The following is a 72,089-nucleotide window of genomic DNA, read 5'->3' as shown; positions in this document are numbered from 1 at the left end:
AATTTTGATCTACAAGTCTCTATAACTGATGATTTTTTTTCCAATTATGTATTTTGGAACAGGGAGGCAGCCTTCACATGGAGGCACCCTTGGGGTTTTGAACTTATCCTGCCCTTTTTTAAAGTTTTACCTTTCGGGGTACATCATATGCAGGTTTGTTACACAGGTAAACTTATGCCATGGTGGTTTGCTGCACCTACCAACCCATCACCTAGGTATTAAGCCCAGCATACATTAGCTATTTTTCCTGATGCTCTCCCTCCTTCTGCTCCCACCAACAGGTCCCGGTGTGTGTTGTTCCCCTCCCTGTGTCCATATATTCGCATCACTCAGCTCCCACTTATAAGAGAAAACATGCAGTGTTTGGTTTTCTGTTCCTGCATTCATTTGCTGAGGATAACAGCTTCCAGCTCCATCCAAGCCCCTGCAAAAGACATGATCTAATTCCTTTTTATGACTGCATAGTATTCCATGGTGTATATGTGCCACATTTTCTTTATCCAGTCTATCATTGATGGGCATTTGGGTTGATTCCCTGTCTTTACTATTGTTAATACTGCTATAATGAACATATGCTTACGTGTATGTTTATAATGGAATGATTTATATTCCTTTGGGTATATACCTAGGAATGGAATTCCTGGGTCAAATGATATTTCTGGTTCTGGATCATTGAGGAATCTCCACACTGTCTTCCACAATGGTTGAACAAATTTAGATTCCCCCCAACAATGTAAAAGCATTCCTATTTCTCCACAACCTTGCCAGCATCTGTTGTTTCTTGACTTTATAATAATCACTATTCTGACTTATGTGAGATGTTATCATGGTGTTGATTTTCATTTCTCTAATGGTCGGTAGTATTTATCCCCGTTTTTGTAAATGAGCTATTAGCTTGCTCTTGGGCTCTTATGAAATGGACACCAGACCTAAAAAGGCCTTGTGACCGTTAACTTGTTATTTCTATTTTGGTATGGATCAAGTAAGACTCAATGACTAACAAGGTGGGAAAGACCTACTAAGCCTCACTTTTTAAATGAAAATAGTTTATTTAAGAATGCAGCCATCCTTGCCACACTAGTATCTTGATTTTATATGAAAAGTGGCAACTATCCTTTTGTGAGAAAATGTATCACTCACTCTGCTACCTGAAGCAAAGGTGCTGATACAATGGGGCCCTCAACTCAAAAATTTTCACTTAAATTCCTTGTCCTGGTTCACTCATAGGATAATCTTAAACTTGTGTTGTCCACTGGTCTGTGGCAGCTGTTCAACCTTAGCTCCAGTTATACAGAAACAAAAATGGACATAGCCACTCTGCTCAAAGACAGAACTCAAGCCTATTCTCATAGATCTGGCTACTATTCTTCCTAATGAATCTTGTTTTGTTATTACTGTTGTTTATGGCCTAGTTCTTTGCTACTTGGAAATCTAGAGACTGACAGATTGAAAACCTTACTTTTTGGGACTATAGGCTATTGTGCTGAAAGCAGTTCTGGCTACTGACCGAACTGTCAGAGTCATGTGTGTAGATGCCAGGTAAGGGCCCATTCTCTGATAAGACTGATGTGAATAAAGCTTCTGTTCAAGTCTGTACTGATCAGATTACCCACCAATACTGTATGAGTCTCTCATAGTACTACCACAGACAATACATCCATCATCAGAGAGGGGAAACAAAGTAAAGGAGTCTATGTTTCTGATGCAGAGGCCATCAATGCATGCCATGCATGTCACCCCTGCCAAAATTTACTTGATTTTTTCATGATGGAAGAAAGCCACATAGCACAGGTCATATTGTCCTGTCCAGTTCTGGTACCATGCTCATGTTGGATATTTGAATCCTTCTCAAAGCTAAGGGTTTTATTTCACTTTTGATGACACTTTTTCAGGCTACAGAGTTTCTGTTCTAGTCTTACTAGCTGATTCTGGTCATGTCAATATGGCCTTTAAAACTAGCAGGTGTCATGTGTTCAGCTTTTCTGGACCATTTGCAGTCTGAAAATGGAACTTTTTTTTTAATCACAAAAGTGTCTCAACAGTCAGCTGATAGTCCACGTATTTGATGGCACCTCATGCTTTCTCCATTCAAAAGTATCTGTTATTGTCATTGGGTATCTTCTCAAAAATTATCTCAAATAATTTTTCATTCCAATTTTCTTACCTTCTCTTGATCCAAACATATCAGTAAGATGACTTTGTCATTGGATTTAGGTTTCTTCAGAATGGGATCATTTCTTCGCAGCAGCTTTCTGGATAATAATCAGGACAAAAGGAGTGGGGCTGGTTATAAGGCCCTATACTGAATATTCAGGATTCAGCCCAACCAGTCCTGGGCATGATATGTCATTTTTCCCCCAATGGTAGCCCTAGGCCGATGTGGTTGATACACTCTCAAGGTGACAGTCTGACCAAAAGGGAGACTAGAGAATCCAAATAAATAGTTCTGGTTAAGTTTTATAAAAATGACTTTGTGCTTGTTGCACCTGACTCTTCCATATGTAAGATGTGGATGTAGACAGGAGATGATTAGGGAGAAATATAACATTATGACCACTGATTTGTGAAGGTGGTAGGGAACACTTTACATTTTGGGAAATATGGGAGAGGGAAGGACATTAATGAATCTTTATCTTTCAAAACCACCTTGGAATCTTTCTTCCAAATGTAAATGCCCTGGTATGGCTCTCCCATAGCCTTGACAGAACCTTAAATTCAACTTACTACCAAGTCTTTCATCCCCCACTGACTAGCATCAGCTGTGAATTAGCCATTATTCTCCTTAACCTTCATAAGTCTATTAGAAACAATGACAGGTGGCTCAAACTCCTGCACCTCCTGTGCATAACTTTCAGATATTCTCCCATTCTCACTTTTCTGTAGGGTGGATGAATACTGCCTTGTTCATGGCCAACAAAAAACACGAGTTTAATTGATTGCCCACAGCAGTCTCTCTGAAAACAAAGATGATATTAGATTATTAAACTGAATGAAGAATGTTAAGGTCTGCCAGCTACCCAAGAGGCCATATGGTAGGCACTATAAACCCGTACCTTCTGACTAGTGACAAGTTCTGCTGATAGGCCCCCAACCATTGTAAATAACATTTTCTTTCCTTGAGCATTGTGTACACTCCAGGACTGTACTTCTTGTGTGAAAGCCAGGCATTAACTTGCTTCCCTGTAGAAAACATGGTGATTTGTACCTTAGGGATGGCTATAAGAAGCTTTCAAGTATTTTAAGAAACCACTGTCTTGGCCCCGGAAGGTATTCAGTTTAGTTTTGACTCACAAGCCAGGGTTATTATAGAATATAGAATTGTACTAGGTTCTTCTTTATATGTCATAGTAGATTCTATTCAATCACTAATGCATCCTCTTGTACCTGTAGTAATATCTTGAGGCAGGTGGAGAGGTCAGTTAAAAACAACAACAATTTAAGTGTAGACAAAGGCTGATAGAGTAGATTTTAAATGTTCTCACCACAAAATAACTTCTTGAGGTGATGCGTATGTTAATTAGCTAGATTTAGTCATTCCATAATATGTTTGTGTATATATATATATATTTTCAACATAAAATGTTGTGCATGAGAAATACATACAATTTTGTCTTTTTTTATTTCCAATTTTTTTTTTTTTTTTTTTTTTTTTTTTTTTGAGACAGAGTCTCGCTCTATCACCCAGGCTGTAGTGCAGTGGCGCGATCTCGGTTCGCTGCAACCTCCCCCTCCCGGGTTCAAGCGTTTCTCCTGCCTCACCCTTCCCAGTGGCTGGAATTACAGGCACGTGCAACCACGCCTGGCTAATTTTTTGTATTTTTAGTAGAGATGGGGTTTCACTGTGTTGGCCAGGATGGTCTCGATCTCCTTAACTCATGATCCACCCGCCTTGGCCTCCCAAAGTGCTGGGATTACAGGCCTGAGCCACTGTGCCCAGCCCCAGTTTTTATTTTACATCCAGGGGGTACATGTGCAGGTTTTATACACCAGTAAATTTTCTCGGGTGTTTAGTGTACATACAATTTTGTCACCCAGGTAATCAGCATATCTGGCAATTTTTGAAAAAGGTGAAAAAAAAAAAAGGATAAATCCACTTGGCTTTCCATTATGAACATGATGTTTACTCCACCCCAACCTCCAAAATGTGTATGTTGAAGCCCTAATCCCCAATGTGATTGTCTAATTTAGAGATGGGGACTTTAGGGAAATACTTAAAGTTAGATGAAGTCATAAAGATGGGTCTCTGATCTGATAAAATTAGTGTTCTGAATCTGCTGGAACCTCAATCTTGGACTTCCAGACTAGATAACTGTGAGAAAATAAAATTCTGTGGCTTAAGCCATCCAGTCTGTCATGGCAGTGCAAGCAGACTAAGCCACTTTCAAAGTTAGGCCCTGATGGTTTACAGTATTTATTCAATTGCTCAGACTTAGAACCCTTTGATAGTAAACTTAATTAAATGACATATGAAACAAAGTAAATATATTTAATCTTAATCCTGTCGATCAGATTAATCAGAGTCACTGATGTAGTGGCATACTCATGGGAAAATTTGATAGATACCAAAATGGTGTGGAAACAAAGGGTGTGCATTGTTGGTAGAAACTTTTCCATAAGTCTCTTGTTTTACAAAACTTAGGAGCAGTAGCACTAACGGGACTTTTGTTCAGGATTACCCCTTTTAAAATGTTCATAAGGAAAACAGCCCTGGGGAGGTAGAGGGAATATGACAGACAGGAGACAGGGATGATGTGTAACTCCCACTTGGACAGACAGAACAGTGTGTGGAGACACACTGTTGACTTTTGCTCCGGGAACCCACACAGGAGTGTACCAGAAACAAAACAAAACAAAACAAAAAATCATGGAATCTTTGAAAGAAGGAGCAGGCTGCTGTAAATTCCATGAGACAGGCAAAAAACTCTGGTGCTCTCTTAAATGTGCCACCTCCTGGCTGGAGGCTCACCAGCTCAGGCCATTACAGCAACTTTTGACAGAACAGCACTGCTCCAAGGAAGGAGGAAACAAACAAACAAACAAACAAACAAACAAAAACAGTCTCTTTGCCTGCAACGTCCTGGCCAGTGATCTTGAGTCTGTCTACATGACAACTTTACTGCTGGCATAACCAGCATCTGAGAAAGCCAGAACACAAAACATCTCTGAAACCAAGGATTCTAACAGTGTCTACCTTACTCTCTTGCCACCTCCACCAGAGCAGGTGCTGATATCCACAGCTGGGAGACCTGAAGACAGATCACATCACAGGACTCTTTGCAGACCTTCCCCAGCACAAACCCAGAGCCTGATAGCCCCACTGGGTGGCTGGACCGAGAAAAGCAGTAACAGTCACTGCAGTCTGGCTTGCAGGAAGCCCCATCCCTAGGGGAACAGGGAGTGCACCACATCAAGGGATCACTCAGTGGGACAAAATAATCTGAACAGAAGCCCTTGAGTTCCACGTTTTTCCACTGAAATAGTCTACCCAAATTAGAAGGAATCAGAAAAGTAATCCTGGTAATATGAGAAAACAAGTTTATTATTTTTGAATCAGAGTCTCACACTGTCATCCAGGCTGGAGTGCAGTGGCGTGATCTCAGCTCACTGCAAGCTCTGCCTTCCGGGTTCACACCATTCTCCTGCCTCAGTCTCCCAAGTAGCTGGGACTACAGGCACCTGCCACTATGCCTGGCTAATTTTTTGTATTTTTAGAAGAAACAGGGTTTCACTGTGTTAGCCAGGATGATCTCTATCTCCTGACCTCGTGATCCACCTGCCTCAGCCTCCTAAAGTGCTGTGTGAGCCACTGCACCGGCCGACAAAACAAGGTTTTATAACACCCCCCAAAACCACACTAGCTCCCCAGCAGTGAATCCAAACCAAGAAAAAATATCTGAATTGCTAGAAAATGAATTCAGATGGTTGATTATTAAGCTACTCAAAGAGATGCCAGAGAAATGTGAAAACCAACTTAAAGAAATTAAAAAATATATACAGGATATTAATTTTAAAGTCTCCAGAGAAATAAATATCATAGAAAAAACAGTCACAACTTCTGGAAATGAAAGACACACTTAGAGAAATGCAAAATACACTGGAAAATTTCAAACCTAGAACTGAACAAGTAGAAGAAAGAATATCAGAGCTTGAAGACAAAACTTTCGAATTAACCTCATATGACAAAGACAAAGAAAATTTTTAAAATGAATAAAGCCTCCAAGAAATTTGGAATTATGTTATATGACCAAACATAAGAATAATTGGTGTTCCTTAGAAAGAAGAGAAATATAAAAGTTTGGAAAACATATTTGAGGGAATAATTGAGGAAAACTTCCATAGCCTTGCTAGAGATCTATACATCCAAACAGAAAAAGTTCAAAGAACACCTGGGAAATTCATCATCACAAAAAGATCGTCACCCAGGCACACAGTCATCAGTTTATCTAAAGTCAGGTAAAATAGTTCCTACTGTCTGTACTTCTTGGACATCTATAGTGCTGGTGTGTGTTAATTTTGTTGTTAATATAAGAGAAATAATGGAGATAACTAGAGAGCTAATTAGAAAAGTGATAAGAGTATGACTGTGAAAATGAAGTAATTCTAATCTATAAAGGAAAACCTATTAGATTAACAGGAGATTTCTCAGCAGAAACCCTACAAGTCTAAAGAGATTGGAGTCCTGTCTTTACCCTCCTCCAACAAAATAATTGCCAGCCATAAATTTTTGTATCCATCAAAACTAAGATTAATAAATGGAGGAGAGATAAAGTATTTTTCAGGTAAACAAATGCTAAAAGAATTTGCCTCTACCACGCCTGCACTACATGAAATGCTAAAAGGAACTCTAAATCTTGAAACAAAACCTCAAAATACACCAAAATAGAACCTACTTAAAGCATAAATCTCACAAGACCTATAAAACAATAACACAAATTTAAAAAGGTATTCAGGCAACAACTAGCATAATGAATAAAACAGTACCTCATATCTCAATACTAACATTCAGTGTAAATGGTGTAACTGCTCAACTTAAAACATACACAATGACAGAATGGATAAAAATACACCAACCAAGTATCTGCTGTCTTCAAGAGACTCATCTAATGCATGAGGACTCACATAAACTTAAGGTAAATGGTGGAAAAATATATTCCATACAAATGTAAACCAAAAGTGAGAAGGAGTAGTTATTCTTATGTCAGACAACACATACTTTAAAGCAATAATAAATAAGAAAGACAAAGGGGGATGTTATATAATGATAACAGGAACAGTTCAACAGGAAAATATCACAATTGTAAATATCTATGCTCCTAACATGGGAGCTTCCAAATTTATAAAACAATTATTGTGACACATAAATGAGATGGACAGCAGCACAATCATAATGGGGGACTTCAGTACTCCATGGACAGCACTACACAGGCTATCAAGACAGCAAGTAAACAAAGGAACAATGGACTTAAGGAAACTATACCCTAGAACAAATGGACTTACCATATTTACAAAACATTCTACCAAACAACAGCAGAATATGCATTCTTTCCGACAGCACATGAAGTATTCTCCACAGAAGAATAAAATTGAAAATTAGTTCTAAAAGGAAACCTCAAAATGATACAAATATATGGAAATTAAATAATCTGCTATTGAATGATCCTTGCATGAACAATGAAATATGGAAATTTAAAAATTATCTGAACTGAACAACAATAATGACACAACCTATCAAAACCTCTGGAACACAGAAAAAGTGGTGCTAAGAGAAAAGTGCATAGAATTAAATGCCTACATCAAAAAGTTTGAAAGAGCACAAATAGATAATCTAAGGTAATATCTCAAGGAATTGGAGAAAAAAAAAAAAAAAAAAAAAAAAAACACCAAACCAGCAGAAGAAAAGAAAAAACAAACAAACAAACAAACAAACAAAAATCAGAGCAGAACTAAATAAAGTTGAAACAAAAAAATGCAAAAGGTAAATGAAACAAAAAGATGCCTATATGAAAAGATAAAATGTATAGGCCATTAACTAAATTAACCAAGAAGAGAAGAGACAAGATTCAAATAAGTTCCATTAGAAATGAAACAAGATATGTTACAACCAATACCACAGAAATACAAAAGATCATTCAAGGCTTCTATGAACACCTTTATGCACACAAACTAGAAAACCTAGAGGAGATAGATAAATTCCTGGAAATGTGCAACCCTCCTAGATTAAATCAGGAAGAAATAGAAACTCTAAACAGACCAATAGCAAGTAGCAAGATTGAAACCGTAATTTAAAAAATTTCCAACAAAAAGAAGCCCATGACAGAATGCATTTGCGGCTGAATTCTGTCAGGCATTCAAAGAAGAATTGGTAGCACTCTTACTGAAACAATTCCAAAAGATAGAGAAAGAGTGAATCCTCCCTAAATTATTTTATGAAGACAATATCACCATAATGCCAATTTCAGGGAAGGATGTAACAGAAAAAGAAAACTACAGACAATATTCCTGATGAACATAGATGCAAAAATTCTCAACAAAGTACTAGCTAACGAAATCCAAAAGCATATAAAAAAAGATAATCCACCATGATCAAGTGGGTTTCATTCTAGGGATGGAGGGCTGGTTTAACATATGCAAGTCAGTAAGTGTGATACATAAACAGAATTAAAACAAAAATCATATGATCATCTCAATAGATGCAGAAAAAGCATTCAACAAGATCCAGCATCCCTTTATGATTAAAACCCTCTGCAAAATTGGCATGGAAGGAACATACCTCAGGTTAATAAAGCCATCTCTGACAAAACTACAACCAACATTATATGGAACCAGAAAATGTTGAAAGTATTCCCCCTGAGAAACAACAGAGACATAGATATCCATATCCATATATCTTTGTTCACATATGAGAGTGTTTCTGTAGGACAGAGACTTTTTCATTTATGTGCCAAAAAAGGTGTAATCATTTACACATCTGTCACTACATTATGAGAATAACACTTTGCGGCCAGGCGCAGTGGCTCAAGCCTGCAATCCCAGCACTTTGGGAGGCCGAGACGGGCGGATCACAAGGTCAGGAGATCGAGACCATCCTGGCTAACATGGTGAAACCCCGTCTCTACTAAAAATACAAAAAACTAGCCGGGCGAGGTGGCGGGCGCCTGTAGCCTCAGCTACTTGAGAGGCTGAGGCAGGAGAATGGCATAAACCCGGGAGGCAGAGCTTGCAGTGAGCTGAGATCCGGCCACAGCACTCCAGCCCGGGCAACAGAGTGAGACTCCGTCTCAAAAAAACAAAACAAAAAAAAAAAAAAAAAAAGAGAGAATAACAATTTGCCTATAGTTGAAAAATGTTATCTTGTTTTAATATTAATTTCTGGACTACTGGTGAGACTGATTACCTTGTCATGCTTCTTGACTGTATTCCTTCCACAAATGTTCTTTTCTTGTATGTGATACATTTTCTTTCAGGTAATTTATTTTTATTGAATCATAAAAAACTCTTTATATATATGTATGAACTTTGTTTCCCTTTGTTGCATATTATGAAACTATAGTTGTCAGTTATACCACTTCTCATTGAGCTATGCTAATAGTGTTTAAGTCACACAGAAATTTAAGTATTTTATAATTCTTATAAAATACTTTTATAAGATTAGTCAACTCTTATGGCTTATAGATTTTCTGTCTTGCTTAGGAATGACTTTGTTATTCTAAGTTTGTTCTCCTACATGTCATTCGAATTTCTTCTATTATTCTAATTTCTTTTAGTTTTTTGAAACTCATCATTTATTACAGCAGCCCACAACCACATATTATCTGTGAAAAACTTATCTGTGGGGATTTAATTTTATGATAATTATATGCTCAAAATTATATCATTTCCTTTTTAACGTTTAAGTCCCAGGGTACAAGTGCAGGTTTGTTACATAGATAAACTTGTATGATGGGGTTTGTTATGCAGATTATTTCATCATTCATGTGTTAAGCCTAGTACCCATTAGTTATTCTTCCTGATGGTCTTCCTCCTCCCACCCTCCACCTTCTGAAAAGACCCGGTGTGTGTTGTTCACCTCTATGTGTCCATGTGTTCTCATCAGTTAGCTCCCACTTATAAGTGAGAACATGCAGTATTGGGTTTTATGTTCCTGTGCTAGTTTGCTAAGGATAATTGCATCCAGCTCTATCCATGTCCCTGCAAAGAACATGATCTCCTTCTTTTTCATGGCTGCATAGTATTCCATGGTGTATATTTAACACATTTTGTCAATTCAGTCTATCATTGATGGGCATTTATGTTGATTCCATGTCTTTGCTACTGTGAATAGTGCTGGAATGAACATACATGTGCATGTGTCTTTATAATAGAATGATTTCTATTCATTTGGATATATATCCAGTAATGGGATTGTTTGGTTGAATGGTATTTTGACACACTGTCTCCCACAATGACTAAACTGATTTACACTCCCAGCAACAGTGTATAAGGGTTCCCTTTTCTCCTCAACCTTGACAGCATCTATTATTTTTTGACTTTTTAAGAACAGCCATTCTGACTGTTGTGAAATGCTATCTCATTGTGGTTTTGATTTTCATTTCTCTAATGATCAGTGATGTTGAGCTTATTCTCATATGATTGTTGAACCATATGTATGTTTTCTTCTGAAAAGTGTTCATGCCCTTTGCCTACTTTTTTATGTTGTTTTTGTAATTTTAAGTTTCTTTTAGATGCTGGATATTAGACCTTTGTTGAATGCATAGTTTGCAAAAATTTTCTCCTATTCTCTAGATTTTCGGTTTAATCTGTTGATAGTTTCTTTTGCTGTGCAGAAACTCTTTAGTTTAATTAGACCCCCTTTGTCAATTTTTGCTTTTGCAGCTACTCCTTTTGGCATCTTCATTATAAAATGTTTGTCCATGCCTATGCCCTGAATGGTATTGCCTTTTTTTATAGTTTGGGGTTTTACATTTAAGTCTTTAATCCATCTTGAGTTAATTTTTGTATATGGTGGAAGGAAGATGTCCAGTTTCAATCTTCTGCATGTGGCTAGCCAGTAATCCCAGCATCATTTATTGAACAGGGAATCCTTTCTCCATTGCTTGTTTTTGTCAGGTTTGCCAAAGTTCAGATAGTTGTAGGTATGCAGTCTTATTTCCGGGTTCTCTATACTGTTCCATTGGTCTATATATCTGTTTTTGTACCAGTACCATGCTCTTTTGGTTATGGTAGCCCTGTAGAATAGTTTGAAGTTGGGTAGCATGATGCCTCCAGCCTTGTTCTCTTTGTTTAGGATTGCCTTGGCTATTCAGGCTCCTTTTTAGTTTTGTGTGAGTTTTAAAATATTCTTTATCTAACTCTGTAAAGAAATGTCAATATTATTTTAACGGGAATGTCATTGAATGTATGACTTGCTTTGGGCAGTATGGCCATTATCACAATATTGATTCCTCCTATCAATAAATGTTTTTCCACTTGTTTGTGTCATCTCTGATTTCATTGAGCAGTGATTTGTAGTTATCCTTGTAGTGACCATTCACCTGCCTAGTAAGTTGTGTTCCTAGGTATTTTATTCTTTTGGTGGCATTTGTGAATGGGAGCTCATTCCTGATTTGGCTTGTGGCTTGACTGTTGTTGGTGCATAGGAATGCTAGTGATTTTTGCACATTAATTTTGTATCTTGAGACTTTGCTGAAGTTGTTTTTCAGCTTACAAAGCTTTTGGGCTCAGACTATATGGTTTTCTAGATATATAATTATGTCATTTGCAAGAAGGGATAGTTTCACTTTCTGTCTTCCTATTTGGATGCCGTTATTTTTTTTTCTTTCTCTTTCCTGATTGCCCTGGCCAGGACTTCAGATATTATGATGAATTGGAGTGGTGAGAGAGGGCATCCTTCTCTTGTGCTAGTTTTCAAGGGGAAGACTACAGCTTTTGTCCACTCAGTATGATGTTGACTGTGGGTTTGTCATATAGGGCCGTTATTATTTTGAGCAATATTCCTTCAATACCTAGTTTATTGAGAGTTTTTAACATGAATGGATTTTGAATTTTATCAAAAGTCTTTTCTGCATATATTGAGATAATGATGTAGATTTTGTCTTCAGTTTTGTTTATGTGATGAATCACATTTATTGATTTGTATATGTGGAGCCAAATTTGTATCCCAGTGATGAAGCCTACTTGATGGTGTTGGGTAAGCTTTATAATGTATTGTTGGACTCGGTTGCCAGTATTTTGATCAGAATTTTTGCATCAATGGTCATCAAGGACATTGGCCTGAAGTTTTCTCTTTTTTTTTTAATCTCTGCCAGATTTTGGTATCAAGATGATTCTGGCCTAATAGAACGAGTTGGAGAGGAGTCCCTCCTCCTCAACTCCTCTTTGTACATCTATAGAATTCAGCTGTGAATCTGTCCGGTCTTGGCCTGTTTTTGGTTGATAGGCCGTTTATTACTGCCTCAATGTCAGAACTCATTATTGGTCTGTTCAGATATTCAACTATTTTCTGATTCAGTCTTAGAAGGGTGTATGTGCCCAGAAATTTATCCATTTCCTCTAGATTTTCTAGTTTATTTGCACCATATCCTCTGATGGTTGTTTGTATTTCTGTGGAGGTCAGTGGTGATATTCCCCTTGTGTTTTCTGATTGTGTTTATTTGAATCACCCTTCTTTTCTTCTTTATTAGTGTAGCTAGCTGTCTATTTTATTATTAAAAAAAAAAAAAAAAAACCCTTCTGGATTGTTGATCTTTTGAATGGTTTTTCATGCCTCTATCTCCCTCAGTTCAACTCTGATTTTGGTTACTTATTGTCTTCTGCTAGCTGTGGACTTTATTTCCTCTTGGCTCTCTAGTTCTTTTAGTTGTGATAGTACTTTGATAACTGGAGATCTTTTTAACTTTTTGATGTGGGCATTTAGTGATATAAATGTTCCTCTTATCACTATCTTAGCTATGTCCCATATATTCTGGTACGTTGTATCTTTGGTCTCATTAGTTTTAAAGAATTTCTGATTTCTGCCTTAATTTCATAATTTACCCAAAAGTCATGTATGGTTTTGAGTGAATTTCTTAGTCTTTGTTTCTAATTTGATTGCACTGTGGTCTGAGAGATTGTTATTATTTCAATTATTTTGCATTTACTGAAGAGTGTTTTACTTCTGATTATGTGGTTGATTTTAGAGTATGTGCCATGCAGCAATGAAAAGAATGTATATTCTGTTTTTTGGGGGTGGAGAGATCTGTAGATATTTTTCAGGTTCATTTTATCCAGTGCTAAGTTCAGGACGTAAATATCTTTTTAAATTTTCTGTCTCGATGATCTGTTTAATATTGTCAGTGAGGTGTTAAAGTCTTCCACTATGATTGTGTGGGGATCTAAATCTCTTTGAAGGTCTCTAAGAACTTGCTTTATGAATCTGGGTGCTCCTGAGTTGGGTGCGTATATATTTATAACAGTTAAATCTTCTTGTTGAATTGAACTCTTTACCATCATATAATGCCCTACTTTGCCTTGTTTTATCTTTGTTGGTTTAAAGCCTATTTTGTCAGAAACTGGGATTACAACCCCTGCATTTTTCTATTTTCCATTTGTTTGGTACAGTTTCTTCCATCCCTTTATTTTGAACCTATGTGTGTCATTGCATGTGTTATGGATCCCTTGAAGACAGCATACCAATGGTCGTTGTTCTTTATCCAGCTTGCCACTCTGTGTCTTTCAGTTGAGGTATTTAGCTCATTTACATGTAAGATTAGTATTGATATGTGTGTATTTGATCCTGTCATCATGATGTTAGCTGGCTATTCTGCAGACTTGTTTATGTGGTTGCCTTACAGCATCATTGGTCTGTGAACTTTGGTATGATTTTGTAGTGACTGGTAATGGTCTTTCCTTTTATATTTAGCACTTCCTTCAAGAGCTCTTGTAAGGCAAGTCTGGTGGTAAAAATTTCCTCAGCATTTGCTTGTCTGAAAAAGATCTTATTTCTTCTTTGCTTATGAAGCTTAGTTTGACCGGATATGAAATTCTGTGTTGGAATTTCTTTTAAGATTGTTGTATACTGGCCCCCAATCTCTTCTGGCTTGTAGGTTTTCTTCTGAGAGGTCCAGTGTTAGTTTGATGTGCTTCCCTTTGTAGGTGACCTGGCCTTTCTCTCTTGTTGCCTTTAACAATTTTTCTTTCATTTCAACCTTGGAGAATCTAAAGACTATGTGCCTTTGGGATTACCTTCTCATGGAGTATCTTACTGAGGTTCTCTGCATTTCCTGAATTTGAGTGTTGGACTCTCTAGCAAAGTTGGGCAAGTTCTCATGGATGACATCCTGAAATACGTTTTCTAAATTGATTCCATTCCTCCCATCTCTTTCAGATACAGCAATCAGTCATAGATTCATTCTCTTTACATAATCCCATATTTCTCAGATTTAGTCTCTACATAATTCTATATTTTGTTTATTTCTTTGCATTTTTTCTATATTCTTTTCTGTCTGTCCTATTTAATAAATTCCATATTCAGAATCTGAAATTCTATCATCCACTTGGTCTATTCTGCTATTAATACTTGTGATTTCCCTATGAAATCCTTGTAGTGTGTTTTTCAGCTCTATCAGGTTGGTTGCACTCTCCTCTGAACTAGCTATTTTGTCTGTCAGTTCCTGCAATGGTTTATCTTGATTTTTAGCTTCCTTGCATTGGGTTACAATGTACTCCTTTAGTTCAGTAAACTTTTATCTACCTATATTCTGAATTCTACTTCTGTCATTTCAGGCATTTTAGCCTCAGCCTGGCTTTGAACTCTTGCTGGAGAGGTGATGCAGTCATTTGGAGGAAAGAGGACATTCTGGCTTTTTGAGTTTACAGCATTCTTGTGGTGATTATTTCTCATCTTTATGGACTTATCTACCTTCAATCTTTGAGGGTACTGACCTTTGCATTTTTTTAAACAGTCTGGCCACTTTTCCATAGGGCTGCTGTAGTATGCTGGGAGTCTGTTCCGGTCCCTAGACATCTCAAATTTTCCAGTACTTGGAGGTATTCAACAGTGAAGGCTGAAAAACAACAAAGATGGCAGCCTGCCCCTTCCTCTGGTAGCTGCGTGCCAGGGAGATACAGACATGTTGCTGCTCCAAACGCACCTGTAGGAGGTGGCTGGAGTCCCTGGATAGGAAGTTTTGTCCAGTAAGGAGGAACAGGATCAGGGACCCACTTAAAAAAGTAGTCTGACCACGTTTTTGTAGTGCAGCCGTGCTGTACTAGGGGTCCACTTTAGACCCTGGTTGCCTCAGACACTCCGAAGCCTGAATGCCAGAATGGCTAAGTTGCCCAAATAGCAAAGATGGTGGACCACCCCTCCTCTTAGGAGCTCCATCTCAAGAAGACCTGAAACCTCTGTCAGTCAAAGATCACTGATGGGGGTGGCCAGAGATGCTGCTTGGGAGGCTTCACCCAGTGATGGGGAATGTGGTCAGGGACCCGGTTAGAAAATGCGGCAGTCTGGCCACATTTTTGGTAAGGCTGCTGTGCTGTGCATGGGTACAGCTTCCATCCCTGGTTGGCTTGGGCTCCCCAAAGCCCAAAGGCTGGAACTGCTAAGTCATCCAAACAGCAAAGATAGCTGTCTGCCCCTGTGTCTGGGAGTTCCATCCCAGGGAGTTTTTAAATCTCTGCAGGCTGAACAATACTGGCAGGGGTGGCCGGAGGCCCTCATTTCGAGGTCCCACTCAGTGAGGAGGAACAGACCAGAGACCGACTTAAAGCAGTAGTCTGACCATGTTTTGGTAGACCGACTGTGCTGCACTGGTTGGTTTGGATTCTCCAAAGCCCACAGATTGGACTGGCTTACATGCGCAAACCACAAAGATGACAGCCTGCCCCTTCTCACGGGAGCTCCATCCCAGGTAGTTGCAACATTGCTATAGGTGGCTGGCTGGAATTCTAAGCCAGTGAGTCTTATTCTATGAGGTTTCATGGAAGTGGGGCCTATAGACCGTTACTACTTGGCCCCCTAGATTCAGCCTCTTTCCTAGGGATATGTATTGGGGTCTAATGACCCACTTTGCTGGAGTTGCAGTTACATTCCACAGGAAGCCCAGAGATGGAGTATCTAAAGCTCCCAGGTCCCTGCACATGCCTAAGTGGCTGTTCTGCTGAGATTTGTCACAGCTCTGTGTGTCAGACTGAAGGCCCTGGTAGAGTAAGTTCATGAGGGGATCTCTTGACTCAAGAGTTGCAAAGATCTGTGGGAGAACCATGGTTTTCCAGGGTTGCACATTTACTCACTGCTTCCCTGGGCAGGAAAGGTTCTCTTGGCTCTGTGTCACTCCTGATTAAGCCATTGTCCTGCCTTGCTTTTCTCCATTCTCTGTGGGTTGCATTGTTTTCTTGATTGGTCCCAATGCCAGTACCTGTTTTTTTCTGTTGAAGTTGCTGTTTTTATTCACCCCTTCCATTCCTCTCTGTGAGAGCGACACAACCTAGCTGCTTCTAGTCGGCCATCTTGGCCACTCCCTAATTATATCATTTCTAATCTGTTAAATGTCACATGCTACTGCTCTACTTTTAGTTAATAGTTCATGTTTATCTAAAAGTAAAAGAATAATATTCTTTATGAATTTATAAAACCCACCTTTATCAGAATAATGAAAATCGTATTTTTTCTTTCACAGAGCAATTACAAAATTTATTCAGAATTTGTTCTACAATGTTTTTTCAAATGAGAATAATGTAACACATGGAGGTGAAGATGCTTGTCCAAGGTCATAAGAAGAATCTTGGATGAGGCTAAAACCCATAGTCTCAGTTATTATGTGTGTGTATATATGTATGTGTTTCCTCACTGAGCCACATTGACTCTTATTTGAGGCTAAAAAAGGAAAATGTTTATGCAGAAATATGTGTGAAAGTTACAGAAGAAAGATTTTAATCAAAATTATGTATTTCATCTCTCTCCACTTCCGTTACCCAGCTGGTATCCAAGTCCTTCCTCATTCCCCTGTTTGGGATAAGAACAGCTGCTTGTGATGACATAGGCAGTCTTCTCCAGCCTTCTGCTTCAGGCAGCAGTTTGCGCCTTTCTCTTTGAAATTAGCTGGAACCATTTTAAGCATTTTCCTGTTTCCTCTAGGCACATGCAATACCAGGATAAGAATTAAAGCATCTGTCCTTCTAAAGACTATGTGAAGTTTTTACAATGTTTCTTGATTATTTGAGGGCCAGCAAATTAAGTAGGTAAGAAAAGTTTGTAACTGGATTAGATCAAGACAGAAAAAAGAATGGAAAATGGTCAATGGTCAATATTTGGAGTGTAGAGGAGGAGAAGAGCATTTGGAGAGAGGTGGGGATATTTCATATAAAAGATTTTTCTCTATCGAGAGGAAAACACCAGGTATCTAAAGGATTTAATTTAGTGATAATAAACACCACTAAGAGAGTATCCCTTTGCTGCATTGGTGAAATAATCTGATATGCTCCGGATGTACTTGCTGCATGAATTCCTCTGAGAACCTTTTTCCCACTCAGCCCCATAGAACCCATTCTAATGGAATCTTCCCGCTTCTCCCAGCCAGGCTGCCTTGCTTCCTACCTTTCCCCACTCAGAAAAGCCTATTATCCTCCTCCATTGCTGATGTTCTTGTGATTTTTGGAAAGGCAGAGACTTTTGGAAGTTTCCTCAGGGAGAATTAATTTGGCTAGAGATGGACAATTAAGGAAAAAAGGAAGGACATGGACAGAATATTATAGAGAGGATTATAGTAATGTCAGAGAAGATAAAACACAAGGCTCCTACAGAGTACAGAAAGGAATTCCAAGAGTAAAGGAGAATAGAATATTCTATCTAGAAAACAGAAGAATAAAAAGCCTTTCCACACACACACACACACACACACACACACACACACACACACACACACAGTTACCAAGTTAAAAACTGATGCTTTGGGGTGGTGGAAATCTAGATTTAGTCATTTACTACTTCTGGTAAGCTATATAATATATACCTACTCTAAAAAAATAATAATACAGCTTCTTTTGGCAATGTGATAAAGTCTCTGAATACTGTAAGCCTGGACCACTTTATGAAGTAGGTGATGTCATTTGTACTTTATCATTTAACCTGCAAGTGCTCATCTTTTTAAATCAAAATCTAGGAGTGTTCTGTGCCCTATTCTTCAGTTATTCTCCATTATAATGCTACAGGGGAATATTGTACACTTTAAAAATTCCTGTTCAACATTGAAAAGCCAGGTGCTCCATGAATTCTTCCTTAGCCTCTCCCTTCACAGACAGGGTTATTATCTCCCTATTCTGAGCTCTTAAACAAGTTCTGAATATCTATTATTGTGTTAAATTCACTGTACTGTAATTATTTGCCATCCTTTTGTCTCTTCCACTGGATTGTGTGCTGTTTGGCAGCAAACGTCCTCTTTGTTTTTTTCTTTGTTTATCGTAGCCCTAGGACTTATGGCTGCACGTGAAAAAGAGTAGTAACTTGGTAGTAATTTAAAGAAAGTATTGTTCATTTTTATTATTATTACTTATGTTTTTGTGTTTTCTCTTTCTTCAGCTTTCTCCCCGAGATGCTATAGCCTAAGGACTCTGATCTTGTCAAATGTGCATCTGCTTCTGTGTAGTCTTTGTTCCTGTTAAAATGCACTTTATCTGAAAACATCTAAGAATTCTTTCTCTCTTCTTTCTATTATACTCTATTCTTTTTTAACATCTAATTTTCCAAATCACTAGGTATATTACACCAACTACTTGATTGCTAAATGTGTTTTTGCTATGACAAATGATAATGCCAGTCCTCTCTTTTATTGTATATTTATGTCTCACATTATAGTCTGAGCATTAAAGAGTGAATACGTTTTGTAGATAGACCTGCTGCGACATTATTTTAGCTGCGTTGATTTCTGTCATGTGAATTCCCAAAAAAAAATCTAATAGGATGTGCCGTTAAATATTTTTACTACACTGAAGCAAATGAAAACATAAGACTATCCTCTGATTAAGGGATAAGTGAACCGATTTGCATTCTAGAAGGTAAGGGGGAAAAGGCACTTTTTAGAAATCACTATCATGACCAACTCTTTCTTATAGCACTGCTTATTGTGAAGTACAGAAATTTCTGGTCTTTAATTTTTGGTGCTACTATTCTATTTATGCTTGTGCTCTTTATTTTCAAAGTGTATGGAAATTCCCAGAAAGACTATGCTTCAAATTCCTATAGTTCTTGGTAATGATAAAACCTTGGATGGACAGGCAACCAGGGACGACCCTGAGCTACATTATCAAGTGGATGATACCGTTTGCACCTTTCCATATCTGCTGTGAGTGTTCACTACTCTCATACTCTAGTGGTGTTCTGTGTCCTATTATTTCAGGGTCTAGCAATCAAATAATCCCTTTAATTACGGTGCTAGAGGAAGATGTCCTAAGGAGTGTTTCTCACGGTGAGATATACGGATACTTTGCATCAGAATGATCTCTAAGGTTATTGTTAAAATGGAACTCCCTGGGTCTAACCCAAGAATTTCTGAACCAGAAGATCTGAGAATGTGGTACAGAATCTGCCTTTGTAATGAGCTCCAGGAAATTTTAATTCAAAACACAGTTTGTGAACTACAGTCATATGGTGTTCTCTTTCCCTAGGTAATAAGGACCCAAGGGAGCCAACCCAACCCCTATGATAGATTTACAGATAACATGGCCCAAAATGGGAAACTAAATCTTTTATGGAAGTGGATTATCTCAAAAAATTATTTAATCATCTATGACATTTCATGCATATGACAATCAAAGTACTATGTTAGGCATACAAATTATACTTGCTCATAATGCTTAAATGTATACCCTCTTACCCCTAAAGAGGCCAAACTGATAAATGTGATCTAATATGAAGATTACAGAGTTTTAATGTAATGATATAACTGTGGCTATAATTAATCACTAGTCTTACTATCCAATTACTTCCAGAAAAGGTGGCTTAAGATCCACTATTGCAAAAGTCACAATTTTTGGTAGACATTTTTCAATATTTGACTAGTCTATTCATAATCACCCTACACAACTGGCAGATTTCTTCATTTCACTAGGATTATGTTTTTCAAGCAGCTAGTCTTAGAGAGGTCACTAGAGAATTACATTGCTTGAGTTTTATGAGTGTTTTTAATGAGTTTTATTTTAAAGATAAGTAGGATATTTGATTATACTCTGTTAAAAAATAACCCGAGTTAAAAATTGTGAGGAAATACATTATGATACAAAACTCTGGGAACTTGAATTCTTGTTCATTTATGAGATGAAGCTGACTTAACTATTTGGGGGATAAATCTTGCTCCTTTCTGCAAGTAGTCTCTTAGCTCATTTTCATAAATAAATTCAGTGACCACCTCCTTAGGTAAGTGTTCTCAGTTTTACAAAGAAGGCATAGACTCAATCTTATTTCAGTTTTTGCTTGTTTGTTTGTTTGTTTGTTTTCTCAAGACGAGTCTTGCTCTGTCGCCCAGGCTGCAGTGCAGTGGCATGATCTCGGCTCACTGCAACCTCCACCTGCCAGGATCAAGCAATTCTCCTGCCTCAGTCTCCTGAGTAGCTGGGATTACAGCCACCTGCTACCACGCCTGGCTATGTTTTGTATGTTTAGTACAGATGGAGTTACATCATGTTGGCCAGGCTGGTCTTGAACCCCTGACCTCGTGATCTGCTTATTAAAGTACATCTCTCTGCACCTAAGAAGCAATATAGATTAGCTGCACTCCCAGATTTCACAAAGAGTGTTACTTAAAAGTCTGCTACAAAATGCATATCAAAATTTAGGTGAGAGATTATCTCTGGAAGATTACCTGAAATACCTAAAGGAAATTTATTCCTCTAGATAATCTTCAATTTGACTTTGGTTTAAGCCAGACCTAGCTTGCTGCATGCCACATGTCATCTGGTCCTAAACACATGTATAATTTCTTTAATGGCACTAAGATTAGTCATAATGGCATAATACCATTGACATACATTGACCGCTATTATAAAACAGCCTTAAGATGTTGGTTGTTTTCTATAAAGTTGTTGAAGATATTATTGGCTACATTATACACTGTGATATGCAAGGAATTGCAATAGAAATTTCTCTCTGGTTGTGTTTCTGAAAATAATTTTAATTTTCTTGAACATTAAAAAAAATTATGTACTGCAACTAATGTTACATGTTACATTTCATTCTGTACCTCATAGCACATATTTTTTGATATTCACTTTTTGATTAATCTTATTTTATTAACCTTTCTAATTCTTCACCATGATTTTTTCATTTACTTAATGAAAATCTTATTGCACTGCTCATATTTGTGCATACTAACTTACATATATTTGGCAGAAAAGCAGCATATAAATAAACATGATAATTATAAAGCTGAGCCTAGAGATGAGAAATTTTTTTTTATAATGGTACTGAAATTTCTTGGTGTTCAGACTGAGACCAGTCCACCATAACATAAACTCTCCAGGCATGTAAATAGACCAAACATGAAGAAATACTGTATTTATTTCTAGGTAGGGCCTTCTTAAATACCCAAGAGTATGCTAAAGATTACTGTACTACCTATATTTATATAAAATAGTTGTAGACTAGAAATGAAATTTAAGAAATTTCTTGTCTGCTATATCTCCTGAGAAAATTATTTGAGCAGGCCACTTCTGTGGGTGGATTGTGGCTCTTGTGTATAAGGTTGAAAGGTTCAGTTTTCTAACGTTTATGTTTTGGACATATTTGAAGCTTATCTTAAGTGGAATTTGTTATCAAAGTCTAGTCAATAATATTCTTAAAAGACTCCTATTAACTTTTGGCGAGAAAATAACTGCTTTCTCTGAAGCCCCCTTTTGAAGAGCAGAATGGCTTATTGAGTTTTCTGATATAAGACAAAAAAAACTGATATAAGACAAAAAATAACTACCCAATCATGATCACAAAAGGGAAAATGATTCCCAACAGTGACCTGGTGTGGAGACATAAGCATGTCAAGGACTATATTAGGACTGAAACTCCTGCAACTCTCCTGCTTTTTCTCAGTGTGAGATCAAGTTTGTTATAGATATGGGGTGCCTAATGTTTTATAAGTTGGTATATATATTCCTGGAATGATCTTTACCCATTACTTATCATTAGATCATTTATTTCCTCTAGCAATATGGAGAAATATCTTTTCAATTTTTTTCAAACATTGCATCTCACCAATATGAATTCTGGCAGCCATCCAGTAATAGCCATAGTCTACAATTGAGACTAAAAAGGGAATAATAAATATGTATGTGTGGGAGGGGGTACGTTCTTTCTGATTCTATTTGATTTTATCTTAAGGAAAACACCCATCCAAAGACACATGTGGAATTTTAAACTGTGGAAATGCATAAGCTTATTTGGAGCAAAAGTATTAAAACAAGCAGGCAGCACATGACTGAGCCTTTTCAATCTGCTTGCCTTTCGGCTAACCCCCAGCCTGACATACACTTTTTAATGAGAAATAAGCGTATTTTGCTTTTGTCACAGATCAAATATTTAAGATAGAGTAAAACTGATTTCTTTGTTACTCTAAAGATATAAGATAGGGAATGATCCTGTGGAAATGTCACTTATGGCTCATTCAAGAGAAATAGACTGTCTTTAGGCACCATTCTTGAGGTATACTGCTTACCTAGGTGGACTCCTTAGGGTACTAGAATCTAGGGTGCCCCTATTGGTTGAGTCTACCTGATTCAGTTATTCTTTTTTTCACCAAAATCCCTTTGAGAATTTTACAAAAATAGCAACAAGGACTTGTGGATATAACAATAGAAGACACACTATTAAATTAGCTATACATAATTTATTAGCCATTTATAAATTGTATTATTACCTTAGGTAGTGTTGTAGTTCTGCCAATGCACCAAAATGTAGCAGTCTCTCATTTTCTGAGATAGTACCCAGAATTCTTTGCCTCACATCCAAGAGAATTAAGGAGCATGGACACAAGGGTGAGGTTGGAGCAAAAGTTTAATAAGCAAAAAAAGAAAACTCTCCGCGGCTGAGGTGCCGGTGGTGGCGGTGGGCGAGTGCTGAATGTGTTGCCCACTATGAGGCTGGGGTTTGTGGTTTTTATGGACTGGGAAGGGGAAGGAATGTGCTTAGTCTGTGAGCTGTCTTGGAAAAACTAGGACTCAGCTTGGTCCGGGATCTTGACCTGGGACCAATCAAGAGATGAAGCGGTGATTCACAGGGGCTACTCAGCTTGGCCCAGGACCTATCAGGAGCTGAAGTGAAAGCTTGACCTATGACCTGAAATGAAACGAAATTACATATTTGTCTTAACTATGAATGTAAACCTGACTAGATGCACCATATATACACTAGTGAGAATAAAGTTTTACAGAAACATACTATCAAGGACATTAAAAGTTATGCAGAGAGGTTTGGGTCAATCATTTGTAAAACAAAATTTTGATTGCAGCACTATTCACAATAGCAAAGACTTGGAACCAACCCAAATGTCCATCAATGATAGACTGGATTAAGAAAATGTGGCACGTATACACCATGGAATACTATGCATCCATAAAAATGGATGAATTAATGTCCTTTGTAGAGACATGGATGAAACTGGAAACCATCATTCTGAGCAAACTATCGCAAGGACAGAAAACCAAACACCAAAATGTCTCACTCATAGGTGGGAATTGAACAATGAGAACACTTGGACACAGGGCAGGAACATCAAACACCAGGTCCTGTTGTGGGGTGAAGGGATGGCGGAGGGATAGCATTAGGAGAAATAACTAATGTGAATGACAAGTTAATGGGTGCAGCAAACCAACATGGCACATGTATACATATGCAACAAGCCTGCACGCTGTTCACATGTACCCTAGAACTTAAAGTATAATAATAATAATAAAAACTTTTGAGCATCAAAAAAAAATTTTTTTTGAGTGGGGGAATGTCATGGTGAACAGCAGTGTTTTAGAAAATTCTGTCTACCAGTGAAATATAGGATGAATAGTAGGGGACACTGTTTAATAGAAACAGTGGCGGTGAAAGTTTGGTCAGAGAAGGAAGATAAAATCTTTTCTTTTTTTTTTGTAATCCAGGCATGAGATAGCAAGACTCTGGATTAAAGTGTTAGTGGAAATAAAAAGAAAAATTTCAGGAAAAAAATAAAGAAAAAATCAACAGAAATTATTAAATAACCTCAGTAGGAAAGATGAAATAGAGACAGAGTTAGGTCATGGTTCTGAGTCTTAGTAACAAACAGGATGTCAGTTGTACCTCTGACAGACAGAAATGTCAGGAAGGTACTCTATTAATTATTCTAGTAAATTTTCTACTGGTGAGGTAGAGCCAGGTACTATTTTTCCTGTGTCTGATTCTCAAACATTGCCTCCTGAGTTGGCTTTTTGGAACTGCAGCTTTCTAAGCTTTATTGCATGGGATTTGGAAACTTGAGCCGAGAGACAGAAGGAACATCCTGCACTGCAGATGCAGAAATTCACAAAGCTGGAAATACGTCTTAGGGAACACGTCCCATGATTGTATACCACGCCATACTGCTGAGATGCTTTAAATATATTCTTAATGGACAATATTCAGGTCAAATTGCCAATTAAAGCTGTGCACTCAGCTAAAGTAGACTTAACTTTTACACTTTTCCTTTTGGAGTTTTGACATGTTTCACTGTTTTCTTCAGTCTGTTCATGGGCACATGCATCCTTTTTGGATTAATTTTCCCCCATGAGTGGCAATGGGGTCCTACTATTTATTCCCAGAAGAAAAAAAGGTTTTGATAAATAGCATCAACAATATGGTTTCATTTCTAGCCATACAATGAGTGAGGTTGGTTCATTTATAAAATAGGCTATTAGAATGTGTTTCATACCTCATGTATACTGAGGAATAGATGACTCTGGGCAAAAGAATTTGAAAACTGCCTCTCCATTCTACAGACTCTTAGAATGAGAAATTCTCCCATGGGTAAGCTTGTCCTCTGCTCTTCTCTACCTCTAAACTTCTTTGGTACATCATCCATAATGCTTGTTGAATTGTATGTCTAACCAACACATGGGTCTATTGATTTATATTCTATGTAAGATAGATAATTTTTGTGTCAGCTACTAATTGCAAAAGAACTTTAAATTAATAATAAATAAATATTACAGAGAACAATATAATGTTGTATATTTCTAGATTACTCCTGTGAATATAATGGAAGGCACTACTACTTGAGGCCTCTGCAAGCATTGGCTTAGGATTAAGAACTATTTGTTCAAAATTGATAAAGTTATTTCACTTTTTTTTTTCAAAAGCTGCTTAAACAGATACAAATAGGATGAAAGGCTTAGATTTAAAAGTGTTCCTGCCTATATTACTAGGGCAGGTGTACTTTAAATCAAAATAACTTGTGACTATTTTGTTCTCTTTTGTGGTTGAATAATGAAATGAGATTAACTATACATTTTACTTTTTCTTTTTAGATTTCAAGATCCTTTTAATATGATGCCATGGCGTTTTGGTCTCTTCATACTGACCCACACTGACTTGTTGAGCTTTAAGAATAAACTATCATGAAAAGATTTTTATTCACTTGTATAACCCATTCTGTACTTGCTTGCAGTTCAGAGTTCCCACTCAAACTAATGGATGTAGGTACCTAAGACAAAGAAAGAATGGAGCTCAGTAGAATTGGTAAATCTCTCCTTTGAGAATAAAATTTGATTCAATAAGTCATGTTCTATACGTTGAAACTGGGAAAGTGTCTTGCTGAGAAAGTAGGAAGAAAATGTTATCCTCATAGATCTTAGTTAGGGTCTCTAAATCTTTTGTTTTGGGTGTTCTGTAGTTGAGACAGATTTTTTTAGGATTTATTCTCATTCTGCCTGTCTGTGAGGGTCTCTCACTTGGAAGTCTGGTCTACTCTTATTTAAAAATTTCTCTTTTACCAAGGAGAAGAATGAAGTCTTTGTTAAAGAAGCACAAAGTGAGAAAAATGTGCCATTTAGGTCCCCAATACGTAAGGGGATGAAAACTAAGCTTATTGCCAACAAATACATTTGGAATGCATTTCTCTTCAAGTGATGTTTATCAAGTGCCCATGTATACATGGCGCCATGCTAAGTACTATACAATACAAATTAAATAGATGTGGTCCCTGCTTCTGCCAGTTTACATCTTCCTTCAATTCAAATGCTATAGCAGAGTGCTTAAAACAGCAAAATCAGATCATGAAGTTTTATCTGTCTCCCTCAAGGATTGGTAATTGAGGTTTCTCTTTACATGCTGGGCTGGGCAGGAGACGCTGGAGAAGTGGTAAGCACACTCTTTGTCGCAAAATTATCTAAGCATCTGAAGCTTGAACTAGAAATTCTATACATTGTTTCTAGTTAGCATCAGCAGCTAAGAGACGTCCTTCATTTATTTCCATAGGGAAGAGGTGGTGTTTGGTTACATGGGTAAGTACTTTAGTGGTGATTTGTGAGATTTTGGTGCACCCATCCCAAGCAGTATATACTGCACTCAATTTGTAGTTTTTTATCCCTCACCCCCCTCCCACCCTTTCCCCCAAGTTCCCAAAGTCCATTGTATCATTCTTATGCCTTGGCATCCTCGTAACTTAGATCCCAATTATGAATGAGAACATATGATGTTTGGCTTTCCATTCCTGAGTTACCTCACTTAGAGTAATGATATCCAATTCCATCCAGGTTGCTGCGAATGCCATTATTTTATTTCTTTTTATGGCTGAATAGTGTTCCATGGCATGCATATATATATATATATCACGATTCTTTATCCACTCATTGGTTGATGGGCATTTGGACTGGTTCCACATTTTTGCAATTGCTAATTGTGTTGCTACAAACATACGTGTGCAAGTACGTTTTTCATATAATGACTTCTTTTCCTCTGGGTAGATACCAAGTAGTGAGATTGCTGGATCAAATGGTAGTTCTACTTTTATTTCTTTAAGGAATTTCCACACTGTTTTCCACAGTGGTTGTACTAGTTTACATTCCCCCCAGCAGCGTTCCTTTTTCAGTGTATGCAATACCACCTTAGTCCTGAAAGAATGGCCATAATCAAAAAACAAGAGAAGTACCTTTTTGTGAAGGCCTAGCTGATTGCCTGAAAAGGCAGCTTCCCCCTGAGTGTATAACCCCACAATCTTTGAAGCAGATTTCTTCACCTCTATTAAAACCCAAGTGATAAACATAGATAGGCTCTTTACTACTCACAGCTACAGACTTATGAGTCTTTTAGAAACATTATTAAGTTACTTTACGTGGTCATGAGGTATTGTATGATGGGACGAGCTCAGACTAAAAGTTAGAAGGACTAGATTTTAGTCTTGGCTCAGACCATAAATAACTAGTTAATCAGAACAAGTGGTTTCACATTTGGACTTTAATACTGTCTCAAAATTAAGAAACTGGAGTTAAATAATTTTCAGTTTTAATATGCCATGGGACTACATGTGAAGTAACCACTATATGGGACTTGTCAATGATCAGAGTGTCAGTAAAAGGAAAGGAAATGTCTGTTTCTTTGTTCTATTTTATATTATCAATGTCTTCATAATTTATTCTACAGTATAGGATATAACCACTTTTGAAGTCAAATATTGCAGAAATCAACTAGTGATATGATTAAAATTGGGAATAATAGCCTAGAAGCCCAATAGAAAGAAGTAATTGGTTCAAGGATGATAATTGAAGATACAACTGATTAAATAGGATCTAATTTTACATTCTGATCAAGTAACATAGTTCCAAATGCAAAAAGTGGGTGTTGGGATATCTGTCCAAAATCATCAGAAGTGCATTTTGTTTTGCTTTCAGAAGGAGGAGAGAGACATATGACCTAATTTTCTCCATCTTTCTGGATGTCATGGTAAATGGAAAATGGAAAGAGTCCAGCTGGAAGGCTTCCACTAAATATTGAAAGAAAGCAACATGCTTAAGATAAGGGTATATGGAGTAGTCCATTTAAATAATAAAGTAATATATTGTCTTCCTTTTTGCTTTAGCAGAGCAAATACTTTTGAATCCCATGTGTGAGGAAAGAAACACAATAGAGGGGTTAAATCTTTAGTAAAATCTATTTTCCCCTTTAGAAACTTTGGCTTTCCCAGCAGATGTCTCTACAATGTTTGTTTATTTTTTCCATCATTGGTTGAAAATATAATCAAAGGGTGTCAGAGCTGCGGAAAAACCTTAGTGATCAAAGAGTCCAAACTATTCTCCAGATGAAGATGTCCTATCTACAGAATTGACTTACCCAGGTTCTTTCGGTTTTTGTTAGCAGAGATAAGGTTAGAAAATAGCGTGAAATGTGAAAAATGACAAAGAGAGAGGGAAGTAGAATGAAAAGTGGGAAAACAAAGGGAAATTGTGAATCAGAAAACAAAAAAACACTTAATATGCACAAACTTGAAAATCTAAGACAGAGCTCAACAAACTGCAATCTACTAACCAAATTCAGCCTGTAGTTTGTTTTTGTACAGCCCTTGAGCTACGAATAGTTTTAAATTTTTAAAGAGTTGTTTCAAAAAATGTGACCAAGACCATACATGGCCCACAAAATCTAAAATATTTATTATCTGACCTTCTACATAAAACATTTGTAGATCCCAGATTAAAACATGACACTGAGACCACACACATAGTATTGCTAAGCAAAATCAAAATGACTTTCAGAAAAATCTGACAGTGACTGAATTCATCCAGGAACAATTTGCTTTATCCACTTTCCCTTCCAATCAACTATATACAATGCTCTGACCACAGAGACCAAAAGAAGAGATTCTTTTTTCAGAAACCACCGGTATATTTTTCTCAGGAAAAGAGTATAATGTTTAGTGTAGGTCCAAGGGTCAGAAAACGAATTACAAACTCTTAGTTCTCCTTCCCTCCTGTAATCTTCAGTTTCACATTTTGAAGCCTTTCTAGTTTCCACTATGTTTATTTTCTTCTTCTTTATCTCTGGTGAAATTGTGATTATGTTGAACCGTATGAAATTTCCAATATTAAACCCGTTTTGACTTAAAAAATGGTAGTGTCTCCTGGTTCAAGTTAATATTTAGCGTTCTGGCCACTTTCTCTTCTTAGAATTTTGCCTCTTGTTTTGCTATATTTTGCCTTATTAGTGATTCTTTTATTTGAGTTTATCCAGCTCCGCATTTGTCTAGAGCTTCTTTATATAATACAGGTTTGATTTCTAAGTTTACAGACTACTCTCTGCAATATCTTAGTTGACTGAAGCTACTGCTAATGTTTTATTTAAAGTGTACTGACCTAACCTTCACTATCTACAGGCATACACAGTCATACTCAATTCAGTTTACTGGTGAATAAATGGCTTCCATTGTCAGTTTTGGATCATCTTATGCCATGCAAGTGCATAGTCCACCTGAAAAAGCACACAACTTGTTTTTTGAAAGAATAACCAATTATCAGAAGGTGAAACTATGAAGGAACTGTTAGATATTTTAGCATCCAAATTGTAGCATCCATGGCTGTATATGGCATTGGCTGATAAACTTAACTGTGAACTTTCATTATTCCCACCTCTTTCTTACTTAAAGTGGCACTCAGCCAAGCTTGCCCAAATGAACCTTGCTATTAAGAAATGCAGTCATTTAGAACTGAAGAAGCTTTTCTTTTGCCTGTAATATTAGGCATCATGATTCAGCAAGACAGAGACCATGAGGTCAGGGAGTGTAGATTTCTTCTCACACAAAGAGTTTGTTAATGTCGTTATTGATCATGCCAGTTTGTTTAAACAGAGACATGAGAAAAAGAAATCTAAAAAGTTTAGAGGAAGACTGCTAGTTTACTGTAATAGCTTAAAGCATGCAATTTGGAATTACATGAATCTGGATGTGTATCCCAGTTCCTTCTCTTACTAGCTATGTGTACCTTGGGGCATACTATTTGATCTTTATTATTTCTTTATAAAATGGACATATCCATGACCCAATAGATTTCTGATGAAAATAATTGGAGGTAGAATGTGTAAAATAAGCATTCAATAATATTTTGTTATTAATATATCAGTAGAAAGACTTCTAATGATATATTAATATGTATGATAATGAAATTGATTATCTCCAAATTTATTAAGATCTGAAATGCTACAAAAAAAGAAATTAAAGTCGCTAAAATGTTGATAGAAAAAAACTCAAGAAAATAAAATCAAAGAAGAAATATGTTGCCTAAAGTTCATAGAAACTATAGTGGAATCCAGTGCTTGAAATAAGCAGGAAGGAAACTGAAATTCTTATACATTTACTTTATTCATTTACTTATTCAGTCACTCTTTAAACATATGTTCCTTGAGTACTTGTAATGCTCAAGGGACTGTGCTAGCATGGAAACAACATAATATAAACAAAATTCTGTACACTTAAGAGTGTTATGGTCCAGGAGTTTGTGAATTTCATAAAATCTCGCATAGACTCCTGATCAGAAACAGAAAAAAGGGGACCATCTCTAGTTAAACAGGAAATGAGGGAACATTAAACCATATACACTCTCCCCCATTCATCTCAGGATGTCCATTGGCACCTCCACTAACCCTAAGTTTTATGAAACACTGCTTGAAAACCACTTATCTAATCTGTTATAAAGATGGTTTGCATAAAATCCCATTTTATGAGTCTGTCTTCAGTCTATAACACAGGTACATTTTTAGAAGTATACATTATATTAGAAGCATAATCAAGTAAGCTATTTGCAATCCCTGTATCCATAATTGCATTATTTAACTGTTCTGCAAAGTTGTCATGAAAAACAAGACAAAATAATAACAAATTTTGACTAGGAAGGGAAAAGGCATCAGGCAAGTTTGAAAAATGCTGGCATGGCCTAGGAGGACAGGGGTAGCAGGACTCCAATGTGGAGAAGTTAGGAGTAGAATGGACGTTCTAGGCAGGAGAGAAATGCAAATAGAGTGAGAAAAGGATATTTAAAGTCTCCCAAATAATTTGCAACCACATAACCTTTCTTCTGGTAACTTCATGAAGAAAGAAAATTTACTTTTTCTTTATTTAATGGCACCACAAATAAAAGAACTCTGAAGTCACTTATGATGAAATCATGTGTTTGGCTCATTTCATAAAACAAAAATATATTCAAAGGGCATGAAAAGACAGAAAATATGAAGAAAAAGGAACACCTTTTTAGATTTGCTCAGGTCAGGAAATGGGGAAATGGCAACATCGCAATATGTAGGGAGAAAGAGCTGGTGGCAGGTTATTCCAAGGTTTCTTCAAACTTTTAAAAAGTTTCAACTTTCAGCAGTCAGCTCTTAGAAGCAATTTCTATAATAGATAATATAGGACCATTATAGGCATAATACATACATTAGAGATAAATAATAAATCTATGACTCTGAAATCTGCTAGACACAGTATTCCTAGATGTCAAAATGAATGGAAGGGGACATGTCACCTTACCATCAAATAGAATGAAATAAGGCAATATCTGGTGCCTTTTCCCCCATATTCCCAGCGAACTTTCCCAACACAACTTAGCCACAAACTGATAAATTGAGTGTCGCCTTGCCTCTAAGACTTTGTATATACTCTGTCTGAAACACCATTTCTCTTCTGCCATTACTAACTCTTGCACATCCTTCAAGTCTCAGATTAGGTTTCGTTTTCAAAGAATGACAGCAATGACAACAATAACAACAGCAACAAGAAAACATCCTTCATTGGTTGCCTTCATCTCCTGTTGCTCCAAGTCCATGCTGGCTGCATTTATGTGTTCCTTTTACTATTGCTGTTATGGCACTTAGCATATAATACAGTTGCCTCTTTAATTGTTGCTATCCCTTACTAGAGTATAAACCCATTGAGGATAAAAGCATATCTGTTTTGATCGTATACTCAGCACACAGAAAAGGACAGTTACATAGCAAATGGAATGAATCAAATGAAAAAAAAAATGACAGAGTGAATAAACAACAAACAGTTCCACATATCAGTGAATCAGTGAATGCAAGGCTACCTTTGTTTATGATATGATTTGAATGGTGCTAGAATAAATATCTTCCCTAAAAATAATTCTCTCATCTACTTTGCTTAGGATCTGAGTTTCCACTATATGCAATTCAAATTTATTTTACTTATAAAGGCTATTTGGCATTCCAATAGCTTTTTAGTGATGGTGCAAATATATCTGGGTGCAAATATTATGTTAACACACCCCGTTTCTACCTTATTAGAGGATATAACAACCCTAAACAATGCACATACAACATAAATATTCTAGAGCAACACTAGTAGAACTTTTGTAATAATAGTTCTAGTAGAACTTTTGTAATAATAGTAACATGGCTAGTGCATTTGAGGAACAGAATTTTTACTTTTATTTCAATTTAATTAAATTTACTTTAAATAGTCCCATGTAGCTAGTCACTACTGTACTGCACAGTGCAGTTCTAGAGAGAAAAGAACACCAAAAAGAGGAAAAGGATAAAATACAAAGTGATAAGGAGGACTTCAAAGACTGCTCTGTAATGCTCACAAGTCCATTTCTGGTTCAGGAGCAATCTGAGTTGGGTAGATTATACATGTCAACAACAAAGTCTGAAAGGAACCAAAGATCTGGACGTTAGATAAACCACAAAACATGTATCTGGCATTGTGAATGAAGAATACTATGATCTCAACATTCTGGTATTCAAGAAGCCATTTAAATTTGTCCCATCCAGAAAGAATCACTACATTTTCCCAAAGACTAGAATTTCAACCTAGTGCACACAAACCTAAATTTTCTTCATGTCATTTGATTAAAGTTAATTAAAGTTAGAATCTCAAGTGTATAGCGCATGCTTTCTTTCAAATTTAATCTATCTTTCTACTTGTCCTTGTTTGTAGCATTTTTAATGTTGTTGAATCATCGCATGCTGACATTTTTCATAATGCTTAACGGTACATAATGACTTCGCAACCAGAAACACCGACCATTTAGAAGGCATTTAATGAATGGAACGGTCACCAGAATGCATAAAAGTACTGTTTATTCCTAAGTTTAAGATAAATCTTTCATGTGTGCAAATAACTTATCAAATAACTTTACTTTTTACTATTGGTGCAAAAACCCCAGATAAATATGTAAATTGTGGTGTTGATTTTCTGTAATTTGGCATCATTGCATGTGTTTAATGCCCATAATTTATGACTGTGTAAATGCTCATGAAATATGCCATTTCTTCTGGCTGCCAAATGTATAGTTGAAAAATGTAAAGTTATCAAAGTTAAAAGTGGTAATGAATTTAAATAGTATAAACTGAAACAAGCGTTATTCCTGCAATGACACACTTAAGGGACTAGTTTTAGCATTTATTTGGCTGCTTCTGATAAATAACATTTTTACATAAATAACAGGGCAGTTTTCTTGCTCTGCCTAGATAATCATCACAAATTTGTCCAACCAATGTTGAAATACCAATTGATTTAATGACTCTAGTCAAATAACAAGTCAGTTAAATGGGGAAAGAAAACATTTTTAAGCCAATAATTTTACTGTAATGATGGAATAGTTGAATTGACCAGTTGAATCAGAGATGTTGCTCTAAAAGCACAAGATAGAGTCGACCTAGTGTGATGCTTCCCAATAAAACAAAGCTAACATTGAAGCATTTTTATTTGTGATCATACATACATATGTGTGTGTATATATATATATATAACATATATATAAACATATGTCAGTTGCATTAAAATCTGACATGTTATTGAGACCACGTCAGGTGAAAATTAATGTAGTTCTATGAATTTAAATCTGTGACTGTTCATGTGACAATGAAGCATTGTGGGTTTAGGATTTTTGATCATACCCTTTTGCCAAATCAATCAGTATGGCCTTCTATCTCAGTGCAAGATCAGCTGAAAATCTGGAAATATTTGCTTTTTCTGCCATGCTAACATGCTGAGGAACTGAGCTGCTTGCTTTATAAAATACTGTGTTTGGACAACTTTTCAGATTTCTCTTGTCTCTGGGGCTGTGTAGATGCAGGATACATTTAAATAGGGTGAGACAAAGAATGAAAATCAGCATCTACCTAAGGCAAAATCTAAATCCACTTTGAAAGTTCAAAGTAATTCTCTGGAGAATCACTTATTTGCCAAGTTCAATTCACTAGTATCCATCTCCATGACCAGCAAGCATAGTAAAGCTCATATTTATAGGTTACATTAGGTTATCATGTGTCTCCTAGCGAGGCAAGGAAATGAAATAGTGACCATAGATCCTTCAGCTACTGTATAAACCAGTACATTGGGAAGAGAAACCATAATGGTATCATTAGATTATTTATAACCACTATATGCCAAGGCAAATTATTGTAGAAAACATAACCTAGTGACCAGAGAATGACATAAATTCCAACCTGGCCTCAAATCGCATTGTCAACTCAATAGCTATAGGACTTTGGTCAAGTTACTTATCTTCATTATTTATTTAATTTTTAATTTCTGCCTACCTTTTCCCCAGCTTTTTGAGATATAATTAACATATAAAAATCTGCACATAATCTGATGAATTTGAACATATGTATACACTCTTGTTACCATCATATCCATCATCTCCAAAGGTAATATACATATCCATCATCTCCAAAATTTTCTTGTGTTCCTTTGGGTTTTGTTTGGTGCATGTGTGTGTGTGGGGTGTTGTGTGTGTGTGTGTGTGTGTGTATGTTAAATATACTTACCATGAGTTCTATCCTTTTAACAAATGTTTAATTGCACAATGCCTTATTTTTAACTATAAGCACTATGTTTTACAGAAGACTTCTAGAACTTATTCATCTTATATAACTAACTTTTGCCCATTGAACAACAACTCCTCCTGTTTCCATCCCTTATCTCCTATTAACCATCATTCTATTTTTTCCTTCTATACATTTGATATTTTAGATGCCTCATATAAAATGAAGCATGTAGTATTTATCCTTCTGTCGCTGACATTTCACTTAGCATAATTTTCCAGGTCCATGCATGTTGCCACAAGTGGTAAGATTTCCTTCATTTCCTTCTATGTATACACAATGTTTGTTGTATGTATATACTACATTTTCTTTATCCATTCATCTCTCCACGGGTATTTAAGTTGTTTGCATATCTTAACTGTTGTGAATAGTGCTGCCATGAACATGGGAGTTGAGATATTCCTTTGACATATAGATTTCAATTGTTTTAGATATATAGCCAGAAGTGAGATTGCTGGATCATATGTTAGTTTTATTTTTAATTTTTCGAGAAAACTGTATACTCTTATCCATAGTGGCTGCATCGTTTTACATTTCTACCAACAGTGTACAAGGATTCCAATTTTTTCAAAACCTTCCAGCACTTGTTATTTTTTGTTTTGTTTGTTTGTTTGCATTTTGGGGATTATTTTGATAATGGCTATCAGAACAGGTGTGAGATGACATCTCATTATGGTTTTGATTTGCATTTCCTTAATGATTAGCATTGAACATCTTTTTGTATGCCTCATGGCCATTTGTTTATCTTCTTTAGAAAAATGTCTATTCAAGTACTTTGCAATGTACAAAATCTGATTATTAGGTATTTTTGTTTTTGTTTATTTGTTTACTATTGAGTTTTATGTCTGTGTTTTTGTGTGTGTGTGTGTGTGCCATAATCAAGGACTCCTTGCTGAGACCAATGCCAAGAAGCTTTTCCCCAGTGTTTTCTTTCAGAAGTTTTACAGTTCCAGATCTTACATTTAAGTCTTTAATGCATTTTGGGTTAATTTTTGTACATGGTGTAAGATAAGGGTCTAATTTCATTCTTTTGGATGTAGATATCCAGTTTTTCCAATACCATTTATTGAAGAAACTATCCTTTTCCCACTGTATATTCTTGACTGTATATCTGTGGGTTTATACCGCTATTCTGTTCTATTGATCTATGTGTCTACTTTTATGACAGTGCCACACTGTTTTGATTACTTTCACTTTGTAATGCATTTTGAAATCAGAAAGTGTGATGTTGCCATCTTTGTTCTTGCTCAAAACTATTTTGGCTGTTCACTGTCCACTCAACAGCTGTAATTAATGAAATTAAGTTCATTAATTTTCAAAAGGGAGCAGGATTGGGAAAACCATGAAATAATCTCATAGGAGTATGTGAAAGAGTAAAAGGGATTATATATATATATTATATATATATTATATATTTTTATGTATATATATATATTATATATATTATATATATAATATATATATATATATATATATATATATTATATATATATATATTTGTTTTCCCTTGGGGCCATTCTGTAATCTCTACAATTGTTATTCTAGATCATTTTCACTCTCCTTAAGCCTTTGGCTAAAATTCTACCTCCATGTTCAGTAAATAACTTAGCATCTTCCTTTGTTGAGTAAAAGACTATTCTGCATGAACTAAAGTTTCTTTGAATTTCTCCTCATTATCTTTTCCTTTTTCCTTTTTTTGTCTGTGAGGAAAATGTGTTCCTCCTTCTTTGCAAGGCTAATACCTTCAGCTCTTTTTTGGTACCATTATTTCATCAATTAACCCCATCTCTCTTGCATTTCTAATGTTTTCTTATGCCATATATATAGGTATATATGTATATGCCTAGTGCTTGGTACATCATGAGCCTTCCATGAATGATTTCTTTCTGACTTCCATACCACTAGATTTATAATGTCATTGTTTATAAAATGCTAACTTTGGACTTATGTCTCAATAATTCTATGTTTTTAAGGGGTAATAATAATAATACATATAGAATTCACGACTGCTAAGCTATTCATCAAGTCAGTAAAATTTATTACCAGTCATGATTTAGAATGTTGTGACCTCTAAGTGCTTATCTCTGAAATTCTCCCTTTTATATTAATACCGCCTCATGTTTAACTTCCACATATTTATGAAACCAACAGTTGCCATCATTATGACCGGTTTTAATTGCTACTGTCCCTAGTCTAAAAGCCATGGTCAAATATTTAATTGTGATTTTTTTCATAGCCTCTTACAATTCTTAGCCTCTTTGGCTTTTTTCCACATCCAGTCCTAAACCCTGAATAAATTCCCAATGTCTGTTTTCTCCACACTCTTATACAGGCTGCTGAATATTGCTGATGACAATCAAGAAACTATACTGATTAAGTTTACCTTCATTTGGTCCTTTGCTGCTGCTCAGCAGTTCTTTCATTTATATTTTCTTGTGGCCATTCTGTAATCTCTACAATAGTTATTCTAAGTCATTTCCATTCTCCTTAAGCTTTCAGCCAAAATTCTACCTCTGTGTTCAGTAAATAACTTAATTTCTTATTTTGTCGAGTAAAAGACTACTCTGCATGAACCCCTTTGACTTACCTTCTATCCATCTCAAAGTTTCTCTGTATTTCTCATTGTCTTTTCCTTCTTCTGTCTGTGAGAAAAATATGTCCCCCCTCTTTTCCAAGGCTAATACCTTTGTCTTCTTCTGCTCTCTTTTGGTATGATTATTTCATCCATTAGCCCCATCTCTCTTGCATCTCTAATGTTTCCTTATGCCCATTAATATACTCTGCTCTAGGAGACACCAAAAGGAAGACAAATAATTAAACTAATAATTTTTTTCTGTGAACCGCTATTGACTGAAGATTATGGCATATATCTAGCCTTTCTTTCACCACCAATCATTCCAAAAATATAGTCTGCAGTCACCTCCTACTTATCACCACCCACTTTTTGACCCACTTGCAGTCAAGCAGTTTCTCCCCTCTCCTCTATTGAAACTGTTTTTTGAAGGTCACTAATGACCCTCCTAACTGCTAAATTTCATCTTTTTCATAGCCATCACTCTGCTTGACCTCTCCATAACATTTAACACAATTCATTACACTGACCTCTCTCTACTGAAATTGTCTGTCATCTTGGCTTGCATGATTCCTCAGCCTTTTGGATATTCCTACTATATGACCATTTGCCTTTGTCTCTTCTGCTGAGCTAATTTACTTTTTCTGTTTTCTATATTGTAAGTATTACCTGAGATTCTGTCTTTGGTTGTCTTCAATTCTCTTTTAATAATCTCCACTATAGCGGTTTCATTCATATGTATGATTTCAAATATCATCTCTGTTCAAATGATGTTTCCTAATCTGTATCTTCAGAAACAACTTCCCTCTTCAGCTCCCAGGACTACAATTTCGAATGTTGAATTAATATTTAAATATTTTCACCTAGAATAAGTACTGATATCTGAAACTTAACATATTCAAAATTTTACCCATTATTGTTATTTTCAGAAATGTTCTGCTTATTTACATATTATCAATCCCCTTGATTCTTAAATATAGGAGTCATCTTTAAATTCTCATTTCCCCTCAAACCATGCAATTAGTCAGAATTTATTATCAATTCAATATGTAAAACAAATCTCTCTCTCTCTCTCTGTCTCTCTCATTCTCTCTTTCTCTTTCTCTCTCTCCCCTCACCCCTCCTTTCTCTACTTATTCCTTTCTTATTTCTTATTTTCATTCTCACTGCTACTATCTTATTCGGCTTTCTAATATCTCACATTTGGACTTCTTCCAATACCTTAGATGCCTGAACTTCCAGTGTGTCCTCACTCCAATCTGTTCAGTTACAAAATAAAGCTCCAGCCATTTTGCTCAGTACCATGAGATACCTTATGTGGCTTTCCCTTACCATAAATGAAACAAAAATTTCTTATCCTGGTATGGAAGTTCTTACAGTCTCATCCGAACTTAGATTTTCTAACTTTATCCCCAGCTACTTTCCTGCATACACATTCTGCTATAGCCAAGCTAGACTACTTGGCATTCCTCAGATCAGGCACTATTTTTCTACCTATGCTTTCTTCTCCTATGAAAAGGCCCCTCTCACATCTTTTTCAATAGCCTAGACAGCCTTCATGTTTCACATAAAGTTCCCTTTCTTTAAAATATCTTCCCTGTTTTCCTTTGGCAGGAAGTGATTATTACTTTACATAGGCCCCCAGAATTCTATTCTTATCTCTTTTTATTGCATATGCTCCATATTGCCTAAGTTACTTGTATTTGTGAGCGGTCCTGCTACTCAATTGTTAGCTCCATGAATACATGAATTTAGAATTTAGACGTATTCATTCCTATTTCCCCACACCTAGCACAGTACTGTATACTTAGTAACAACTCAAAAATACTTGCAAAATATTTGCTTAATTCCAAATGGATCAAATGCTTATATGTGGAGCTTTGCTCTATAGAGCTTCAAACACTCTATGGACATTATTGCACATCTTGAAAACAAAGCATAGGACAGTTGCCATTATCTCTGTGAAAGGCTAAATGGCAAAACAATTTACTAGAGTTGGTAGCAGAGCTGCAAATCCAAGGCTCCTGACTACTAGACAAGTGCTGTATCCCCTCAACCATGCATTCTCTCAAATTAAATTAATTCAGATTAATCTAGAAGTAAATTTCCATTTCCTTTGTTTATCCAACAGTTAGCTTTAATAGTCACATTTCCCTGGCTAGAAGTCCAAATTGCCTCACTTTTTCCTCTCCCCTCTGTCCACTGGCAGGTCTCACTCCTCACTGTCACTTGTGTGGAAATTCACTCTGCTTGATGTCCTTTCTCCTGGCTATACTGGCTTCAGTGTACCAGCAATCAGTGGGCTCATTCAACCTCTTTTCTTTTTTTTCTTTTTCTTTTCTTCCATTTTCTTTTCATCATTCCCCAAGTGAGTTGAATTTACCTTCACTAAATTTTACATGTCATGGGTGGCCTCACATATTAGAGGGCAGAAAATGGCTGCAGTTGAAGGGAGGAGAAGGGAGGATAATAACTCTATTTTCTGCAGAAAGAGATGAGATCATTTTTAAAGATGTCATTTCCTTTTAGATGAAGAAGGTTGTTAGACTCCCCTTTATGTCCTTTTATCATCCAAGGTCATGAGAAATGTAGGAAGAAGTTGCTTCCTGCAATGATAGTGAAACCTGACTGTCAGGCATCATTTAGGCATAAAGATCATGAAGTACTTTGCTAACCACTAGTGTAACCAAGATGTCCGTGGGCTGGATCATGATAAACGTTCTACTGTGGCAGCACAGTACATCAGCTTTAGATCTAGCAGTAAAAAATAGGAATTGGAGACAGCCACTATTTGACATCCCTGGTCTTGAGCACACTATTCAGTATGTCTATAAGTAATGGTCGGAGAGGCGTGTGTGTGTGTGTGTGTGTGTTTAAGACATAATTCCTGACAGCAGAAGAGCAGAATCTTCTGGATCATGTGATCCATGCAGTGCTTTTACAATCCCAAAAAAAAATTTGAAAAAAAAATTGAAGGCATTTGTTCTTTTGTTTGCTTAATACCGAATAACTGGACTGACTCTTGTAGTTTTCCTCTTGATTTGATTGTTCTGAGAACCAATTTGAAGTTCTATTAGTTTTTGTGAATTTGAAGCTGTCAAGTTTCACCTTTTCTTACAAGGAAGAAACCACACCCAGCCTACTTGTACTTCTACATTACAACCTAAGTTTGGAGGACTTAATAGGAAGCTCTCACCCTTGGAAAACTAACTCACATTTAATTTTCACTACTGTATATGACAACTATGCATGTAAAATAATCCATCATCTTTCTAACCAAAAATAATTATGTATTCAATTTATAATGTCTTCTACTTCTGCTTGAATCTAGTAAACTGTGTTATATAAATAATAATCAGTAATAACCTAATACATAAAAATATGCTTCAGGTAATGATGAACATTAAAATGCATGAATTATTCCATCAGCAGAATGTGAACTTGTAGAAAAATAATAAGACAAACAGCTTGTTGTGCTTGTCTTTTCCTTATCCTCATTTGCATCTCAAAACCTAACTTCTTTGAGAGTTTGCAGTGAAATTTCTAATAGGGAGATCCTGACCAAATATAATTTAAGGGAGTTTGGCCAAAGGCGGTTAAAGAGTATAATGCAATATTAAGTGGTTTATATGACTTCAACAAAACTTCCCAGTCAGTGAAAAAATAATATTTTAAACATACAAAGTTAAATTATTAAAGGATATTAGAGTCACTGGTATTGAAACAGATCAAGTAAGAGTAGCCATTTTTATTCAGTGGTATGAAAATAACCCAGAAGGATAATTGTAAATGCAGTGAAAATTCAAACAGGGCTGAAATTGCCATGTAAATAATAATAATAAAAACTGGCTGCTTCTGCCAAAATACTGTCAACTCATACAGATTGTACAGCACCGTAATTATCAGAACTGACATATGCAAAATGATTATAAATTAATGGTTTGTAGAACAAAGTCGAGTCGTATGTTATAGATTTTACTAGGTAGATACATAATCACAGAGAACAAAGGACCTTTAAACAATATAAAATTATGAAATTAATCTAAAATGGTATGCTGCACTCACTGTAAATTATGAGATCATTTTTCATATGATTAAGGATGAATTTATATACCTAGACACTTGAATGAGTGGACTTCATTGTATACAGCTATTACTACTGCCTACATGACAGATTTGGTCAGCCTTACTGTAAGTACTTTAACAGTAAGTCAATCCAAGGAAAGGTTACAAAGTTGGAAATCAGAATTATTACAAATTATGTTTCTGGTTCGAAGATCTAAAAAATAAGTTGGAAAGCATGTTGCTTATAAAACTTACATGAATTAGGCACAGACAACATGCTAGTTTGTGAAAGTGTTTGACCTCACGAATGCCTTAAAGCTATTCCTTCAATGATATTTAATTCTTTTCAATTGATAAGTTGAACCATAGTAGTATAATGTTTCCAGAATGTGTTAACTCATTTTCCCATGAACCTGAGATTCTTACAGGTTCTTTCTGTTTGAGGTTGTAGGCATGTTGCACCCATTGGATGATTTCTTCTTTGCAGGAAATGTATCCCTACTGTGTTATTTTCTATATTTTGGGTAAGTTCAATATGTGACAATGTATATGTGGCAAAGACATATGTAGTCTGCTTTATAAAAAGTGTCTAAGGAAACAAAATTTTCTTTCCTGGTTACATATTCAGAAAGTTGTTATTTTCTATGCATAGTGTGGTTTTGGTTTACTAATGTTTGGCCAATGTTAGAAACATGCATAAATTGTAATTTAGTCATAAGAAAATGAGTAATGTAAATCAGAATTGTCTGAGAAAAGACCGTGTGTTAATGTTTTTACCACAATTACATTTTTCTGAGCAATAGACTGTGTCTTCATGACACCAAAACATCTGGATGTAAAGTGAAAAATGTAGTCAGTCATCTAGAGGTTTCTAAATATCCAGATGCTTTGTGTTGGTTAGACAAAGATTTCAAATGATTGACTGAATTGCTCACCCTCACAGTTAACGTGAATAGATTACTCCATCTGGCACTCTGGGGAGGCAGACAGTCAGAAGATAAAAGATGGATCATGAGACCTCATAGAGGAAGGAGTGGTTGGATGATTATTTTATTCTCAACAATTCTCAAAGTTGATTGCTGTCCTTTTTGTGATATCATTAAAATAATAATGAAGCATTAAAATTATTATTTACTTCTTAAAATCTTATGTTTTTGGGGGGGAATAAACATTGTGTTAATTAACTGCACAACTGTGTAAACTACCAAGGAATCAACAGATATTAATAGATAAAAGTAAGTAATTTTAAATACTGCCTCCCTCAAGCATCACTGTATTTAAAAACAGGATATATCAAGAACAATTTTAAATATCAAAAAAGACAGAAAAATTTGAACTTCTGGAATAAGTGAATAAGCATTTATAGAGCATTTATATGTAGTTTACCCATTCTTTCAGTAAACAATGAGCTCCTCAATGTGCCAGATACTGTGCATAAGATATGGAATGTGGATTAACAGTTTTTGCCTTCAAGCAACTCACATTCTAATAGGGTATATAGAAATGTTAACTGATAATAACACTAGAGTGAGGTAAGTGCCAATAAAGCTGTGTACAAAGTGTTATTGATATATAAATAATGGAGTGCTGTTTGCCTGGAGTCTTGGAAAGGAAGTTGTTAAGGAAAGTTTGATAGCAGAAATACTATTTGTTCAAAATCTTGAAAAACGGAGAAGGAGAACAACTAGAAATGCTGAAAAATACAAATAAACCCACAAACACCTGGTTAAAAGTATCAGAGAGCTATTGAAGAAGACAGGACTTGAGGAACCAAGCTTTGACAGAAAAGAGAAAATGTACTCTGCATCTGGCAAACATTTTAATATACAATTCCCTAAAGGGATTTGCTGACTCATATGTGGCTTAAACAGAGAGGCTGATAAGCTAAGCAGCTGTGTAGAAATGGTTGCTAAGAGTCAGAGAGGTTGAGCAGAGCTTTTTGTCAGTTTCATGAAATTGAAAGAAAAAAAAAAAAAAAAGTGAAGTTCACAGCTACCAAAGGAGCCTATAAGTGATTAACAAAGATCCCAAAGAAAACTGAAGAGCAGAGGACTAAACCTGACAGTTCAAGCAGGTTTTCCTCTTGAGGTAGTCACCAAATAATAAATGGCACAGGTATGGATTCCTAGAAGAAAGTGGCTATGAGGAGGCTGAGAAGCCAAGCAGAGTATATCAATTAGGATTTTATCAGAGAACCAGAACCTCTCTAAGTGACATGAAATATAAAAACTTATAGGTGTTGGATCTCATGCAATTGTGGTAGCCAATGAAGAAGACTGAAAAGCTGTTGCCTCTGCACCAGGTGATGAGCCTAAAGTCGCTAAGGGTCAGCAGGATCAATATTAGAGAAGAAAACTATGACCTGAAGCAGAAGAGAGACAGGGTGGACTGTAACCCACAGGGGCAAACCAAAACCCAAGAAGACAAACTAGAACCCATGCTTGTCTAGCACAGCTTTTGACTCCATCGATGTAGGTGACCTCCAGAAAATGATGGCAACTTTTGCCATGGAGCTGAACATATGCCTAGTTCAGAACTTAGATAACTGGTAGGAGCTGGAGAACCTACGTGCCTGGCTGCTGCTCTAAGCTGACAAATCAGCAGCTCAGTGACGATGTGCATGAACTGCAATGATTCCTGGACCTCAATATCTACACAAATCTTTAGAGCATAATGGCTGCTGCTTTATGTCCACCTTGAAAGTCTCACAAAATTTGTCAAGAGGCCAATTTTAACTTAGAGCTGACACATAATATAATTCTAGAAATTGTAGGTTTTTCTTTATACCATACAAAATCACCAAAATCTGACCCTTGTCAATTTGGTATCCATATGCATCTCTATTAACAATATTTGTCTTTCATATGAAAATAATAGGCCGGGCGTGGTGCCCACACCTGTAATTCCAACACTTTGGGAGGCCGAGGTGGGCAGATCATGAAGTCAAGAGATTGAGACCAGCCTGGCCAACATGGTGAAACCCTGTCTCTACTAAAAATACAAAAATTAGCTGGGCATGGTGGTGTACACCTGTAGACCCAGCTACTTGGGAGGCTGAGGCAGGAGAATTGCTTGAAACAGGGAGGCGGAGGTTGTAGTGAGCCAAGGTTGTGCCACTGCACTCCAGCCTGGTGACAGAGCAAGACTCTGTCTAAAAAATAAATAAATAAAAACAGCACATTATTGTACAACTGAAAGCACATCCCAAAAGAGGATACTTATCCAATTTGGGGTAATGTCCATTCCTCCTCTAGCTGGATTATAATTTATTATAAGTAAATTATAATGAATTATAATTTATTAGTCTGCTAAGGTTACCATGACCCACGTACGCGTGGTTTAAACAATGGAAACTTACAGACACAACACATTTTTTTTGTGCTTCATTTTATTGTGCTTTGCAGATGTTGGGTCTTTTACAAATTGAAGGTTTTTGAAAACCCTGTGTCTAGCAAATCTATTGGATCATGTTTCCAACAATATGTGGCCACTTCCTATCTCTGTGTCACATTTTGGTAATTCTCACAATATTTTAAACTTTATTATTATATCTATTATGGTGATCTGATCATCTTATGGTGATCTGTGATCAGTAATCTTGGATGTTACTCTTGTAATGGTTTTGGTGTACCAAGAATTATGCTCATACGAGATGTCAAATTTAATCCATAAATATGTCTGTTTTGACTGCTCCACCAACTGGCTATTCCCCCATAACTTTTCCACTTCTTGGACTGCCCTATTCCCTGAGATGCAACATATTTAAATAAGGCCAATTAATGCTCCTACAATGGTCTCTAATCGTTCAAGTGAAAGGAAGAGCTGTACATCTCTCACTTTGATTAAAAGTGTTATTCCAGTGCACATTTGAATGATAAGAAAGCAAAACAGCTTTATTGCTGTTATGGAGAAAATTTAAGTGGTCTGAATAGAAGATCAAACCAGACCAACATTTGCTTAAACCAAAGCCTTATTCAGAGTAATGTTTTTACTCTCTTCAATTCAATGAAGGCTGAGAGAGGTGAAGAAGCTGCAGAAGAAGTTTGAAACTAGCAGAGGTTAGTTCATGAGACTTCAGGAAAGAAGCCATACACATAATTTGAAAGTGCAAGGTGGAGCAGCAAGAGTTGATATAGAAGTTGAAAGTATGGAGATCTAGCTAAGATGACTGATAAATGGCTACACTAAACAACAAATTTTCATTGTAAACACAAAAGCCTTCTATTGGAAGAAGATGCAACCTAGTACTTTCATGACTAGAGAGAAGTTAATGCCTGGCTACAAAGCTTCAAAAGATGGGCTACTCTCTTGTTAGGGGTTTGTATGAGTCCATTTTCACAGTGCTGATAAAAACATACCTGAGACTTGGCAATTTGCAGAAGAAAGAGGCTTAATGAACTTACAGTTCCATGTGACTAGGGAGGGAAACCTCACAATCATGGCAGAAGGCGAAAGCCACTTCTTACACAACGGTGGCAAGAGAGTTTTGGGTGGGAACGCAGAGCCAAACCATATCAGGGCTAGTGCAGCTGGTGACTTTAACTTGAGGCCAATAATCCAAAGCTTCTAGGACTCTCAAGAATTATGCTAAATCTACCCTTCCTATGTGCAATAAATGAAACAACAAAGCTGGGATGACAGCACATCTGTCTACCCCATGGTTTTCTGAGTATTTTAAGATCACTATTGAAACCTACAGCTCAGAAAAATATTTCTTTTAAAGTACTACTGATCATTGACATGGCACCTGGTCACCCAAGAGCTCTTGATAGAGATGTAAAAGGAGATTAATGTTGTTTTCATGCCTATTAATACAACTTCCATTCTGCAGCCCAAGGATCAGAAGATTGTTAGCAGTTTTCACAACAAAATATTTTTGAATTAAAGTATGTATTTATTTTTTAGATATAACGCTACTGCACATTTGGTAGACTACAAACTCCAAATAGACTCCAAAATGATAAGAACATAAGTAATATCTTTGCTAGTAAATTACCAGAAGTAATTTGTTTTTTGGACCAGTTAATTTTGGCTATGGGAAAAACAAGACCATGTATTGGTCACTGATGTAGTGCATAATTTACATACTGGAGAGTGCTATTCTTACTTCACAGTGTATTACTAACCAGATGGTATTACAATTGAATCTTCAAAGGGTCATTCCTTTGTTCTATCAGCTCAGCTGCTTCAGGGTAGTGGTAAATGATATTAGACCAGGAATCCCATAAACATGAGTCAATTGCTGCACTTCATTTGCAATACAATGAGTTTCGTGATCAGAGGGAATGCACCTTTTACACATTGTACCCAATTTCTTCCAGTTTTCTTATTTCCTCCCTCCCCACCCACCCCCCACTTTGTTGGTAAGAACTGTGTCTCATTCATTGGGGTAACTTTAACAAATGTAGCCTAAGGTTTGGCACATGTTAAAAGGATACTGTCTTAATTCAGGCAGCCATAGCAAAGCATCATAGACTGGGTGGCTTGTAAACAACAAAAGCTTCTTTCTCACACTTCTGTAATCTGGAAGCCCAAGAGCAGGGTACTACATATGGTTGAGTTCTGGTGAGGGCCCCTTCCTAGGTTGCAGACTGCCAACTTCTTATGTCATCATGTGGTAGAAAGAGGAGGAGAGAACTTTCTGGGGTCTCTTTTATAAGGGTACTGATCTTTTATCATGAGGGCTCCACCCTCATGTTTTAATGACTTCCCAAAAGTTGCACCTCCTAATACCATCACTTTGAGGATAGAATTCAACATATGAATTTGGGAGTGCAGGGACACAAACAGTTGTTCTATTGCAGATACTGACTGAATAATAAAGCATCAATAACTTCAAATATAAATATAACAGTAGGATCAAACAAAATTAGGAGAAACATTAATAATGAGGATTTTTATTAGAAACAAAGACCCTATAGAGATAGAAGTAAAGAGTTAAAGCAGAAAGAGAGATAATGGAGGATGGTAGTCTCCCTTACTAGCTATATGAACTTGGGTCTCTGTTTTGGACTGAATTGTGTCCCCTCTGAAGTTCATATATTGAAGTGCTATCCCCCAAGGTGATGGAATTTGAAGATGGGGCCTTTGGAGATAATTAGGGTTAGATAAGGTCTTGAAGATAAGACCCTAAGAATAGGATTAGTGGCCTTGTAAGAAGAGGAAGATATCTCTTTCTCTCTCTCTCCATGTTTACACACCAAGGAAAATCCTTTTGACGACATAACAAGAAAGCGTCTCATGTCCTAACATTTTAAATCTAATCATGCCTTTCCAACAGTCCCCCAAAGTCTTAATTCATTTCGGCATTAACCCAAATATCCACAGTACAAAGTTTCATCTGACACAAGGCAAGTCCTTCCACCTATGACCCTGTACAATCAAAAGAAAGTTAGTTACTTCTAGATACAATGGAGGTACAGGTATTGGGTAAATACAGCCATTCCAAATGGGAGAAATTGGCCAAAACAAAGGGGTTGCAGGGCCCATGCAAGTCCAAAATTCAGCGGGACAGTTAAGTTTTAAAGTTCCATAATGATCTCCTTTGACTCCATGTCTCACATCCAGGTCACATTGATGCAAAAGGTGGGTTCCCATGATCTTGGGAAGCTCCACCCTTGTGGCTTTGCAGGGTACAGCCTTCCTTCCAGCTGCTTTCACAGGCTGGTGTTGAATGTTTCTGGTTCTTCCTGGAACATAGTGCAAACTGCCAGTGGGTCTACCATTCTGGAGTCTGGAGCACAGTAGCCCTCTTCTCACAGCTCCACTAGGCAGTGCCCAAGTACAGACTCTATGTGAGGGCTCTAACCCCACATTTCCCTTCCACATGGCCCTAGCAGAGATTCTCCATGAGGAGAAAATTTGCCGGGGCATCCAGGCATTTCCATGCATCTTCTGAAATCTAGGCAGAGGTTCCCAAACCTCAATTCTTGAATTCTGTGTACCTGCAGGCTCAACACCATGTGTAAGTGACCAAGGCTTGGAGCATTCACCCTCTGAAGCCACAGCTTGAGCTGTACATTGGCTGCTTTCAGCCACAACTGGAGCAGCTGGGACACGGAGTACCAAGTCCCTAGGCTGCACACAGCACCTGGGACAAACCCACAAAACCACTTTTTCCTCCTGGACCTCTGGACCTGTGATGGGAGGGGCTGCCATGAAGGTTTCTGACATGTCCTGGAGACATTTCCCCCATGGTCTTGAGGATTAACATTAGGCTCCTTGCTATTTATGCAAATTTCTGCAGCTGGCTTGAATTCCTCCCTAGAAAAAGGGTTTTTCTTTTCTGCTACATTGTCAGACTGCAAATTTTCTGAACGTGTATGCTCTGTTTCTCTTTTAAAACAATGCTTTAACAGCACCTAAGTCACCTTTTGAATGCTTTGCTGCTTAGAAATTTTTGACCAGATACCCTAAATCATCTCTCTCAAGTTCAAAGTTCCACAGATCTCTAGGGCAGGGACAAATGCTGCCAGTCTCTTTGCTAAAATATTACAAAGAGTCACCTTTGCTCCAGTTCCCAACAAGTTTCTCATCTCCATCTGAGACCACCTCAGCCTGGGCCTTATTGTTCATATTGCTATCAGCATTTTTGTCCAAGTCATTCAACAAGTCTCTAGGAGGTTCCAAACTTTCCTGCTTTCTTCTGAGCCCTCCAAACTGTTCCAAACTCTGCCTGTTACCCAGTTCCAAAGTTGCTTCCTCATTTTTGGGTATCTTTTAAGCAGTGCCCCACTCTACTGGTATTAATTTACTGTATTAGTCATTTTCATGCTGCTGATAATGACATACCTGAGACTGGGAAGACAAAGAAGTTTAATTGGACTCACAGTTCCACATGGCTGGGGAGGCCTCATAATCATGCGGGAGGCAAAAAGCACTTCTTACATGGAGGCGGCAAGGTAAATTGAGGAAGAAGCAAAAGCAAAAACCCCCGATAAAGCCATCAGATCTCGTGAGACTTATTCACTATCATGAGAATAACATGGGAAAGACTGGACCCCATGATTCAATTACCTCCCTCTGGGTCCCTCTCACAACATGTGGGAACTCTGGGAGACGCAATTCAAGTTGAGATTTGGATGGGGGCACAGCCAAACCATATCACAAATCAAGAGGTATTTTTAAGGTAATTCATACTCCATATTTTCAAAAAAAAAAAAAAAAAAACTTGTAATAGTGTTCATAAAAAAAGTCATGGTGTTATTTAAATGTGCTCCTACCCTAGCATTCACATTAATCTTACAATTTCCCCTCCGTTTAGATATGTGCACATAATTAATGAGAGTACTTATTGCTCTAGATATCCAGGAGTTTTATTGCTTACCTTGCAAAATAGACAAGTTCTCACGCACCATTGCTGTAAACCTTTAGAATCAGAAACCCTTTGAGAATTGTGCCATCACTCCAAATGTCTAGCTATATTTCTACATACAATTCAGTACACAATTTCAGGAAGTTCGTGAAGCTTTTAAAATACAAGATTTTAACTCCAGATTGTGAACCTCAATATTATTCCATACTCCCATTTCAGCCTAATTTAAAATATTTAAATAACATATTCAATTTTTTAAAATTAACTTGTGAATTATCCATACCTAGAAAATAGAAGGAACTGACAGGTTGAGAAATTTATAGAAAAGAGTAAGACAGTGGAACTACTTCAAGAACTGTATGTTGAAATGATTTCTTGATCTTTAACAGTGGAGAAAAGGGCGTTGCTTTCCACATGCTATCTGTGTCGCATAGGGATATACCACTATAAAGGATGTACCAGCCAGCATGTTAATGACTAACTGACATTGGTAGCACTGTTGATCAGCTCACATACCACTCTCTATTGAGCATATCATTCTTCAGTGACGCTTACTAACACCATTATATGGAGGCTGGTCTTGGCATCTCTGTGTTTCATGAAATAGTAGAGGAGTCATGATTGACTTTTTCATAACTTGACATAGCTCTCAAATATGTATTATGATATGTCTGTCATCTCTTTATAATCCTATCCCTCAATGTGGGCTCTCCAAAGATAGTGTTGTAATAGTTCTGCCATCATAGTCATTGAGACATCAAATTGGCATCATAACAGATCCTTTTCGGACTTGTATCTTTATGCATTCTAATCTCTCATTATAATGGCATCATAACAGGGTCCCTGTAGACTTTCACTGAAGAAATTGTGAGATAGTTAACATGATGGCAACTCCAGATGAAATTGCACAGGAAGTCAGCATTGTAAAAGAAGTGGAAATAAAATCCTGGCAAGTAATTACTGGCTATGCTTAGTGACTGTTTTGTTTAAACAACTCTGTTAATTCAAAATGTCCCCTGAAGACAGTATTTCACATCAAAAAATAACTACCTGGCAACCAGAAGAATTGCATTTTTTTAAGGCAGCCAATTGTTAGTTGAAGTTTGGCAAAACATCCAAAAGCATAGTTTGTGCTTTAATAACTGGAAAGTAAGCTGATGTTTTTCAGCTTATTTTGATTTTTAAAACAATTGATCTCTAACAACTAACAAAGAAATTCTGGACTTAAACTGGACACTTAATCAATGGGAACTAACAGACAGGCGTCTCCAATCCAAAACTACAGAATATGCATTTATCTCGTTTGCAGATGGAACATATTCTAAAATCTAACACATGCTCAGTCATAAAGCAGATCTCATTAAATTTTTTAAAAATCAAAATCATACCGAGCACACTCTTGGACCACAGTACAATAAAATGAGAAATAAATATCAAGAAGATCTCTCAAAACTCCACAAATACATAATACATGCAAATTAAAGAATTTCCTTCTGAATAACTCTTGGGTGCACAATGAAATTAAGGCAGAAATCCAAAAATTCTTTGAAATTAATGAAAACAGAGGCACAGCTTACCAAATGCAGCTAAAACAGTGTTCAGAGGAAAGTTTATAGCACTAGACACCCTCATCAAGAAGTTAGATCTCAAACTAACAATCTAACTTTGCACCTAGAAGAACTAGAAAAAAAGAACAAACCAATCCCAAAACTAGTAGAGAAAAATAGATAACTGAAATTAGAAAAGAATTGAGTGAAATTCAGATGCAAAAATCCTTACAAAAGATAAATGAAATCAAGAGTTTCTTATTCAAAAGAATAAATAAGATTGTTTGCTGACTAGACTAACCAAGAACAAAAGAGAGAAGATTCGAATAACTACACTCAGAATTACAAAATCATTACAAGTTATCTCACAAAATTAAAAAGATCCTCAGAGTCTATTATGGACACCTCTATACACAAAAATTAGAAAATCTAGAGGTAGTGAATAAATTCCTAGAAACACAAAAACCCCAGATTTAACCAGGAAGAAAATGAAAACTTGTAAAGATCAATAACAAGTTCTGAAATTGAATCAGTAATTTAGAAATTAATTTATACCAAATTTAAAAAGCCCTAGACTGGATAGATTCACAGCCAAATTCTACCAGATATATAAATAACTGGTACCAACCTTACTGAAACAATTCCAAAAAATTGAGGAGGAAGGGCTCCTTGATAACTCATTCTACATTAGCCAGATAGCAAAATCTGAAGGAAACAATTACCAAAGTAAAATACACACCAATATTCTTCATTAAGAAAGTTGCAAAAATCCTTGACAAAATACTAGCAAAAAAATTCAGCAGTACATCAAAAAGTTAATACACCATAATCAAGTAGGCTTTATTCCTGGGATGCAAGGCTGCTTCAACATATACGAATAAACAAATGTGATTCACCACATAAACAGAATTAAAAGCAAAAAACATTTTATCATGTCAATAGATGCAGAAACTATTTTTCATAAAATCCAACATCCTTTCATAATAAAGACTCTCAATAGATTAGGCATCAAAGGAGCATACCTCAAAATAATAAGAGCCATCTATGAAAAATGAACAACCAATGTAATACTGAACAGACAAAAGCTAGAAGCATTACCCTTGAGAGGCAGAAAAAAAACAAGAATGCCCACTCCCACCGTTCCTGTTCAAAATAGTACTGGAAGCTGTAGCCAGAGCGATCAGGCAAGAAAAGAAATAAAATGCGGCCGGGCGCGGTGGCTCAAGCCTGTAATCCCAGCACTTTGGGAGGCCGAGACGGGTGGATCACAAGGTCAGGAGATCGAGACCATCCTGGCTAACACGGTGAAACCCCGTCTCTACTAAAAAATACAAAAAATTAGCTGGGCGAGATGGCGGGCGCCTGTAGTCCCAGCTACTCGGGAGGCTGAGGCAGGAGAATGGCGTAAACCCAGGAGGCAGAGCTTGCAGTGAGCCGAGATCGCGCCACTGCACTCCAGCCTGGGCGACAGATCCAGACTCCGTCTCAAAGGAAAAAAAAAAAAAAAAAAAAGAAATAAAATGCATCCAAATAAGAAAAGAAGTCAAAGTATCTCTCTGATATGGTTTGGATCTGGGTCCCCACCAAATCTCATGTTGAATTGTAATCCCCAGTGTTTGAGGTGGGGCCTGGTAGGAGATGGTTGAATCACGGGGCTGGATTTTCCATAAATGTTTTAACACCATCTTCTTGGTGCTGTTCTTATGACAGTGAGTGAGTTCTCATGAGATCTGATAATTTAAAGTGTGCAGCACCTCTCCCTTCCCTTTCTCCTGCTCATGCTTCAGCCATGTAATGTGCCGTCTCCCCCTTTGCCTTCTGCCATGATTGTAAGTTTCCTGAGACCTCCACAGAAGCCTAGCAGATACCAGCAACATGTTTCCTGTACAGCCTGCAGAGCTATAAGCCAATTAAACCTCTTTTCTTTATAAATTACCCAGCCTCAGGTATTTCTTCATAGCAATGCAAGAACAGACTAATACACTCTCTTTGATAATGATATGATTCTACACCTAGAAAATCTTAAGGACTCAAGAGAAAGGCACCTAGAACAGATAAACAACTTCAGTAAGTTTTTGGATACAAAATCAGTGCACAAAAGAGACTGGTAGCATTTTGCCTCTGCCCTAGAGATCTGAAGAACTTTGAACTTCAGAGAGATGATTTAGGGTATCTGGTGGAAGAAATTTCTAAACAGTAAAGCATTCAAGATGTGGCCTGGCTTCTTCTACAAGAAGCCCATGCTCATTTGCATAAACGAAGAGAACTTATGTTTAAAAGGGAAGCAGAACACAAACGTTTGGAAAATTTGCAGCCAGACCATGTGGTAGAAAAGAAAAACTTTTTTTATAAGGAGAATTTCAAGGCTGCAGAAATATGTATAAGTAAAGAGGAGCCAAATGTTAATAGCCAAGACAATGAGGAACATGTCTTCAGGACATTTCATAGACCTTCACAGCAGCCCCTCCCATCACAAGCCCAGAGGCCTAGGATGGAAAAATGGTTTCATGGGCCAGCCCGAGTGCCCAGCTGCTCTGTGCAGCATTGGGACATTGTGCCCTGGGTCCCGGCTGCTCTAGCTCCAGCTGTGGCTAAAAGGGGTCAAAGTGCAGCTCAAGCCATTGCTTCAGATGGTTCAAGCCCCAAGCATTGGCAGCTTGCATGTAGTGTTGGGCCTGTGGGTGCACAGAAAGCAAGAGTTGAGGTTTGGGAACCTCTGCCTAAGTTTCACAGGATGTATGAAAATGCCTGGGTGTCCAGGTAGAAGACTGCTGCAGGAGCAGAGCTCTCATAGAGAACCTCTACTAGGGCAATAAAAAGGAGAAATGTGGGGTTGGAACCTCCACACTGAGTCCCCACTGAGGCACAACCTAGTGGAGCTGTGAGAAGAGGGCCACTGTCCTCCAGATCCCAGAATGTAGAACCAGTGACAGCTTATGCACCTGGAAAACCCACATGCACTCAATGCCAGCTCATGAAAGCAGCTGCAGGGGCTGTACCCTGCAGAGCCACAGGGACTGAGCTTCCCAAGGCCTTTGGGTCTCACCCTTTGTGTCTGTGTGGCCTCAATGTGAGACATGGAGTTAAAGGAGATTATTTTGGAGCTTTAAGATTTAATGACTGCCCTTCTGGGATTCAGACTTTCATGGGGCCTGTAGACCCTTTGTTTAGGCCAACTTCTCCCTTTTGGAATGGAAGCATTTACCCAGTTCCTGTGTCCTCACTGTATCTTGGAAATAACTAATTTTTTTTTTTTTTTTTTTTTTTTTTTTTTTTTTTTAATTTTGCAGGCACATAGGCAGAACGGACTTGCCTTGTATCAGATGAGACTTTGGACTTGGACTTTTGGGTTAATGCTGAAATTGAGCTAAGACTTTGGGGGACTACTGAGAAGGCATGATTGTGTTTTGAAATGTGAGAAGGACTTGAGATTTGGGAATAATACGGGTTGGCTGTGTGTCCCCACCCAAATCTAATGTTGAATTGTATTTCCCAACGCTGGAGTGGGGAGCCTGTGGGAGGTGATTGGATTACAGGGGTGGATTTGTCCATGCTTTTCCCATGACAGTGAGTGAGTTATCACAAGATCTGATGGTTTATAAGTGTGTAGCACTTCCCCACATCGCTCTCTCTCTCTCCTGCTGCCATGTGAAGAAAGCGCTTGCTTCCCCTTTGCCTTCCACCATGATTGTAAATGTCCTGAGGTCTACCAGTCATGCTTCCCATTAAACCTGTGGAACTGTGAGTTAATTAGACCTCTTTTCTTCATATATTACTCGGTCTCAGTTAGTTGTTTATAGCAATGTGAGCATGGACTAATACAGACACCAAACAACAAAGTCAAGAAGGTCAGAGAAAACCAAGCAAGTAAATGTTTCCCCTTAAATACACCTAGGCCTATTATATTCAAACTTCAGAAAATTAAAGATAGAGAAAGACTTTTGAAAGAGATCAGAGGAATGAAACACTTTATTTATAGAGCAGTAAACATAAGGATTATATCTGACTGCTCCTCAGAAATTATTTAAACAAGAAGAAAATGGAGTAAGATATTTAAACTGTTGAGGGGAAAAAACACCAACCTAGATTTCTGTAGACTTAAATTATCCTATGAAAGTGAGTAAAGATTTTCTCATACAGACAAATGATAGGAAATTTGTTGCCAGTACACCAGACTTGCAACAAAAGTTAAAAGAAATTCTTCAGAGAGAAGGAACATGATATTGGTCAGAAACTTGGATCTACATAAAGAGAAGGAATAACTAAAGGTAAAATTAAAACTTTTATTTTTCTTATTCTTAATTGATACAACAGATATTGTTCAAAAATAATAATAGCAATGTTAACGAAGCATGCATATAAAAAATAAGTAGAGGAATATATATGCTTATGCATAAGTGAAAGGAATGATAGCAGTAGTACAAAGGATGAGAGAAAGGAATCAGGATTATTTCGTTATTATAAGGTACTTTTACTACCTGTGTAATGGTATAGTGTTATTTGAAAGTGGAATTTGGTTAATTGTGCTTCATGCTAATTATAGGGCAATCACTACAAAAGTGAAAAATGAAGTATAATTAATGTGCTAAGAAAGAAAATAAAATGAAATTATATAAAATGTTCACTTAAAATCAAAAAAGACAGAAAAGAGTAGAAGAAAAACAGGAACAAAGATGAAAGATAATACATAGAAAACAGTAATAATTCCAGTAGATATTAATTCAAGTATATTAATAATCACATTAAATTTCAGTGGTCTAAATTCACCAATTAAAAAACAGAAATTGTTAGAGTGTATTAAAATATAAGACCCAACTTTATATTGTGTACAACAAACCCCCTTTAAATATAAAAACACATATGGATTAAAAGCAAAGAGATATAGAAAGATATACTATGCCATCCACAATTTTTACAAATAACAGGAGTATTATATTAATTTCAGAAAAAGCAGACTTCAGAACAAGGAACTTTATCCAGGATAAGGGGAACATTACATCATGATAAAGGGGTCAATTCTGAATAACATATAACAATCCTTAATGTATATGTGCCTAACAGAAGAGCATCAAAATACGTGATGCAAACCTGATAAAACTATAAGAGACATGGATGAATTCAATACTAGTGTTGAAGATTGCAACACCCCTCTATCAACAATGGACAGATTCGGCAAGGAGAAAATCAGTAAAGACATAGTTGAACCCAATAACACTATCAATTAACTGGATATAACACATCTATTGACTTGTTCGTTCAATGGAAGCAGAATACACATTTTTCTTAAGTTCATTTGAACCTTTATCAAAATACAACACATTCTGGCCCATAAAATACATCTCAAGACATGTAAAAGAATAGAAATCATATAACGCCTGCACTCAGACCACAATGGAATTTAACTAGAAATCAAAAGCAAAAAGATAGCTAAAAATCCCTTGAACACTTGGAAATTAGACAACAGACATCGAAATAGTACATGAGTCAAGAAGAAATTTCAAAAATATTTTGAACTAAATGAAAATGAAACTACACCTTGTTAAAATATGTGGAACACTATGAAATCAGTGCTTACAGAGAAATTTATAACATTGAACGCATATATCAGAAAAAAATCTAAAATCAATAATATAAGCTTATAACATATGAAACAAAAGACAAATTGAATTCAAAATAAGCAAAATAAAAATAATAATTATTATTATTACAATAAAAGCAGAAATGAATGAAACTGAAGACAGGAAATCAGTAGAGAAAATCAATAAACCCAAACCTGGTTCTTTGAAAAGATCATAAAGTCCTTAATCCTCTAGGCTGGAGAGCTGAGAATAAAAGAGAGAAGATACAAATTATTAATGTCAGAAATGGAACAGGAGACATTATTATAGATCCCATGAACATTAAAAAGCTAATAAAGAAACATTATGAAGAACTATATGGCCACAAATTTGATAACTTTGATGAAATAGATCAATTCCTTGAAAGACGCAATCCTTCATAAGTCATACAAAAGTAAATAGACCATCTGAATGGGCCTATATCTATTAAAGAAACTGAACCAATGAACAATAATCTACATAAACAGAAAGCGCCAGGCTCAGTTGTGGTCACTGGTAAATTCTACCAAATATTTAAGGACTAAATCATACCAATTCTCTATCATCTCTTTCAGAGATAGAAGCAGAGAGAAATACTCCTAACTCATTTGATGAGGCCAGCACTACCTAAATACCAAAACCAGACAATGCCATTACAAGGAAATAAAATTACAGACCATTGTCTCTATAAACATGGATGCAAAAATCATCAGAAAAATATTAGCAAATTAAATTCAACAATTTATAAAAGGAATCATACACCATGACCAAACAGGATTTATCCAAGGTATACAAGGTAGTTTCAACATTTGAAAATTCATTAATATAACCAACCCATCAGATCAGCAAGGTAAGGAAGAAAAATTACAAGATCATATAATTAGATGCAGAGAAAGCATTTGACAAAATCCAGCATCCATTCGGGATAAAAACACTCAGAAACTAGGAGTAGAAGAGAACTTCCTCAACCTGATAATATCTCCAAAAATACTGTAGCTAAAAGTATGCTTAATGGTGAGTAACTAGAAACACTAAGGTCAGAAACAACGCAAGGATGTCCCTTCTCACCATTCCCTTTAAACATTATACTGAAAGTCTGTACTAATGCAATGAGATGAGACAGAAAATAAAAGTTATACACATTGGTAATGATAACATCAAACCATTTTTTTCACAGATGATATGATTGTCTTTGTAGAAAACCCCCCAAAATTGACAAAAATCCACCTAGAAGTGATAAGCAATTATAGCAAGTTGCAGGATCCAAGGTTAATATATAAAAAAATCACTTTCCTATATACCAGGAGAAAACAAGTGTAATTGAAAATTGAAAACACGATACCAGTTACCTTCGTGCCCAAAAAACTCAAATACATAGGCATAAATCCAACAAAATATGTACAAGATTTATATTAGGAAAAATGCAAAGCTCTGATGAAAGAAATACAAGAAGAACTATAAAATGGGAATATTCCATGTTTATGGATAGGAAGACTCAGTATTGTCAAGATGTCAGTTCTTCCCAACTTGATATATTGATTCAATTCGATCCCAAACAAAATCTCAGCAAGTTATTTTGTGGATATCAGCAAACAAATTCTAAAGTTTATGTGGAGTGTCATATCTGGATAGCCAACACAATATTGAAAGGAAAGAACAAAGTAGAAGACTGGCACCACTCAACTTCAAGACTTACTATAAACTACAGTGATCAAGAAAGTGTGGTATTGGCAAAATAATAAACAATTAGACTAATGAAATATAGAGCCCAGAAATAGACCCACGTAAATATAGTCAACCAATCTTTGACAAAGCAGCAAAGACAGTAAAATGGAGAAAAGATGATCTTTCCAACAAATGATGCTCGAACAATTGGAAATACACATGCCAAAGAAAAAAGTGAATCTAGACGTAGAGCTTATACCCTTCACAAGAATTAATTCAAAATGGATCATAGACCTAAATGCAAAATTCAAAACTGCAAAATTCCTACAAGATAACATAAAATAAAATCTAGGCAACCACTGGTATAACGATTACTTTTTAGATGCAACACCAAAGGCAAGATCTGTGACAGAAATAATTGATAAACTAGACTTCATTACAATGAAAAATTTCTCAGCAAAAAACAATGTCAAAATAGTGAGAAGACAAGACACAAACTTGGAGAAAATATTTGTGGAAATCATATCTGATAAAAGATTGTTCTTCAAAATATGCTAAGAACTCTTAAAATTCAGCAACAAGAGCACACACACACACACACAAAACCGATTCTTAAAAATGTGTCAAAGACCTTAACATACACCTCACAAAAGAAAATACACAGATAGCAAATAGCACATGAAAGGATGTTCAACATCATATGCTGTTAGGGAATTGCAAATTAAAACAGCAATAAAATACCACTACAGTCCTGTTAAAATGACCAAAATCCCAAACACTGACAACTCCAAATGCTGGTAAGGATGGGAAGCAATAGAAACTCTCATTTATTGTTGGTGGGGAAAATACAAAATGGTACAGCCATTTTGGAAGACATTCTAGCAGTTTCTAATAAAACTAAACATACTCATACCATATAATTCAGCAATTGAGTTCCTTCATACTTAACTAAGTGAGTTGGAAACTTATGTCCACACAAAAGCCTACACACAAGTTTTTATAGCAGCTTTATACATAATCACCAAAACTTGGAAGCAACCAAGACGTCCTTCAGTGGGTAAATGGATAAAAAAACTGTGATATATTCAGACAAAGGAACGTTATTCAGTGCTAAAAAGGAACAAGCTATCAAGCCAGGAAATGATATGGATAAACCTTATATGCATATTACTAAGTGAAAGAAGCCAATCTGAAAAGGCTACATACGATCTGATATCAAGTACATGATATTTTGGAGAAGACAAAAGTATGAAGACAGTAAAAAGATTAACATTTTCCAGAGGTTATGGGAGTGGAAGTAATAAATAGGTGGAGCATAAAGGATTATTAGGGCAGAGAAACTACTCTGTATGATACTATAGTGGTGGGCACATGTCATTATACATTTATGAAAACCCATGGAATGTACAACACCAAGAGCGAACCCTGTGAACTATGGATTTTGGATGATAATCATGTGTCAATATAGGCTCATTGTAACAATGTACCATTCTGCTGGAGAATTTTGTTAGTGGGGAGGCTCTGTGTATGTGGGAGCAGGGGATAGATGGGAAATCTGTACTTTTCACTCTATCTGCTGTTTGCCTAAAACTGCTCTAATAAAAGCCATCTATGACAAACCCTCAGCCAACATAATACTGAGTGGAGAAAAGTTGAAAATATTCCCCCTGAGAACTGGAACAAGACAAGAATGCACATTTTCACCATTTCTATTTAACATAGTACTGGAAGTCCTAGCCAGAGCACTCAGACAAGAGAAAGAAATATAGGGCATCCAAATTGGAAAAGAGAAAGTCAAACTGCCCCCGTTCACCAATGATATGATCATGTACCTGGGAAACCCTAAAGACTCATCTAAACAGCTCCTAGATCTGATCAATAAATTCAGTAATGTCTTAGGATACAAAATCAATGCACAAAAATAAGTAGCACCGCTATACATCAACAACAACCAAGCTGAGAATCAAATCAAGAACTCATTTCTTTTTACAACAGCTGCAAAAAAAAATAAAATAAAATACTTAAGAATATATGTATCCAAAGAGGTGCAAGATCTGTATAAGGAAAACTACAAAACACTAATAAAAGGAATCACAGATGACACAAACAAATGAAAGCACGTTCCATGCTCATGGATGGGTAGAACCATTATTGTGAAAATGACTATGCTGCCAAAAGCAATATACAGATTCAAAGCAATTTCCATCAAAAAATCATCATCATTCTTTACAGAATTAGAAAAAGCAATCCTAAAATTCATATGGAACTGAGAAAGAGCCCACATAGCCAAAGCAAGAGTAAGCAAAAACAAATCTGGAGACATCACATTACCTGACTTCAAATTATACTACAAAGCTATAGTTACCAAAAAAAACACGGTAGTGGTATAAACATGTGCATGTAGATCAATGGAACAGAATAGAGGACCCAGAAATAAAGCCACATCCTTACAACCAACTAATCTTTGACACAGTGTACAGAAACATAAAGTGGGGAAAAGACGCGCTATTCAATAAATGATGCTGAGAAAACTGGCAAGCCACATGTAGAAGAATGAAACTGGATCCTCATCTCTTATGTTATGCAAAAATCAACTCAAGATAGATCAAAGACTTACATCTAAGACCTGAAACCATAACAATTCTAGAAGATATCATTGGAAAAACTCTTCCAGACACTGGCTTAGGCAAAATTTCATGACCAAGAACCCAAAAACAAATGCAACAAAAGTTAAATAAATGGAACCTAATTAAACGAAAAATCTTCTGCACAGAAAAAGAAATAATAAGCAGAGTAAAGACAACCCCCAGAGTGGGAGAAAATATTCACAAACTATGCATCTAACCAATGACTAATATCCAGAATCTAAACAAAAAAGGAAAAAACAAATAATCCCATCAAAAAGTGGGCAAAGTACATGAATAGACAATTTTCAAAAGAAGATATACAGCCAACAAACACATGAAAAAATGCTCAACATCACTAATTTTCAGGGAAGTGCAAATTAACACCACAATGAGATACCACCTTACTCCAGCAACAATGGCCATAATTAAAAAGTCAAAAAATCATAGATGTTGGCGTGAATGTAGTGATTAAAACACTTTTACACTGCTTCTGGTAATGTAAGTTAGTGCATCCACTATGGAAAACAGTATGGAGATTCCTTAAAGAACTAAAAGTAGAACTGTTATTTGATCCAGCCATCCCAATACTGGGTATCTACCCATATGAAAAGAAGTCATTATATGAAAAAGACACATGCATGCACGTTTATATCAGTACAATTCACAATTACAAAAGTATGAAACCAACCTAAATGTCCATCAACTAACAAGTGGATAAAGAAAATGTGGTATATGTACAACATGGAATGCTACTCAGCCATAAAATTGAATGAAATAATGGCCTTTGCAGCAACTTGGATGGAGTCAGATGCCATTATTCTAAGTGAAGTAACTCAGGAATAGAAAACCAAATATCAAAGTTCTCACTTATAAGTGGGAGCTAAGCTATGAGGACGCAAGGTCATAAGAATGATACAATGGACTTTAAGGACTTGGGAGGAAGAATAGGAAGGGGGAGAAAGATAAAAAACTACATACTGGGTACGATGTACACTATTTGGGTGATGGGTGCATCCAAATCTCAGAAATCATTAAATAACTTACCCATGTAACGAAAAAATCTGTACCCCCAAAATTATTGAAATTAAAACTAATAAAATAAAGTATATATTTTAAAAAGAAAGAGACAACACATATATCGGTTGGTGCATTAGCAAAAAAAATTAAAATAAGCTAAATTCTTCACCTTAATTTTAGCTCATTGCTCTCTAAATAAATTGTTTTTTAAGGTTTTTTTCATTGTCCATCCTACTGACCTATTTTAGCAAATTAAGTCCATAAAATAATCAATTTGTTTTTGTTTTTAGGCTGAAATAAAAAACAAATGTGAGGGAAAGCTGATTTGATTCCAGTTTCCCATAATGCTATGACGACTGGCCAGTATAGCATCGTGCTGCTGCTTTCTCGCTGAGACTAGCTGACTATCCAATGTTCTCATTCACTCAGTCATTCAAAGAATATGTATTCATCTGGATCTATGAAGAGATATAATTCTTGCTTTTCAGGGATTTATGCTAAATGCCATGTTTTAATACAGGCCTAAATATATTTAAAGTTCCCAGCCAGCTTCACAGTATAAATAGGTCTGATGATAATGCTTGCCCTAAGTGTTTACAATCCTATATGAAGGGAACTAATAAACACATAAATGTGGTGTAAGGTCAAGTAGACTAACTTTAGGAAGCAGCTTATGCTATAGGAGTTAAAAGTAAGAACTCTATAGGCAGATTCATAATCCTCACTTCGTAATTTCTCAGTTTGTGGAAGGGGTAGGCTAGTTACTAATTTGCTCTAAACCTCAATTTCTCCATCTGCAAAGTGGGGATAAAAGTAGTACTTATCTTATTGTTAAGAAGCTTAATTTAGATAAAGCATATGATGCATAGTTCAGCGAATGGCACATAATTTGTAATCAGAGTTGCTATCTAGCTATATAAACACAATTTTATGGGGATTCAGAGGATATAGGGCTCATAAATGGTTATGAGGAGGAGGGAAATCTTTCTAAAGGAGGTAACGTTTACTATGGAACTTCCTACTTTCCCCTGCCTTTGTCTTCCCCCAGTCCCTGAAACCAGCCTCACTGATGGGCTCTATCTTTAGGCAGAAGACTGTTACAAGTACTGAGTTAACACTAGCAGGAACATCCGCATTCTCACCATCTCAGCATCTGAAAATCATTCTTCTTAGCCTTGGATTTAGTATTCCTATTATAGATAACTCCATTTCCATCATTCTCATTTCTTATGTACACATCTGATCGGTGTCTAGCTGAGAGTATGTGCAAGTACATTAAAAATGGGTCATAGATATTCTTCTACCTTTCTGTAAAACTGATGTATTGATGGTGTCACATGCCTTGACATAAATATATTAAAAGGCTTAAATGGGAGCAAAGAATTATAAGCAGAAAAACCTGTTCCTGCCTATATTGTTAAAGCAAACCTTTGTTCTTCATCATCAGTGAAAAGATAAATCCATATCAAATGGCACAGTGTAAATTAGACATTTATAATTTATATTAGTCTGTAAAAGTTTAAAAGATAATTATTAGGAACACCATATTTTCTCATAGTAGAGATGATGGAATTGCCATAAGAAATATTTTGCATACTGAGAGGAAAGAAACTGAATAATCTGCTTCTAAATGCTAACAGCTTTAGATAAAGACTATGAGAAGTAAGCTGTGAACAAAATCACAGATTTGTATTGCAGTCATACTGATATTGTGGAAGTTGTGAGGAGGAATCATGCCTTGCTGTCTCTAACCCACGTTGCTGTCTTTCATTTTTTAAAACAATTGGACAAAGAAATCAGAACTCTATATACTTTCATTCCTCTCTAACACCTGGCTCTTTTTCTGAGTTAAGTTTTAACTTCATGTATGAGGCAGGACTGAAATGTCTTTTTGGACTCCCCATTCTTATTCTCTGCATGCTGTCTCCCACTTTTAGTAGCTCTTCTCTCTGCCAGTGTTTAGCATGTCTTTCTATGCTCTGAGTTTACAATTAGGAGAAAAACAGATCTGCCGTTATTATAAGCTCCTTGAAAACAGAGAACATATCCTATATGCCTGTATTCTGCACTGTGCCTATTTCACACAGTGTGTTGAGCGAATATTTCTTAATTTTTTTCATTTCTGATAATAATTTATACCTATCGCATATCTACCAAATGCTTAATGCATGCAAAGCATTATTCTAAATACTTGCATTGTTTCATTAATAAGTCAGCAATTTCATGAAGTAGGCAGATTAACAATTTTTATTTTCATTTGGCTTAAAGAGGGCAAACAGCTAGTGAGTGTTAGACAAGATTTAAATCTGTCTGTTTACTATGAACTCCCATCCCTTAACCACTAAACTCTACTCCCAATGTTCATTTAACACTCTATTATTACTGACATCATTTTGTCAATTGGCTTAGCATATTATATTTCCCCAAAGTATTTGAATTTTATAAGACAGAGCTAAGGAGCATATAAGATGAATAAATCAATCTATAATAATGAACTTTAAGGCACAAACTGCAGGAGGAACTGGGGTGACGTTTTTGCAGTAATTTTTCACCTGTTCCTCAAGTCACATTGCTCAAGTGTTTCCTCACAAATGGCTAGTAAAAGTAAAAAAGCCTAAGGTCTCCAATGGAAGTAGAGGAAGGAGCAAACCTTGACAATGGCAGAAGTACATTGTTAAACAGGTCTTTTTAATGTAAAAATTAGCATATCCTGCTTCCCTCACCTGGCACCGATTTCTCAGTCTCACTGTCTATGTTGTATCTTTCTAGAAATTGTACATGTCTGTGCAAATGGGATCAACAAAATAGGACCAAATTTTATACTATTTGCCATACCTATTAATGTGATAAATTATGTTAATGTTTCCTAATATTAAACATTATTGAATTCCTAGAAAGAGCCCCAAATTTTCTTGGTGTATTATTCTTTACATATAGATTCTAATTGCCAATATTTACTTTAGGATTCTTTCATCTACATACATAAGTGAGATCAAATTTTAGTTTTCTTTTTGAAGATGTCTTGGTAAGATTTGATGTCAATGTTATTGCTGGCTTTATAAGAAGAGTTTAGGACCTTCCTCTTTCTATTATGAGGAACAATTTGAATACTTTCAGAATGACTTATTTCTTGAAAGTTTAAGAGAAATTACCTTGTAAATCTATTTGAAACTAACGCTTATTTTGGAGAAAGGGCATAGCTCTTCAATAAGACTAGACTTTTTTAATGGCAGTTGGTTTATTTAGTTTTTTAAAAATCTCTTCTGGAGGCTATTTATGGTTATTATATTTTCATTAAAAATATGTATTTTATACAGATTTTAAAATTTATTTGCAAAAGGTTGAGCAATGTCATCATATATAATTATTTTGCATTTGCCTGAATCTGTGATGATTTTCTCTTTTTCCAGTTCTAATTGTTTGTACTTTTTCCCAATCTTGTTGATTAGATTAGCTGCTGGTTTACTTATTTCATAATTATTTCTAAAGGAAAAGCTTTTGGATTTAGTCATTATTTTTATTGTTTTTTCTGTTTTCTGATTCATTAGTACTAGCTTTTATCTTCATTAATTTCTTCTTTCTGCTCCTCCGATATTAGTAACAACCAAGCCAAATGCTTTTAATAGTATACTTGTATTAATACATATAATCCTTATAACAACTCTAGAAGGTAGATATTACTTGTATCCCCGTTTTACAGGTTGACACTCCTCATTTTACAGATTGGGAAAGGAACACTGAGAGGTTAAGTGACTTGTCCAAGGCCATGCAGTTAGTGGAATAAATGGTAGAACCAACTAGGATACCAAGTCAGCTCTGTGTTCCTATCCACTAGGCTATATGGTCTCCTTGAGGTTACATTACTGCTTTCCACCCTCATTTCTTGAGTTGAATGTTTAATTAATGTATTTTTAATATTGTTCATTTATCAATAATAGTGTTTAATGCTATAACATTTCTTCTAAGTATAGCTTTATTAGGATCTTATATGTAATTCTATTATTATTCTCTGAATTTTCTATAATTTCAGGTTTTTTTCTTTTTGACTCAATAATTTTTAACACAGTTTTTTTCCTTAATGTTTGGGTTTTTTTGGGTTTTGTTGGTTTGTTTCAATGGTGTTTGTTCTAGTATTTTTGTAGATACTATTTTTCAAGTTAACAATATGCTGTTTTATTCTTTGATTATAGCATATTGTAGTAAATGAGGAATGGATTTTTTTCAACTATTTTCTTCAACAACACATATTAAGATGGTCATATGATTTTTATTTTCTAATCTCTTAACACAGTGAATTACATTGCTTCAGTTGCTCACATCAAAATATATAGGAAACACAGGATTCTATGATATAGTTGTTTTACATTATTCTTCTAAATCGTCTTTAGATTTGAGCTGCATACATTTATTTAGACTATTTCTATCCATTCTTACAAGTCAATTTTCCCTAGAGTTTTATTGCACTCTCTCTCACATTATCGCTGTAAGGTGATCTGGTTATCTTCATATATTTTTTATTTGCCATTTAATGGTATACCAAGCAAGCTTTTAGTTGGTAAAACCAAAAATCAATTCTACTTTATTTAAGAAGGAAATTAATTGATCATGAAGATATCATGGAGCCTATACAATGGGAAGACTAGAGAGCAATGCTTAGACAACAGACAAGAACAACAGGAAGCAGCTGGAAACACTCGGGCACTTTCAATCACGTCCCTGGGTCTGCCACAATTCAACACTCTCCACCACCATCTCTGGATTCTTAACTCCAGTAAAGTGGCTTTACACAATCTACAACTCTCCCAGTACCTTTTATTCACTTTCTCCATATTGTCAAACTTGGGGAAGAAGCAGGTAATCGACTTCATCTAACATATGGTAATTACAAAGGATTAGAGAAAGGAAATGCCTATACCTCTTCAATTTTGTAATGTTAAGAAAAGTTTAGCAGATGATCATTTTTTAAAAAGTGTTCCATTTTGTTTGAAAAGAAAATAAATTGGCCAATTAAATTTAAAATTTATTGGTTATTTAATTCAAACACTATACATTTCATTTTTCTTTGCCTACTTGGCAGTTGCTATCTGAACAAAAGTTAATAGATTCAACTATAACTCTGTATGGATCCATTTCTTCTGAAGTATCAGGGAAACCCCACCCCTGATATTTAACTTGGATTCTTTTCTATTTCCCTAAGCATTGGCTGGTCTGAGAAATAAAGGGAAAGAGTACAAAAGAGAGAAATTTTAAAGCTGGGTGTCCGGGAGAGACATCACATGTCGGCAGGTTCTGTGATGTTCCCTGAGCTGTAAAACCAGCAAGTTTTTATTAGTGATTTTCAAAGGGGGAGGGAGTGTACGAATAGGGTGTGGGTCACAGAGATCACATGCTTCACAAGGTAAATAAGCAAATGGAGGCAGGGCGAGATCACAGGAGCACAGGATGGGACGAAATTAAAATTGCTAATGAAGTTTCGGGCACACTTTGTCATTGCTAACATCTTATCAGGAGACAGGGTTTGAGAGCAGACAACTAATCTGACCAAAATTTATTAGGCAGGAATTTCCTCATCCTAATAAGCCTGGGAGTGCTACAGGAGACCGGGGCTTATTTCATCCCTTTGTCTTCGACCGTAAAAGACAGCTGCCCCTAAAGCAGCCATTTCAGAGGCCTATGCTCAGGGGTCATTGTCTTTCTCCCGGATATTCCTTGCTGAGAAAAAGAATTCAGCGATATTTATCCTATTTGATTTTGAAAGAAGAGAAATATGGCTCTGTTCTGCCTAGCTCACTGGTAGTCAGAGTTTAAGGTTATTTCCCTTGTTCCCTGAATATTGTTGTTATCCTGTTCTTTTTTCAGGGTGCCCAGATTTCATGTTATTCAAACACACATGCTCTACAAACAATTTGTGCAGTTACTGCAATCATCACAGGGTCCTGAGACGACATACATCCTCCTCAGCTTACAAAGATGATGGGATTAAGAGATTAAAGTAAAGACAGGCATAGGAAATCACAAGAGTATTGATTGGGGAAGTGATAAGTGTCCATGAAATCTTCAAAATTTATGTTCAGAGATTGCAGTAAAGACAGGCATAAGAAATTATAAAAGTATTAATTTGGGGAACTAATAAATGTCCATGAAATCTTCACAATTTATGTTCTTCTGCCATGGCTTCAGCCGGTCCCTCAGCTCAGGGTCCCTGACTTCCTGTAACACTGAAGCTTTTGTTTCATATGCTGTTTTACATATTTGGTATTTCAGGGAATAAATAAACAAACAAAACCCCACCTTTCCTGCCTGAGTTTAGAACCAATTAAGTGACAGTCACAAGTTATTAACATGAAGATCAAAATGATTATTACTGAAAGAACTGATAGGAGAATGTGGATTTAGACCGTCAGCCAAGTGATCTTTGTAATACCTTGTCTCTGCTTTAGACACATTTATCCGCCCAGTCTCAGGGGCAGCTTAACAACTGCATGTCACACTGGCAAGGGCAAATCCCCACTATGTGTCAGGGTGGATTAGAGCACTTCTGTTTGTATAAATAAAATACAGCTCAAAAAGACAAGAGAAAGGGACAGAGATAGATGGAGAGACTAAGCATGGTGATTATTATTCCAAACTCTCTTTATTTCACTTTCTGTGGAAAGAAGTAAGCAATCTACCAGTAGTGTGTATCTAGCAAAAGTCCCTAATGTGGAAATAAGATTAGAGAATACATGTTTCTCTCTTAATGCATTAAGTTGAACAGAATAAAATTTACAGTAATTTCATGTCAATAATTCTTTTTTGACCTGAAAATAGTAGCAATTTCATATCTCAGTGTTATTTCATAAGTTACATGAAGATTCATGTGTTTTGTATCTTTGTCTTGCATTATGTCTTTTATGCATATAACCTTGATCTTTATCACTTTTTACATTTTATAAAATTTTGAGAAAATAAGTTCAACTTTACACATATCTTGCAAGAATAAGAATAATTCATAAACATCCATATATTCTTTACCAAAATTCGTTTATTGTCAACATTGGTAATATTTTACCATGTGCTTTTATACTGTCTCTCTTTATACACATATACACACAACACACATGTGTTTGTGTGTTACTTTTTGAAATCACTTTAGGATAACTTACATACATCCTGGTCTTTGACACAACCAGAGTACAATTATCAACCCAGCACATTTAACATTGATATACTCATTCAATTTAACATTCGTATCCAGTTTTGTCAATTGACCCAATAAAGTAGCAGTCTAGGGTTAGGCATTACATTTAGCTATTATGTCTCTTTGGTATGCTTTAATCTGGAAGATCTTTTCTTTTTTCTGACATCAACATTTTTTGAGAAATACAGTCCCCACTCACTCTACCTGTTGTTTTTCTGTTTTTACTGTTCGTTTTAATAGAATGATGTCCATGTTGAGTTTGTCTGATGTTTGCTAATGATTCAATTCCAGTTATGCATGCTCAACCAAAACACCACATAGTTGATGCTATGTACTAGCCAGGGATCACATCTGGATGGATACAATGTTGATCTGCCTCTCACTGGTGATGTAATTTTGATATTAATTTTGATCACCCAGTCAAAATATTGTTCAATTTCTCCATTGTATAGTTACTGTGTTTTCCTTAATTAATAAGTCTGTGGATAGAGATGTTAAGACCACAGAAATATTCTGCTCATCATCAACTTTTTTTCCTGAATTTAGCATTATTTGAGAAGTCTTATCTGCTCCAATATTTACTCTGTAATGGTTGTGAAACAGTGTTTTCCCAGCACTCCCTCCACATTTACCAGCTCTTGACATTCTGCTGTAAGCAAGAACCCTTGCTCTCCTTATCTGGTTGTTTATTTGTTTAATTGGTTAGTTATTATTGATATGGACTCATAAGACTTGTAAATGTTTCGTAGCTTACTGCACTTAATTACTCTTAATTATTTTACTGTGAATTCTGTTTTGTTTTTTATCAATATTAGTATACTTGCTTTCCTTTTGTTAAGATTTGCCTGCCAGGTATTTTTTTTGCTGTTATTTTCAACCATCCTATTTTAAGTATGTTACTTGTAAACAGCATGTTATTGGTTGTTGTTTGTTTTATACCAACTGGAAAGTATCTGTCGTTTAACATGTGACATTAACCAATTCATATTTATCATAATCAGTGATATGTTTACTGATGACTTATTTTTGTAATATTTTTATTATTGTTGTTTCTTTATATGCTATTTTGACTGTTTTTCCTCATTTCTGTTTTGTGCTCGATTGAGTAGATTTTACATTAAAATACCTGTTTCTCTGTACCTGGCTGCCTATTTAGTTAGCAGTCCTGGGGATTCACTAATGAGACATGTCCTAAACAGAAGCACAATCAAAAGCTACCTGTAGAGTGTGATACACAGTGTGATAGGTCACTGAAGATCATTGGTTCTAATATTGTTCATAATCATACTTTGGAATGCATCTGTGCCTGACATATAAGATTTTGTGAAAAATTTCTACTCAAATTCTGATAGGATCTGAATAATTTGCTGTTGTTTCAGTGTAATTTGTGAGGTCACTTTCCATTTATAAGTTTCTTAACTACATTCCCTGCTACATTAAATGTAAGAATACATTGATCTTACCTCAACATATCCCAGTAGGAAACAGGAATAGATATTTCTACGGTCTAGTATCCATTCAGTTTTGATTATACCCTCCTAAATAAAGATTCAGTATGCATTCTTCTCTTTTTAGCACCTAATGTGCAGAGATTCCCAGGCTTAATATGCCTTTCCATGGTTTCTATATTATAGGTTAAAATAGTATTGTCCCTAATCATAGCAGATGAAACTATTTTTATGGAATCAATTTCAATTTTAAGAGTAACTTGATAATTGCTAACAGTTTTGTAAGTATTTTGGTATTAAACCAGTAACAGCTCCTAAAGCTGAGATTTTTGAGACTGAGACTATCCATTTTGCCTCAATTTGATTAAGTATAAAGGAAATGGCTGATATAATTGCCTGAGATAAAACTTCTTAGCCATCTATTATAGCACTACCTCTATGTACCTCCACATCATCCAGAGGGATCTCTATGTGTATTGCTATGTTTTTGTATGTATAGGTGTGGGTCTCTGTGTGTGCATTTGCCCACATTAATATTAGACCAAACCAGAATCCTAGAATGCTGAAGGGGAAAGAGGTTAACATGTATCACAACATACTAAATGCCACAAACTTTATACACAACATCAAATTTCATTCTACTAGTAACTTCATGAAGTTAATTTTATCATTTCCTTTTGCAGATAAGAAAGCTAGAGTTCAGAAGTGTTATGTAACTTGTCCAGTGTCCCACTATGTACTGACTTTTATTTCTCTACTATGTTTTCAGTCCTCTTTCTTCTAGCAATGGATTTTCAGTATGGTTTAGTTGATAATGTTTCCACCTCTACTTTCAGCCCCAAGGTTTAGCATATAACACAGGTGTAGCTAATCAGAGCATTGCACCCCTCTGGCCACAGTGGTTTGTTTATTTATGTGCACATGATCTAATCCAGATCAATGAAATTTCATCCTGCTACTTATACTGAGACAGTTGAAAGTTTTATCCTCCCTTTCTTCTGGAGGTAGAAAGCTGTTATGATGTAAATCTAAAGCTCTCAGAAGCCACTTGCCTGAAAATGATGGTTACATAAAGAAATACAGGGGAAAAAAAATTGAGGTGGACTAATAATATCTTTTGATCCCTTAAATTCCAGCATGTCTGAAGCTAGGTAAGTAGTCATACATCTTATAGTCATAAAAGCAAATAAATTATTTGGTGTCTCTAAGTTTTTGTTGGGTTTTTATCATTAAAAAAAGAAAAAAGAATGTCCTGACCTTTGAAGACTGAT

The sequence above is a fragment of the Rhinopithecus roxellana genome, chromosome 7 (assembly GCF_007565055.1).
Source record: "Rhinopithecus roxellana isolate Shanxi Qingling chromosome 7, ASM756505v1, whole genome shotgun sequence".
Lineage (NCBI taxonomy): Eukaryota > Metazoa > Chordata > Mammalia > Primates > Cercopithecidae > Rhinopithecus > Rhinopithecus roxellana.
Note: the sequence above shows the minus strand (reverse complement) of the source record.